We start from the raw sequence: 72,089 nt of genomic DNA, 5'->3' as shown, positions 1-72,089 counted from the left end.
TCTGCTTCATCAGGTTGCCCTCCTACCATTATAGGAGTAAGGGTGGCATGTGAGTGTGGTAGCATGAATGTACCGTCCGGGTTAACCATGGGGTACAAGGTAGTAGGAAGGGGCAAGGGTGACATAGGAGTGACGGGGGGGTCCGGACCGAATGATATTAAAGGTCCGTTCATGGGCGTTGCCTGGGGACAAGATGGCGCTGTAGCTAACACGGGAAGTGATGGGACGTGCTGGGGAGTAGTTACCAAGGTGTGGTTTTGTGGGTGGGGAACCCCACAGGGAAGGCACGTATCACGGGAGGAGGGATTCTGTTGACCACATGTTTTGCAGGTCCACCCACCTGCTTTCTTCCCGGCGCCATTATAGGGTGGTGGCAAGTCATGTATCAATGCAACACCAGGCTTACAGAAATATCTCTGTCTTTTCTCATCAAAATTTAGTTCCCCCCCGGTCTGTTCAAATTCTTTACTACAGTCCAACCACACACGGACCATGTCTGTCAATTTATCATCTTCTAACTTCCCCCTCTTCTCGTTTAACAACACTTGCCAGGTGGCACTACAAAGGATGCCTCCTTTACAGACACTATAACTCTTCTCCAACTTAGTTAATCCTTTTATGAAACGTTTGCCTCTCCTGTCAGCAACACGTACTGTTCAGGTAAACAGTAGCCCTTCGGGACACTTTCCTCATTTCCCATTATCTCTCGTACCTACTGAAGCCGCCTAAAGACCTCTGTATAGAGTAATCACTGGACGTGAAGACCTTTCAGTCCCGGTCAGCACACTCTGGGCTACCGCGAACCGCTCTCCACCCATCTGTGATCGTCCCCTTTATGAAGATTCGAGTCAGACACCGGGCTGAACTCCGATACAGGCACACAGGAGAACTCTGTGTCTCAGTCAGTGATACTTGTCAACAGGGTCTTCACAACTTATAGGCACAACACAGTACATCAAGACTTTAAAAAACATATGGGGTTCTTACTTTCATGCCCTTGAGGACGTCCCAGACTGCTTCCGCACCCCTCCCTCAGACGAACACCACATGTCCTAGTGTACCAACTACCTCAGGTCCCAGTAGCCGCCAGAATTTACAGGGATATTTGGTGGGGCCCAATGCCGTTCTAAGGATGGTAAGGCCTGAGCAGGTACAGGCATTAGTCAATTGGGTGGCCGACAGTGCATCCAGCACGTTCACATTATCTCGCACCCAGTCTTCTGCAGAAAGCGCACAGATGGCGCATGAAAACGAAGCCCATCAGTCTGTCACATCACCCCCATGCATATCAGGGAAACTGTCTGAGCCTCAAGTTATGCAGCAGTCTCTTATGCTGTTTGAAGACTCTGCTGCCAGGGTTTCCCAAGGGCATCCACCTAGCCCTTCCCCAGGGGTGGAAGAGATAGAATGCACTAACGCACAACCACTTATGTTTCCTGATGATGAGGACATGGGAATACCACCTCAGCACGTCTCTGATGATGACGAAACACAGGTGCCAACTGCTGCGTCTTTCTGCAGTGTGCAGACTGAACAGGAGGTCAGGGATCAAGACTGGGTAGAAGATGATGCAGGGGACGATGAGGTCCTAGACCCCACATGGAATGAAGGTCGTGCCACTGACTTTCACAGTTCGGAGGAAGAGGCAGTAGTGAGACCGAGCCAACAGCGTAGCAAAAGAGGGAGCAGTGGGCAAAATCAGAACACCCGCCGCCAAGAGACTCCGCCTGCTACTGACCGCCGCCATCTGGGACCGAGCACCCAAAAGGCAGCTTCAAGGAGTTCCCTGGCATGGCACTTCTTCAAACAATGTGCTGACGACAAGACCCGAGTGGTTTGCACGCTGTGCCATCAGAGCCTGAAGCGAGGCATTAACGTTCTGAACCTTAGCACAACCTGCATGACCAGGCACCTGCATGCAAAGCATGAACTGCAGTGGAGTAAACACGTTAAAAACAAGGAAGTCACTCAGGCTCCCCCTGCTACCTCTTCTGCTGCTGCCGCCTCGGCCTCTTCCTCCGCCTCTGGAGGAACGTTGGCACCTGCCGCCCAGCAAACATGGGATGTACCACCAACACCACCACCTGCGTCACCAAGCATCTCAACCATGTCACACGGCAGCGTTCAGCTCTCCATCTCACAAACAATTGAGAGAAAGCGTAAATTCCCACCTAGCCACCCTCGATCCCTGGCCCTGAATGCCAGCATTTCTAAACTACTGGCCTATGAAATGCTGTCATTTAGGCTGGTGGACACAGACAGCTTCAAACAGCTCATGTCGCTTGCTGTCCCACAGTATGTTGTTCCCAGCCGCCACAACTTCTCCAAGAGAGCCGTGCCTTCCCTGCACAACCAAGTGTCCGATAAAATCAAGTGTGCACTGCGCAACGCCATCTGTGGCAAGGTCCACCTAACCACAGATACGTGGACCAGTAAGCACGGCCAGGGACGCTATATCTCCCTAACTGCACACTGGGTAAATGTAGTGGCGGCTGGGCCCCAGGCGGAGAGCTGTTTGGCGCACGTCCTTCCGCCGCCAAGGATCGCAGGGCAACATTCTTTGCCTCCTGTCTCCTCCTCCTACTCAGCTTCCTCCTCCTCTTCTTCCACCTGCTCATCCAGTCAGCCACACACCTTCACCACCAACTTCAGCACAGCCCGGGGTAAACGTCAGCAGGCCGTTCTGAAACTCATATGTTTGGGGGACAGGCCCCACACCGCACAGGAGTTGTGGCGGGGTATAGAACAACAGACCGACGAGTGGTTGCTGCCGGTGAGCCTCAAGCCCGGCCTGGTGGTGTGCGATAATGGGCGAAATCTCGTTGCAGCTCTGGGACTAGCCGGTTTGACGCACATCCCTTGCCTGGCGCATGTGCTGAATTTGGTGGTGCAGAAGTTCATTCGCAACTACCCCGACATGTCAGAGCTGCTGCATAAAGTGCGGGCCGTCTGTTCGCGCTTCCGGCGTTCACACCCTGCCGCGGCTCGCCTGTCTGCGCTACAGCGTAACTTCGGCCTTCCCGGTCACCGCCTCATATGCGACGTGCCCACCAGGTGGAACTCCACCTTGCACATGCTGGACAGACTGTGCGAGCAGCAGCAGGCCATAGTGGAGTTTCAGCTGCTGCACACACAGGTCAGTCGCACTGCGGAACAGCACCACATCACCCCCAATGACTGGGCCTCCATGCGAGACCTGTGTGCCCTGTTGCGCTGTTTCGAGTACTCCACCAACAAGGCCAGTGGCGATGACGCCGTTATCAGCGTTACAATACCACTTCTATGTCTCCTTGAGAAAACACTTAGGGCGATGATGGAAGAGGAGGTGGCCCAGGAGGAAGAGGGGTCATTTTTAGCACTTTCAGGCCAGTCTCTTCGAAGTGACTCAGAGGGAGGTTTTTTGCAACAGCAGAGGCCAGGTACAAATGTGGCGAGACAGGGCCCACTACTGGAGGACGAGGAGGACGAGGAGGACGAGGAGGAGATGGTGGAGGAGGATGAGGATGAGGATGAAGCATGTTCACAGCGGGGTGGCACCCAAAGCAGCTCGGGCCCATCACTGGTGCGTGGCTGGGGGGAAACACAGGACGATGACGATACGCCTCCCACAGAGGACAGCTTGTCCTTACCTCTGGGCAGCCTGGCACACATGAGCGACTACATGCTGCAGTGCCTGCGCAACGACAGCAGAGTTGCCCACATTTTAACGTGTGCGGACTACTGGGTTGCCACCCTGCTGGATCCCCGGTACAAAGACAATGTGCCCACCTTACTTCCTACACTGGAGCGTGATAGGAAGATGCGCGAGTACAAGCGCACGTTGGTAGACGCGCTACTGAGAGCATTCCCAAATGTCACAGGGGAACCAGTGGAAGCCCAAGGCGAAGGCAGAGGAGGAGCAAGAGGTCGCCAACGCAGCTGTGTCACGGCCAGCTCCTCTGAGGGCAGGGTTAGCATGGCAGAGATGTGGAAAAGTTTTGTCACCACGCCACAGCTAACTGCACCACCACCTGATACGGAACGTGTTAGCAGGAGGCAACATTTCACTAACATGGTGGAACAGTACCTGTGCACACCCCTCCACGTACTGACTGATGGTTCGACCCCATTCAACTTCTGGGTCTCCAAATTGTCCACGTGGCCAGAGCTAGCCTTTTATGCCTTGGAGGTGCTGGCCTGCCCGGCGGCCAGCGTTTTGTCTGAACGTGTATTCAGCACGGCAGGGGGCGTCATTACAGACAAACGCAGCCGCCTGTCTACAGCCAATGTGGACAAGCTGACGTTCATAAAAATGAACCAGGCATGGATCCCACAGGACCTGTCCATCCCTTGTGCAGATTAGACATTAACTACCTCCCCTTAACCATATATTATTGTACTCCAGGGCACTTCCTCATTCAATCCTATTTTTATTTTCATTTTACCATTATATTGCGGGGCAACCCAAAGTTGAATGAACCTCTCCTCTGTCTGGGTGCCGGGGCCTAAATATGTGACCGTGGCCTGTTCCAGTGGTGGGTGACGTGAAGCCTGATTCTCTGCTATAACATGAAGAATGATTCTGTGCTGACATGAAGCCAGATTCTCTGTTACGGGACCTCTCTCCTCTGCCTGGCTGCCTGGGCCTAAATATGTGACAGTGGCTTGTTCCAGTGGTGGGTGACGTGAAGCCTGATTCTCTGCTATGACATGAAGACTGATTCTGTGCTGACATGAAGCCAGATTCCCTGTTACGGGACCTCTCTCCTCTGTCTGGGTGCCAGGGCCTAAATGTGTGACAGTGGCCTGTTCCAGTGGTGGGTGACGTGAAGCCTGATTCTCTGCTATGACATGAAGACTGATTCTGTGCTGACATGAAGCCAGATTCTCTGTTACGGGACCTCTCTCCTCTGTCTGGGTGCCAGGGCCTAAATGTGTGACAGTGGCCTGTTCCAGTGGTGGGTGACGTGAAGACTGATTCTCTGCTATGACATAAAGACTGATTCTGTGCTGACATTAAGCCAGATTCTCTGTTACAGGACCTCTCTCCTCTGTCTGGGTGCCAGGGCCTAAATATGTGACAGTGGCCTGTTCCAGTGGTGGGTGACGTGAAGCCTGATTCTCTGCTATGACATGAAGACTGACTCTGTGCTGACATGAAGCCAGATTCTCTGTTACGGGACCTCTCTCCTCTGTCTGGGTGCCAGGGCCTAAATGTGTGACAGTGGCCTCTTCCAGTGGTGGGTGACGTGAAGCCTGATTCTCTGCTATGACATGAAGACTGATTCTGTGCTGACATGAAGCCAGATTCTCTGTTACGGGACCTCTCTCCTCTGTCTGGGTGCCGGGGCCTAAATGTGTGACAGTGGCCTATTCCAGTGGTGGGTGACGTGAAGCCTGATTCTCTGCTATGACATGAAGACTGATTCTGTGCTGACATGAAGCCAGATTCTCTGTTACGGGACCTCTCTCCTCTGTCTTGGTGCCAGGGCCTAAATGTGTGACAGTGGCCTGTTCCAGTGGTGGGTGACGTGAAGCCTGATTCTCTGCTATGACATGAAGACTGATTCTGTGCTGACATGAAGCCAGATTCTCTGTTACGGGACCTCTCTCCTCTGTCTGGGTGCCAGGGCCTAAATGTGTGACAGTGGCCTGTTCCAGTGGTGGGTGACGTGAAGCCTGATTCTCTGCTATGACATGAAGACTGATTCTGTGCTGACATGAAGCCAGATTCTCTGTTACAGGACCTCTCTCCTCTGTCTGGGTTCCAGGGCCTAAATATGTGACAGTGGCCTGTTCCAGTGGTGGGTGACGTGAAGCCTGATTCTCTGCTATGACATGAAGACTGATTCTGTGCTGGCATGAAGCCAGATTCTTTGTTACGGGACCTCTCTCCTCTGTCTGGGTGCCAGGGCCTAAATGTGTGACAGTGGCCTCTTCCAGTGGTGGGTGACGTGAAGCCTGATTCCCTGCTATGACATGAAGACTGATTCTGTGCTGACATGAAGCCAGATTCTCTGTTACGGGACCTCTCTCCTCTGTCTGGGTGCCAGGGCCTAAATGTGTGACAGTGGCCTCTTCCAGTGGTGGGTGACGTGAAGCCTGATTCTCTGCTATGACATGAAGACTGATTCTGTGCTGACATGAAGCCAGATTCTCTGTTACGGGACCTCTCTCCTCTGTCTGGGTGCCAGGGCCTAAATGTGTGACAGTGGCCTCTTCCAGTGGTGGGTGACGTAAAGCCTGATTCTCTGCTATGACATGAAGACTGATTCTGTGCTGACATGAAGCCAGATTCTCTGTTACGGGACCTCTCTCCTCTGTCTGGGTGCCAGGGCCTAAATGTGTGACAGTGGCCTCTTCCAGTGGTGGGTGACGTGAAGCCTGATTCTCTGCTATGACATGAAGACTGATTCTGTGCTGACATGAAGCCAGATTCTCTGTTACGGGACCTCTCTCCTCTGCCTGGGTGCCAGGGCCTAAATGTGTGACAGTGGCCTCTTCCAGTGGTGGGTGACGTGAAGCCTGATTCTCTGCTATGACATGAAGACTGATTCTCTGCTGACGTGAAGCCAGATTCTCTGCTATGGGACCTCTGTCCAATTGATATTGGTTAATTTTTATTTTTTTTATTTTAATTCATTTCCCTATCCACATTTGTTTGGAGGGGATTTACCTACATGTTGCTGCCTTTTGCAGCCCTCTAGCTCTTTCCTGGGCTGTTTTACAGCCTTTTTAGTGCCGAAAAGTTCGGGTCCCCATTGACTTCAATGGGGTTCGGGTTCGGATCCCGAACCTGAACATTTCGGCCGCACTTCTCGAACCCGAACATCCAGGTGTTCGCTCAACTCTACCCACAAACAAATAGCAACTGAAAACCACTGCAGTAAAGGCCTGGCAGAGCATTAAAAAAGGAGGAAACAGAGCGTCTGGTGATGTCCATGAGTTCAAGACTTCAGGCAGTCATTGCCAACATTAACATTTTATTTACAATTATTTAATTTGTCCAATTACTTTTGAGCCCCTGAAATAAAGGGATTGAGTTTAAAAAATGCTTTAGTTCCTCACATTTTTATGCAATCATTGTGTTCAACCCACTGAATTAAAGCTGAAAGTCTGAACTTCAACTGCATCGGAATTGTTTTGTTCGAAATCCATTGTGGTAATGTACAGAACAAAAATTTGAAAAATGTTGTATCTGTCCAAATATATATGGACCTAACTGTATGAGTGGTTTCTATTATGTAAGCAAAGTTATTTCACAATTGAATTGATCCTTTAAAAAATGGTTTTGGAAATTAACAAAATTGCTTCTAAAATTTTAAAGGGCTTCTGTCAGCCCACTAAACCGCATCCTCCGACCCTAATGACGCCCCCTCTGCATTGTGATTGACAGGGCCAGGGAACGGAATCGTTCTCTGCTGGCCCTGCCTGTTAGCATTCAAAATCTGGCGCCTGCGCCGCGGCCGTACCTATCTTCAATCTGCGCAGGCGCACTGAGAGACGGCCACTCGCTCGGCCGCTCCATCCTCAATGCGCCTGCGCCGATGACGTCACATCTACACCCGGCGCAGGCGCATTGAGGAGAGAGCGGCCGCCTCTCAGTGTGCCTGCGCAGATTGAAGATACGTACGGCCGCAGCGCAGGCGCCAGATTTTGAATGCTAACAGGCAGGGCCAGCAGAGAACGATTCCGTTCCCTGGCCCTGTCAATCACAATGCGGAGGGGGCGTCATTAGGGTCGGAGGATGCGGCTGCTTGCTGGTAGCAAGGTAATTTGCATATTTTAAAAATCGCTTTTTATCAAATTCTACTGAACAAAAATGATTATTTAACTTATGTATGCAGAGCTCGCAGTGTGGGGATTATTAATAAACAAAAAAAAACAAACGGTTTAGTGGGCTGACAGAAGCCCTTTAAGCCTTCCAATGTCCTAAAAAATATGAAATTACATTTACTAAATGATGGCAACCTAAATTAGACCTAAATATGGTAAATGTTAAGTAATAAATATTTTATGAGGTATAACTATTCTCCTTAAAAGCAGAGTAATTCAAATATCTAAAATTGCTAATTTTTCCAAATTCTCCCTAAATTTTGGATATCGATTCAAATTTACCACTAAGGCTAGTTTCACACTAGTGGCAGCCTTCTCTGGCAGGCTGTTCCGGTGGGTGAACAGCCTGCCGGATCCATGCTGCCGCTAGTGAATGTGTGCCGCCGGAGGTCCGCTCCAGTCCCATTGTCTATGATGGGGGCGGGCCAGAGTTCCGGCAGCAGCACGGCAAACATGCCAAGAGGCGGCCAGAATAAAACTACAACACGGATCTGGCAGGCTGCTCACCTGCCGGAACAGCCTGCCGGAGAAGGCTGCCGATAGTGTGAAACTAGCCTTACATGAAGTATAATGTGTCACGAGAAAACAGTCCCAGAATGAGGAGAAAGAAAAGCTATTAAATATTTTTTCCTCCACTGTATTCACTGAGGAAAATAAACTGTCAGATGAAATGTAGAATGTAAAAGTAAATTCCCCATTAAAAGTGCCCTGTCTGACCCAGGAAGAAGTACAGCGGCGTCTTCAAAAGTTTAAAATAGACAAATCACCAAAATCAGATGGCATACACCCCCGTATCCTAAGAGAATTAAGTAATGTCATAGCCAGACCCTTATTTCTGATATTTAAGGACTCTATACTGACAGGAAGTGTTCCACAGGATTGGCGCATAGCAAATGTGGTGCCAATATTCAAAAAGGGTCCAAAAACAGAGCCCAGAAGCTATAGGCGGGTAAGTTTAACATCTGTCGTGGGTAAACTCTTTGAAGGTTTTCTAAGAGATGCTATCTTGGTGTACCTCAATGAAAATAACCAAATAACGCCATATCAGCATGGCTTCAGGAGGGATCGGTCATGTCAAACTAATTTAATCAGTTTCTATGAGGAGGTAAGTTCTAGACTTGACAGCGGCGAATCAATGGATGTCGTATATCTGGACTTCTCCAAAGCATTTGACACTGTACCGCATAAAAGGTTAGTATATAAAATGAGAATGCTTGGACTGGGAGAAAACATCTGTATGTGGGTAAGTAACTGGCTCAGTGATAGAAAACAGAGGTTGGTTATTAACGGTACACACTCAGATTGGGTCACTGTCACTAGTGGGGTACCTCAGGGCTCAGTATTGGGCCCTATTCTCTTCAATATATTTATTAATGATTTTGTAGAAGGCTTGCACAGTAAAATATAAATTTTTGCAGATGACACTAAACTTTGTAAAGTAATTAACACGGAAGAGGACAGTCTACTGCTACAGATGGATCTGGATAGACTGGAGGCTTGGGCAGAGAAGTGGCAGATGAGGTTTAACACTGACAAATGTAAGGTTATGCACATGGAAAGTACCTAGGAATTTTAGTGAACAGCAAACAAAGCTGTAGAAACCAGTGTCAGGCAGCTGCTGCCAAGGCCAATAAGATAATGGGTTGCATCAAAAGGGGCATAGATGCCCATGATGATAACATAGTCCTACTACTTTAAAGATCACTAGTCAGACTACACATGGAGTAATATTCACAGTTCTGGGCTCCTGTGAACAAGGCAGACATAGCAGGGCTGGAGAAGGTTCAGAAAAGGACAACTAAAGTAATAACTGGAATGGGGCAACTACAGTACCCTGAAAGATTATCAAAATTAGGGTTATTCACTTTAGAAAAAAAGACGACTGAGGGGAGATCTAATAACTATGTATAAATATATCAGGCGACAGTACAGAGATCTCTCCCATCATCTATTTATCCCCAGGACTGTGACTGTTACGAGGGGACATCCTCTGCGTATGGAGGAAAGAAGGTTTGTACTCAAACATAGAAAAGGATTCTTTACTGTAAGAGCAGTGAGACTATGGAACTCTGCCTGAAGAGGTGGTTATGGTGAGTTCACTAAAAGAGTTCAAGAGGGTCCTGAATGTATTTCTGGAGTGTAATAATATTACAGGGTATAGCTGGTAGAGAGGGGTCGTTGATCCAGGGAGTTATTTTGATTACCTGATTGGAGCCGGGAAAAATGGTATTACTTACCGGTAATTTGATTTTACAGAGCCCATGACAGCACCACCGGAGAGAGGAGGATCCGCCCCACAGAGAGAGGAAACCTGCAGAATAAAATGGGTGGACACTCTCCTCCCCTTCAGTGAGTTTTCCAAGTATCGGAGGAAGGCCGCCAACATATGTTAGACATGTAATTTAAACTTTTATATATATATACAGTACAGACCAAAAGTTTGGACACACCTTCTCATTCAAAGAGTTTTCTTTATTTATATGACTATGAAGGCGTCAAAACTATGAATTAACACATGTGGAATGATATATATAACAAACATGTGTGAAACAACTGAAAATATGTCATATTCTAGGTTCTTCAAAGTAGCCACCTTTTGCTTTGATTACTGCTTTGCACACTCTTGGCATTCTCTTGATGAGCTCAAAAGTTTCTAACCACTTCTATTGACAGGGGCTTGATGTACTCCAATCTGTCCAAATTGGACAGATTGGAGTACATCAAGCCCCTGCCAATAGAAGTGGTTAGAAACTTTTTTTGCGTTCATGTTTGGGTTAGCACTAGATCCACCAACCATCCAGAATGTATAAAATTGAATGTATAAAATTCAACATGTAATATACTTTTTATACATATATATTTTTTATATTTTTATATGCTGTAATTTTAATCAATTGATTTATTTACTATAACTGAATTTTATGCGCATATATATATGTATTTTTTATATATATATATATATATATCCTCCCCCCAACCATGTGGGGGCCCTTTCTGTGGATTTTTTGTTATTTCTTTTAGCTTCGGCAATTCTTCCCCTCTTTTTCTTTGTTGTTTCACTTTAGACTTGAAAAAGGAGTTATAAACTCCGAAACGCGTTGTCAACTGAACAATAAATAGTATTTATACCTAAAAACCTGAAACTGTGGTCGTCCCTGTGCGCCAAAGAGGTACCCTATCGTGTGTTTGGGTTAGCACTAGATCCACCAACCATCCAGAATGTATAAAATTAAATGTATAAAATTCAACATGTAATATACTTTTTATACATATATATTTTTTTTATATTTTTATATGCTGTAATTTTAATCAATTGATTTATTTACTATAACTGAATTTTATGCGCATATATATATGTATTTTTTCTATATATATATATATATCCTCCCCCCAACCGTGTGGGGGCCCTTTCTGTGGATTTTTTGTTATTTCTTTTAGCTTCGGCAATTCTTCCCCTCTTTTTCTTTGTTGTTTCACTTTAGACTTGAAAAAGGAGTTATAAACTCCGAAACGCGTTGTCAACTGAACAATAAATAGTATTTATACCTAAAACCCTAAAAACTGTGGTCGTCCCTGTGCGCCACAGAGGTACCCTATCGTGTGTTTTCGGACACAAATCACTCTTCTCGCCCCTAACAATCCCTAGGAGTTTTTGGCAACTCCATCCAAAGGGACTGAACGAGTACCGGCAGCACGGACCTCCCTCACCCTCCCAACCTATTGTGTGTCTAAACCTGTTGTGCGCTTACACCTGCACAACACCCAAAGGTGAGCACATTCTATCTATCACGTTTATCTGCGTATCATCGCTTACTACCCTATGAGCGCCTCTCCCTTTTCTCTTTTGCCATAATTGCTGTCTGTTCAAATAGGAGACTACAGTTCTGTTGTCCGAAAGAATCCTTAGGTCACTTCCTTTTATCTCTGGGAGGGAGGCCCTCATTGCAAGGCCGACCGCCATCAACTCTTTTAGATTGGAGGACTTTACTCTCTGTAAGGGGTCCCAACGACCCTGGAAGGAAGTTCCCTGAATGTGGGCACCCCACCCCCAAGGACTTGCGTCATGCAAACTAACCTGTCTGTCTTCCACGGGGCACCCCGGATAAGATTCTCCGTATCTAGCCACCAGGATAGCTTTTGGAGACTCTGGACTTAGATGTTCAGCTTTGAGTCTAAGGACCTGCTTCTCTTCTAACTGGACAGGATTTCCCAATGTAAGGCTCTGGAGTGTAGCTGTGCCCACCTTACTGCCGGGATGCAAGATGTGAGGGAGCCGAGGACTGACATTGCTGCTCTTATTGAGGTAACTGGTCTTCTGGTCAGGTTTCTGATTTTGTTTTGAACGATATCCACCTTTTCTGTAGGTAAAAAACTTTTTTGGAGAGAATTAAGCCCAGGAAGGTCTGCCTTTTTGCTGGATGGGGTCTTGACTTCTTTTCGTTTACTATCCAACCCAATCTGTTTAAAATGGACCGGACTTCTGATACTGCTGAATTGCAGGCTTCTTCTGTCTGACCCACAACTAAGAAGTCGTCTAGGTAAGGGATAAAGAGAATATCCTTTTCCCTTATGTGGGCTGCCATTTCCGCCACCAGCTTTGTGAAAACCCTCGGGGCCATGGAAAGGCCAAAAGGGAGAGCCTGAAATTGAAAATGTTCCAGTTGACCCTTCAGATAGATTGCCACCCTTAGGAACCTCTGATGTTCTATCGCAATGGGGACGTGGTAGTACGCGTCTTTTAGGTCGAGAACGGCCATGAAGCACTGAGGATATAGGAGGTTGATCGCTGATCGTATAGTCTCCATCTTGAATCTTTTGGGTTGAAGAAAGAGGTTTAACTTTTTTTGATTTATAATGGTTGTGAAAGAACCGTCCAGTTTTCTGACCAGAAAAAGCGGTGAGTAGAACCCCTTGCCCTCTTCTTCTTTTGTTACCGGGGTTAAAACCGATTTTCCTATTAATTTTAACTCCTCCACCTCTATGACTGATTTTCCTAGAGCTGAAGATGGGTCGACGATTGGTAAGAATCTGGCAGGAGGAGATTGAAGGAATTCTAATTTTAAGCCCTCGCCGATGGTATCCAGAATCCAAGGGCTTAGGGAAATTTTTCTCCATTCTACTAAAAAGTCCTTCAGTCTGCCCCCTACCGGAGTTCTGGCGTCATTGCTGGTCTGGCTTTCTCTTATCCGAGGACTGGTTAAAGAAAAAGTTCCTGTTTTTTCTCTGACTTCTGAAACGGTCATCCCTGGCCTTCCTATCCTGTTCCTGGTTACCCCTAAAGGGACGAAAGGGCCGACTGAATCTATTTTTATAAGAAAAAGATCCCTGGAAACCAGGAAACTTCTTCTTTTTGTCAGCCGCCTTGTCCAGAAGATCGTCTAAGCTTGGATCAAAACGGTATTCCCCCTCACATGGGGCTCCACAGAGTTTTGATTTGGAAGCAATATTTTTTAGCCATAGCGTTCTGCGCGCTGAGTTAGATAAAGCTGCCGATCTGGCTGCCAATCTAACTGAGTCAGCAGAGGCATCCGCCAGAAAGTCGGCTGACTTCCTAATCGTAAGGAGGGAGGTCAAGATATCTTCCCGGGCAGTGGCGTTGTAAGGGGGGTACGGGGGGTGCGGACCGCACCGGGTGACACCATTGATGGAGTGACACCAGCAGGGCCGGCATTTACGAGTCATTTGTATTGCCGTCCTCAGGAGAGGGAAGGATGTGTCTGGGATTCGAACCCACGACCTTCTGTCAGCGATGCGATGCAGCCTCTTCCTGTGTCCCGCCCTATATGTCCATATATGTGCTTGTGTATTCTAATTTAGCCTGTATTTCAGAAAAGTTTCTGCTGGGATTCAAACCCACGACCTTCTGTATCAGAGGCAAAGCACTTACCCACACAGCCATAAGATCTGCCTTGCTTCTGACTGAAAAAATATGAGACTTCTACTGTTATAGCTGGCTAAGTGTACCTCTATACACATGACAGCTGCCCCAACACACCCAGCACTGCTATATCTCTATATGACAGCTGTCCCAGCACACTCAGCTCTGCTACATCTAATACACATGAAAGCTGCACCAGCACACTCAGCTCTACTATATCTCTATATATGACAGCTGCCCCAGCAAACCCAGCTCTGCTACATCTATGCACATGACAGCTGCCCAAACACACCCAGCTCTGCTACATCTATACACATGACAGCTGCCCCAGCACACTCAGCCCTGCTATATCTCTATATATCTATCTACTGTATAGCAATACTTAGAGATATATAGACATAGCAGGGCTGGGTGTGCTGGGGCAGCTGTCGTGTATAGATGTAGCAGAGATGGGTGTGTTTGGGCAGCTGTCATGTGTATTAGATGTAGAGATATAGCAGCGCTGGGTGTGTTTTTTTTGGGGGGGAGAGAGCCACTTGATACTGGCACTTTTTTTTGGAAGGGGGGGGGGGGTGGCACTATGACAGCTGTCCCAGCACACCTAGCTCTGCTATATCTCTATATATATGATAGCTGCCCCAGCACACCCAGCTCTGCTACATCTAATACACATGACAGCTGCACCAGCACACTGGTATAGCAATACTTAGATATATAGATGTAGCAAAGCTGGGTGTGCTGGGGCAGCTGTCATATATAGAGATATATTAGAGCTGAGTGTGCTGGTGCAGCTGTCATGTGTATTAGATGTAGCAGAGCTGGGTGTGCTGGGGCAGCTATCATATATAGAGATATAGCAGAGCTGGGTGTGTTAGGGCAGCTGTCATGTGTATAGATGTACACTTAGCCAGCTATAACAGTAGAAGTCTCATATTTTTTCAGTCAGTAGCAAGGCAGATCTTATGGCTGTGTGGTTAAGTGCTTTGCCTCTGATACAGAAGGTCATGGGTTCGAATCCCAGCAGAAACTTTTCTGAAATACAGGCTAAATTAGAATACACAAGCACTGACTCCATATATGGACATACTGGGCAGGACACAGGAAGAGGCTGACATGGAGGTAAGTAGAAGTGTTTTTTTTTTTTTTTTAATACCCGACTGTTACTGCCATGGGGGGAGCGGGAGGCACTTGATACTGGCACATGGGGGGAGGGGGGTTGGCACCTGATACTGGCACTTGGGGGGGTGTCATGGTCTTACCTTCTTGCTGTTCTCCTTCGTTTGACATGTGCTGGCGGCCATCTTGGTTTCTGGGTTTCTTGTAGCCTTCCACCCTGCGGCTCCTCCTTCCCACTGGGAGGAGCTGGATGCCTAGCTCATATATATAGGAGGTCTGTGGCTTCAGTTCCTTGCTTGGTCCTCCTGTGTTCACATGCTTCTAAGACTGCTGCTGCTTCTGGTTCCTGATCCTGGCTTCGTCTGACTACCCTGCTGGTTCCTGATCCTGGCTTCGTCTGACTACCCTGCTGGTTCCTGATCCTGGCTTCGTCTGACTACCCTTCTGGTTCCTGATCTCTGGCCTCTCAAAGACTCTGCTTCGGTTTCACCATTCGTTTGGACTTTTGCTTTACAGCTTTATTTTCAATAAAGCCTTCTTATTTTCACTTATCTCTTGTTGTACGTCTGGTTCATGGTTCCGTGACATTAGGACCAAGCCATGAGTTCTGACGGTACAGGGCCATCCTCGCTACCCATGCTGGTTGCCAGACTTGATCAGCAGGATCACCTGTTGGGTCGGTTCGCTGTGGCGTTGCAAACCCTGCTTGAACGCACGGCTCATTTCGCTCCCGTTGCCGATGGGTCGGTTGTCGCTCCTACTGCCACTCCGGTTGTTGCGCCAGAGTCTACCCCGACACCTGTTGTTGCGCCTGCGGTGTTTCGGGGTATGACCGGTTCTGCCCCTCTTCCACAGCGCTTTGGGGGAGAGCCAACTCAGAGCCGAGGTTTCCTTAACCAGGTGGGCATTTATTTCGAGTTGCTGCCACATGCCTTTCCTACTGAGAGATCAAAGGTGGGCTTCTTGATCTCGCTGCTCTCGGACAAGGCCTTGGCCTGGGCCAGCCCTTTATGGGAGAACAACAATCCGGTGCTTGCCGAGTTTTCCGGTTTTGTTGCTTCTCTTCGGAAGGTATTCGATGTGCCGGCTCGTGCTGCCTCTGCTGCGAAGCTCCTTATGTCCATCAGACAGGGTTCACGATCCGTAGCTGAATACGCCATTGAGTTTCGTACCCTGGCAGCAGAGGTGGGCTGGAATAATGAGGCTCTGGTCGCTGCTTTCTCTCATGGTCTCTCGGATGCCTTGAAGGATGAGGTTGCAGCTAAGGACCTACCAGTGGAGCTCGAGTCTCTTATTTCTTTCCTGATTTTGATTGACACCAGACTCAGGGAGAGACCTTCCTTTAAGGAGAGCCTGCGGAGGTCTTCTAACAGATTGGCGCCTACGTTTGCTGTCCCACCCGTGCCTCCCTCTCCTCCCACGCCTCCTGGGGATGACTTGTCTGGGGGTGAACCTATGCAGCTGGGGTTTGCTCGCCTGTCCGAGGGGGAGAGGGTACTCCGGAGACGCGAGGGCCGATGCATGTACTGTGGTCTCGGTGGGCATTTTCAGTTGGCATGTCCGAACCGTCCGGGAAACGCTCGTACCTGAGATCCTGTCGGGGGCAGATCTTGGGTGGAGTCTCCTCGTCCCCGGTTTCCCGTGTTGACAAACCACTGATCACTGTTGTCCTCTCCTGGGTCGGGGGCTCGGTGACGACCCAGGCGTTGGTGGACTCTGGTGCTGGTGGTTTGTTCATTGATAGTGTGTTCGCTGCCGCCAATTCCATTCCTCTGCAGGCTCGAGGTTCCCCACTGGCTCTTGAGGCGATAGACGGCAGACCCCTTCTGTCGTCACACGTGACTCATGAGACCCTTCCAGTGGGGATAGCCATTGGTGCCGTTCACAGAGAGTCGGTCTGCCTCCAGGTTATTTCGTCTCCACACTACTCGGTGGTCTTGGGGTACCCCTGGCTCCAGAAGCATAATCCGACTTTCGATTGGAGATCGGCCGAGATCCTCTCGTGGTCACCGCAGTGTGGGGCTAGTTGCATCCATGGGTCTGTCAAGTTGCTGTGTACTTCCTCGGACTCCCTGTTGCCTCCTGAATACGAGGAGTACCGGGATGTATTCGATAAGGTGCGCGCGGTTGCCCTACCTCCGCACCGCCCATACGATTGTGCCATAGAGTTACAACCTGGTGCCGTTCCTCCTCGTGGCAAAGTCTATCCACTGTCGGTAGCGGAGAATGAGGCCATGGAGGAGTACGTGAGGGAGGCGCTTTCACGCGGACACATTCGCAAATCCTCGTCCCCGGCAGGGGCTGGATTTTTCTTTGTGAAAAAGAAGGGCGGTGAGTTGAGGCCTTGCATCGATTACAGGGGTCTCAATCGCATCACGATCAAGAACGCTTACCCGATACCCTTGATTTCCGAGCTGTTCGATCGCCTTAAAGGGGCCACGGTCTTTACCAAACTCGACCTGAGGGCAGCATATAACCTGGTAAGGATCAAGGCGGGCGATGAGTGGAAGACCGCGTTTAACACCAGGACCGGTCATTATGAATCCTTGGTTATGCCCTTTGGGTTGTGCAATGCGCCCGCAGTCTTTCAGGAATTCATCAACGATGTTTTCCGTGACCTGTTGCAGCAGTGTGTGGTGGTCTATTTGGATGACATCTTGGTATTTTCTGAATCCATGGAGGCCCACATTCTGGATGTCAGACGAGTGTTGCAACGGTTACGAGAGAACAAGCTGTTCGGTAAGCTTGAGAAATGCGAATTTCACCGATCCCAGGTAACCTTCTTAGGTTACATCATTTCCGCTGAGGGGTTCTCCATGGATCCTGAGAAGGTTTCGGCTGTCTTACAGTGGCCCCAGCCCAGTGGTCTTCGTTCCCTGCAGCGCTTTTTGGGCTTCGCCAATTATTATCGGAAGTTCATCAGGGACTTTTCCATGCTGGCCAAGCCTCTCACGGATCTGACCAGGAAGGGCAGTAATTCCCAGGTCTGGCCGCTCGAGGCCATCCGAGCTTTTGAGGCCCTAAAGTCCGCTTTTGTGTCGGCTCCGATTCTGTCGCATCCCAACCCTGGGTTGCCCTTTGTCCTCGAGGTGGACGCGTCTGAGACGGGAGTAGGCGCCCTTCTGTCTCAGCGTAGAACACCAGAGGGTCCTCTGCTTCCTTGTGGGTTTTACTCCCGGAAACTGTCTTCCGCGGAGTGCAACTATCAGATTGGTGACAGGGAGTTATTGGCCATCGTGCAGGCCCTTAAAGAATGGAGGCACTTGCTCGAGGGTTCGGTGGTTCCGGTTCTCATCCTGACGGACCATAAGAATCTGACCTACCTTTCTGAGGCCAAGAGATTGACACCACGTCAGGCCAGATGGGCTCTGTTCTTGTCACGTTTTAATTACGTGGTCTCCTACCTACCCGGTTCCAAGAACATCAGGGCGGATGCCCTATCACGGCAGTACTCCGAGCTGTCCAGGGAGGAGTCGATTCCGACTTCGGTCATACCTCCGAATCAGATCCTGGCCGCCATTCGCACCAGCCTGACCTCTCCCCTGGGTGAGCAGATTTTGGCGGCTCAATCTGGTGCTCCCTCTGGGAGACCCAACGGCAGATGTTTTGTGCCTGAGGAGTTGCGCACTCGGTTGTTGCGAACCTACCATAACTCCAAGACCGCGGGGCATCCTGGAAAGAATCAGCTGTCCTGGGCTGTTTCACGTCTGTTCTGGTGGCCTTCCCTACGTTCCGACATCGCCGCATATGTAGCGGCATGCTCCGTTTGTGCCCAGAGTAAGTCCCCTCGGCACCTTCCGTTGGGCCTTCTGCAACCCATAGCCACCGGGGAGCGCCCATGGTCACACCTGGGGATGGATTTCATTGTGGACCTCCCTGCATCCCGAGGCCATACGGTCATTCTCATGATTGTGGATCGGTTTTCCAAAATGTGCCACTGTGTTCCTCTCAAGAAGTTACCCTCTGCACAAGAGTTGGCCACGATTTTTGCCAGGGAGGTCTTCCGGTTGCACGGTTTGCCCAAGGAGATTGTGTCGGATCGGGGGAGTCAGTTTGTGTCCAGGTTCTGGCGCGCCTTTTGCTCCCAGTTGGGGATTCATCTCTCCTTCTCCTCGGCCTACCACCCTCAGTCCAATGGGGCCGCAGAACGATCCAATCAGGCCTTGGAGCAATTCCTTCGTTGCTATGTCTCCGATCACCAAGACAATTGGGTTGACCTCCTGCCTTGGGCTGAGTTTGCCAGGAACACGGCGGTGAACTCTTCCTCTGGGACGTCTCCCTTCATGGCCAATTATGGGTTCCAACCTGCCGTGTTACCGGAGGTATTCTCTCCCCAGGATATTCCGGCTGTGGAGGATCACCTTTCCGTCCTACGTGCTTCTTGGGTACAGATCCAGAAGTCCCTTGAGGCCTCTGCGCAGCGCCAGAGTCTCCAGGCTGATCGCAGACGAGCGCCTGCTCCTTCCTACCAGGTCGGAGACCGTGTATGGTTGTCCACACGCAACCTCAACCTTCGAGTGCCCACTCCCAAGCTGGCGCCTCGCTTTGTTGGTCCCTTCCGAGTGCTTCGCAGGGTAAACCCGGTAGCCTATGCCCTTGCGCTTCCTCCTGGCATGCGGATCTGTAACGTGTTTCATGTCTCCCTGTTGAAGCCACTGGTGTGTAATCGTTTCACTTCCTCGGTTCCTCGGCCTCGTCCGGTCCGAGTGGGCAATCATGAGGAGTATGAGGTGAGCAATATCCTGGACTCACGCCTGGTCCGCGGTCGGGTGCAGTTTTTGGTCCATTGGCGTGGTTATGGTCCAGAGGAGCGTTCCTGGGTTCCCTCCGCAGATGTCCATGCTCCTGCCTTGCTCCGAGCCTTCCACGCACGCTTCCCTCAGAAACCGTTTTTTGCTCCGCGGAGGAGGGGCCCTTGAGGGGGAGGTACTGTCATGGTCTTACCTTCTTGCTGTTCTCCTTCGTTTGACATGTGCTGGCGGCCATCTTGGTTTCTGGGTTTCTTGTAGCCTTCCACCCTGCGGCTCCTCCTTCCCACTGGGAGGAGCTGGATGCCTAGCTCATATATATAGGAGGTCTGTGGCTTCAGTTCCTTGCTTGGTCCTCCTGTGTTCACATGCTTCTAAGACTGCTGCTGCTTCTGGTTCCTGATCCTGGCTTCGTCTGACTACCCTGCTGGTTCCTGATCCTGGCTTCGTCTGACTACCCTGCTGGTTCCTGATCCTGGCTTCGTCTGACTACCCTTCTGGTTCCTGATCTCTGGCCTCTCAAAGACTCTGCTTCGGTTTCACCATTCGTTTGGACTTTTGCTTTACAGCTTTATTTTCAATAAAGCCTTCTTATTTTCACTTATCTCTTGTTGTACGTCTGGTTCATGGTTCCGTGACAGGGGGAGGGGGGTTGGCACCTGATACTGGCACATGGGGGGGCGGGAGATGGCACTATGATACTGGGACATGGGGGGGAAGAGAGAGGCACTTGATACTGGCACATGGGGGGTTTGGCACTATGATACTGGCACATGGGGGATGGGAAGGAGAGAGGCACTTGATACTGGCACATGGGGGGGAGGAGAGAGGCACTTAATACTGGCACTTTTGCGGGGGAGATGGCATGGCACTATGATACTGGCACATGTGGGGGAAGGAGAGAGGCACTTGATACTGGCACTTTTTGGGGGGGAGGAGAGAGGCACTTGATACTGGCACTTTTGGAGGGGAGATGGCATGGCACTATGATACTGGCACATGGGGGGAGAGAGGCACTTGATACTGGCACTTTTTGGGGGGAGGAGAGAGGCACTTGATACTGGCACTTTTTTGGGGGGGGGAGATGGCATGGCACTATGATACCGGCACATGGGGGGGAGGAGAGAGGCACTTGATACTGGCACTTTTGGGGGGGGGGGGGGAGGAGAGAGGCACTTGATACTGGCACTTTTGGGGGGAGATGGCACTATGATACTGGGACATGGGGGTGGAGGAGAGAGGCACTTGATACTGGCACGTGGGGAGGGGGTTGGCACTTGATACTGGCCCTTTTTTTGGGGGGTGGTAGATGGCACTATGATACTGGGACATGGGGGGAAGAGAGAGGCACTTGATACTGGCACATGGGGGGGTTTGGCACTATGATACTGGCACATGGGGGGTGGGCACCTGATACTGGCACATGGGGGGGGGGCGGGAGATGGCACTATGATACTGGGACATGGGGGGAAGAAAGAGGCACTTGATACTGGCACATGGGGGGGGTTGGCACTATGATACTGGCACATGGGGGGTGGGAAGGAGAGAGGCACTTGATACTGGCACATTGGGGGGGTAGATGGCACTATGATACTGGGACATGTGGGGGGGGGGAGGAGAGAGGAACTTGATACTGGCACATGATGGGGGGGGCATCTATGGGGACACTTACTGGCACATTATTGGGGGGCATTATGGGGGACACTAGGCCGGCAGCCTATCAGAGGCCGGACACTGAGGGCATCTACTGGGGCACTATATATGGGGCATTTTATACTGGTACATTATGGGGGGCACTAGCAGGAAGGGGGGAGAGGAGCACTATGGGGGAATTTACTGGGGGCACTATATAGGGGTATTTTATACTGACACATTATGGGGGCACTATGGGGACATTAGCTCAACTGGGGGAATTACAAGGGGGTATTTTTGCACTGTCACATTATAAGGAGAATTATTTCTACTGGGGGGGGCATTATGGTGGGCTTTATTACTCCCCCATGGTATGACCCCCTAGTAGCAGCACCAGCCTCTCCCTGCTCTGCTATCCCTCTGCCCCTTCTCCAAATCCTTATTATGAAATCTTTCTCATTAGGAAAAAACACATCAGCTCCACCGAGCCCCCCGGCCAAGTGTTGAAGTGGCGTCCGAGATCCCCAAGGGCCAAGTCAAGTAATTGTAAGTTTTCATGTGGAATATGTTTGTTATACACATATAGCATACACTGTGCCACACAATATACAGTATACCGCTACACTGAGCCCCACAATATACAGTATACCGCTACACTGTGTAGTCTGTTCTATAAGCACCATTGTTTTGTGGCAGCGGACAGAAAATAATCTGGAAGTGCCCCTCCCGAGACCAGGCTCTGACTGCTAGGGGGGTCTGCTGAGCTAACGGATGCCCCCTATGGCAGTAGCACACCATAGCCCCCATATATGGCTAAAAAATGGGGGGCTGACACCATTTTCTACCGCACCGGGTGACACCAGCCCTGGCAACGCCACTGTTCCTGGGGGCACCTATTTTTTAACTGAGACTCTAGCTCGGCTAACCAGACAATAAGAGACCAGGCCATGCAAGTGGAGGCTATGCTGGGCCTAAAGGAGGAGGTCGATGCCTCCCAAGCCCCTTTAAGAAAGGCATCTGCCTTTTTATCCAGAGGGTCCTTTAATATTCCTGTGTCCTCAAATGGTAGGGCCGTCTTCCTGGAGACCTTGGATATAGCCACATCAATTCTAGGCGCCTTATCCCAAGAGGCAGAATCTTCATCTTTAAAAGGATATTTACGTTTAAGATTTTTTTATATAAATACCCTCTTATTGGGTTTTTTCCACTCTCCTTTTATTAAAGCAGACACATTTTTATGTACTGGGAAGGTACCATGTTGTCTGTATTCCAACCCCCCAAACATAATATTTTGAAATGAGCGGGGTTCCCAAGTTTCCTCTATGCCCATGGTCTACAGGGAAGCAGGGTCTCCCCCCATTTCTTCCTCCCCAGAAGAGGTCTGAGATGAAACATCAGAGGGCCCAAATACCAAAGAAGGGGCCTCCCCCTCTTCTGACGAAGGGGGTGCCCTAGAGCACTCTCTACGCTTAGGTCTTTGCTGTTTTTTGGCAGCCTGGGATGCGTTAACTTCTGAGCGGACTAATGCTTGCAGGCACTTGTAAAAAGAGGGGGATTCCTCAGCCACCGTCTTATCTATACAGGGCTGGCACGTTTCCTTATCCCAGTCAGAAGATAACCCCACTCTGCATAAGGCGCACTCCTTATTCTTCTTTTTAGAAACTACTTTTTTGTGCCTAACTGGAGCAGGAGGGACAGTAGGCTCCTCAGAAAGCTTGTCATCTTCCATACCTGCAGGGTAGAAGTTCAGCCCAGGTCAGAAAGGAGACGCCGGCCGATGAAACTCGCGCTCTACTCATAGGGCGCTTGAAGATGACGTCACCGCTGGTGCACTGAAGCTGGTCAGTGACTTCAGGAGCGCTCCACGGCCTGTTCACATACAATGATGCTGCCCGCGTCTCCAGAGCTCCCGCACACTGACCGCCCCCTCCGGAGCTCAGCTGTGCCTCTGCCTGCCCTTAGCGCACCACCGGATGCCGCCAAACTTACCAGGGACTCGCAGGTTAGTAGGGGAGAGCCACCAGAGGGAAGGATCCATGTACACCGTACGCTGCAGGCTTCCCATCAGAGACAGGAAACCACACTGAAGGGGAGGAGAGTGTCCGCCCATTTTATTCTGCAGGTTTCCTGTCTCTGTGGGGCGGATCCTCCTCTCTCCGGTGGTGCTGTCATGGGCGATAGGAAAAATTGGCTTCTACCTCACAGTTTTTTTTTTTTGCCTTCCTCTGGATGAACTTGCAGGATAACAGGCCGAACTGGATGGGCAAATGTCCTTTTTCGGCCTTATAAACTATGTTACTGTGTTAATAGCTTGGATAAGTAAATGCATTCAAAAGTTATTACCACATAAACTGATATATCTCAGCTTTGCAAAAATCGACCTGGTCCTTACGGTGAAAACTGGCTTTGTCCTGAAGGGGTTAATGTGCCTGAGTTTCGCTGTGTACATTTTTACCACTTGTTTACCGCTTCATGACTTTATATGTTGTGTCAGTAAGCTCTTAACCACAATCTGAGATATAAAAGTGTTGGATTACATTGAGAAATGCCAGCGCCCCGTGGTGCTGCAAATCACTGAGACTGCGCTGTCAATAGACAGCTGTGGTCACAGTAAGTCTGCCTGGGACCAGCTAAGGCTACTTTCACACTGGCGTTTCGGCTTACCGTTTGTGAGATCCGTTCAGGGCTCTCACAAGCGGTCCAAAATGGATTCTTTTTGCCCTAATGCATTCTGAATGGAAAAGGATCCACTCAGAATGCATCAGTTTGGCTCCATTCCGACTCCATTCCGCTTTGGAGGCGGACACCAAAATGCTGCTTTCAGCGTTTTGGTGTCCGTCTGATGAAACTGAGCCAAACAGACACAATCTGGCACAATAGAAAACAGATCCATCCTCAATTGACTTTCAATGGTGTTCAAGACGGATCCGTCTTGGCTATGTTAAAGTAGTGTGAAAGTAGAGTGTGAAAGTAGCCTAAAGCGGTCTCAGTGCATGGTATCGTTGTAGCACCCTACTACAATGATCCATTGCAGTGTAACAGTGTGACTTTATCGGGAAGGTGTTAATAAACATTTTTTCATTAAAAAAATAAAATAAAAACTAAAAAATTCAATACATAATAAAAAAAAAAGTAATAATAAAAAATTCAAAATAGTAGGGCACACCAACACTTGATGCCACACGGAGAGTTGATATAAAGATATTTATTTATTAAATCGTTGTAACATATAGTGTTTAATCATTGTGACTTATAATGTTAAAATTTACTAAAACACATAAATTAAAATTATTACTATAAAATTCCTAAAACACAGTCATCAATAGTGTAATCTGCTGGGTTATAAACAAAATCTTATATGCAACAGTCTCTCCTAAGGGTTAATTGACCCAAATGGTATCGCAGGAGGGGATAATGTACATGGAAGACTCGATCCGATAATCGGATATAGTATTTAAAGATAGTCACTTGTATTTATTGTGGTTTAGTTGCCACTTCTCCTAATCGCAGTAATACCGCACATAAGTCGTTGCCTAGTTGCAGAAATAGACCGGAATAGTTTTTACTCACTGTTTTTGGGTAATGCCGGTTTTGTTATATCACTCGTGGCGTCCCACGTGTAGTGAAGATCTTTTGTAGGTTGCGGTATGATGCGGTTTTAACTTGCTGCAGAAAGATCTTTTGTAGGTTGCGGTATGATGCGGTTTTAACTTGCTGCAGAAATGGTGAAAAAACTTTCGGGATCCTCGGTGATTATATGTAGCTGTGCTGTCTTGGAGATCACCTGGAAACAAATACCTTCTGCGCTGTTTGTTCGTAGTACGCAGGGTTGGTTTTCACCAGGAACATAGATCTCAGCGAGGAATGACAGGTATCCAACTTTTCTTTACAACGAAACACAGATTCACTGATCCCTTTCTTGAAGCGCTTATTCTCCTCCGGTTCTTTACTTTTATCTCATGGGATTAATTACCATACGCGTTTCGGAGTGGGCTACGACTCCTTCAGTGGCTGAATTTCCCATGGGAATGGTCTGTCTTTATATACCTATACAGGTGTGGTTTTAATTAATTGGCTTATGCTGTGTATAGGAAGTGAAGTGGATTTCCTTTTAAAGTTCATGATGACAGGCTGTATATTTTCGCTCATTTAAAAAACGTTTATTTCTTATATTAAAAAAAGTATATTAAATCACTATGAATATATATATGTCTATATATCACCTTATATTTCAAATATATTATAAAATATTTAGATTAGATCTGAAGACGAATATCAAGAGTATATCAATCAAAAAATCACATTTATATACGGTTGCTTTAATATAGACTAACTCAGAGTCTGTACCATATACATATTTTATAGTGTTTATACCATATAAATTCCATATTTTATAGTATTAATAATGCAGAGCCGTGGATAGAGGGTAGAAATACATATGTCGCCCGCTATGCGTTAAATCTGCGGTTTTTGATGCGGTAAATGTTCATATTGCGTTTTCACTATATTTCAATTCTCTATCCATATTAATACTGCTGGGCATTTATTAAATCCCACAGATTTACAGTAATTATATACAATAAATATATAAAATATATAAAAATATAAAATATATAAAAAAAAAATTGTAATTATGTCAAAAACACCTATATTTATTATATTAATTACGAATTGGGTTTTCCAAATTTGGAGAAAGATATTAAAATGATATATTTGTATATAATTTTGTACATAATTTCTTCCAAATAAAAGCAAAAATCTCGGAATGAGGTACGGAGTGAAGTACGTAGTGGGAAGGCTACTCACCAGGGGAGGACCTGGAGGAATTTAATAACTCACGGGTCTCTCCCTGGTGCGGAGCCCCCCCACCCGAATGAATCACAGGAACCCATATATTTCTATTTCTGCATTTAATCCTGTAGCAGGGTATTGAAATCAAAGATATGTCTTGATTCAATTCTCGACATTCTTTTAATATGATCTCCGCCTCTCCAATCTGTTTCTACCTTTTCAAGAGCTGAAAAGATAAGTCCCTTTGGATTTTGGTTGTGTGTAGTTTTGAAGTGGTTTGACAAGGTATGTTTATCATACCCCTTCTTTATGTTCGAAATATGTTCGGCTATATGGACTTTAAGTTGTCTTTTAGTTCTCCCCACATATTGTCTTTTGCAGGGGCATTGTATAATGTAAATAACACTGTTAGAATTACACGTAAGAAAGTCTTTGATCGTGTGTTCATAAGAGTTTGTCATGGATTTTACTATAGATGTTTTTTTGGGGAATGTCGTATTCTTACACCCCATACATTTACCGCACCGAAAAAAACCTGTGGTATTTGTCCATTCTTGTATGGACAAACCTACTTTATTTTTATTTCTTTTTGGGATTGTAGGTGCTACCATAAGTGCTAAATTAGGTGCTTTAGTGAAAGTGATCTGAGGAAATTGGGGAATTAAGTGACCTATTACTTTATCTTTAGTGATTTAATATACTTTTTTTAATATAAGAAATAAACGTTTTTTAAATGACCGAAAATATACAGCCTGTCATCATGAACTTTAAAAGGAAATCCACGTCACTTCCTATACACAGCATAAGCCAATTAATTAAAACCACACCTGTATAGGTATATAAAGACAGACCATTCCCATGGGAAATTCAGCCACTGAAGGAGTCGTAGCCCACTCCGAAACGCGTATGGTAATTAATCCCATGATATAAAAGTACAGAACCGGAGGAGAATAAGCGCTTCAAGAAAGGGATCGGTGAATCTGTGTTTCGTTATAAAGAAAAGCTGGATACCTGTCATTCCTCGCTGAGATCTATGTTCCTGGTGAAAACCAACCCTGCGTACTACGAACAAACAGCGCAGAAGGTATTTGTTTGCAGGTGGTCTCCAAGACAGCACAGCTACATATAATCACCGAGGATCCCGAAAGTTTTTTCACCATTTCTGCAGCAAGTTAAAACCGCATCATACCGCAACCTACAAAAGATCTTCACTACACATGGGACGCCACGAGTGATATAACAAAACCGGCATTACCCAAAAACAGTGAGTAAAAACTATTCCGGTCTATTTCTGCAACTAGGCAACGACTTATGTGCGGTATTACTGCGATTAGGAGAAGTGGCAACTAAACCACAATAAATACAAGTGACTATCTTTAAATACTATATCCGATTATCGGATCGAGTCTTCCATGTACATTATCCCCTCCTGGGATACCATTTGGGTCAATTAACCCTTAGGAGAGACTGTTGCATATAAGATTTCGTTTATAACCCAGCAGATTACACTATTGATGACTGTGTTTTAGGAATTTTATAGTAATAATTTTAATTTATGTGTTTTAGTAAATTTTAACATTATATGTCACAATGATTAAACACTATATGTTACGATTTAATAAATAAATATCTTTATATCAACTCTCCGTGTGGCATCAAGTGGTGGTGTGCCCTACTATTTTGAATTTTTTCCTTAATTATTTTAGAGGATTGGGTGAATCCTCCTTGCAGGTGCACCCATACCATTCTTGAGTAGCAGGTGAGCCCTCTCTAAATATTAGAATTTTAATAATAAAAAATGTCAAATTGAAATAAAGTAAACAAAAGTTATAGCTACACTATAGTTACTAGTATTAGCAATAATATAGCAGACTGTGTACACGCACATGCACAATTTTACCCATTTTCCATTAATAAAATTTTTTCCTTTTTTTTTTTTATGTCAAAATCTAGGTATTTATTTTAGTTATATTTAGCATAAAATATACACACATATTTTTTTCATTTAGAAAAAAATAAAAAAACTTAAAATGTCCAAATTTCTCCAAGATAAACACCATAGGGGGTCAACATATAAAAGTCATTATGAAGAGGGTTCAGTACCGTAGAAGCAGCAATAGAAAAACAGGCTGCCAAAATCCAAAATGTGCTCTATTCTTTTGAAGGTATGCAGTGAGCCCAGCCAGTAGATAATTGCTCAAATAGCATCCATTTTTATGGTTTTAGAAATGTTTTGTCTTAAAACTTATGTAACAGAAAAAACATTGATAAGAAAGGAAAAATATAAAAAAAAAATCGTCATTTTCACAGTTTTTCCTAGAATATATATTTCTAAATATTTTATCCGTCATCTAATGGCACAAAGGCAAGGCGTCCATTGAAAAATAAATATGTAGGTTGGCTTCATTCACACAACAGTGAAAAATAGTACACTGCTCAAAAAAATAAAGGGAACACTTAAACAACACAATGTAACTCCAAGTCAATCACACTTCTGTGAAATCAAACTGTCCACTTAGGAAGCAACAATCAAGTGACAATCAATTTCACATGCTGTTGTGCAAATGGGATAGACAACAGGTGGAAATTATAGGCAATTAGCAAGACACCCCCAATAAAGGAGTGGTTCTGCAGGTGGTGATCACAGACCACTTCTCAGTTCCTATGCTTCCTGGCTGATGTTTTGGTCACCTTTGAATGCTGGCGGTGCTTTCACTCTAGTGGTAGCATGAGACGGAGTCTACAACCCACACAAGTGGCTCAGGTAGTGCAGCTTATCCAGGATGGCACATCAATGCGAGCTGTGGCAAGAAGGTTTGCTGTGTCTGTCAGCGTAGTGTCCAGTGCATGGAGGCGCTACCAGGAGACAGGCCAATACATCAGGAGACGTGGAGGAGGCCGTAGGAGGGCAACAACCCAGCAGCAGGACCGCTACCTCCGTCTTTGTGCAAGGAGGAACAGGAGGAGCACTGCCAGAGCCCTGCAAAATGACCTCCAGCAGGCCACAAATGTGCATGTGTCTGCTCAAACGGTCAGAAACAGACTCCATGAGGGCCGGACGTCCACAGGTGGGGGTTGTGCTTACAGCCCAACACCGTGCAGGACGTTTGGCATTTGCCAGAGAACACCAAGATTGGCAAAATCGCCACTGGCGCCCTGTGCTCTTCACAGATGAAAGCAGGTTCACACTGAGCACATGTGACAGACGTGACAGAGTCTGGAGATGCCGTGGAGAACGTTCTGCTGCCTGCAACATCCTCCAGCATGACCGTTTGGCATTGGGTCATTAATGGTGTGGGGTGGCATTTCTTTGGAGGGCCGCACAGCCCTCCATGTGCTCACCAGAGGTAGCCTGACTGCCATTAGGTACCGAGATGAGATCCTCAGACCCCTTGTGAGACCATATGCTGGTGCGGTTGGCCCTGGGTTCCTCCTAATGCAAGACAATGCTAGACCTCATGTGGCTGGAGTGTGTCAGCAGTTCGTGCAAGACGAAGGCATTGATGCTATGGACTGGCCCGCCCGTTCCCCAGACCTGAATCCAATTGAGCATATCTGGGACATCATGTCTCGCTCTATCCACCAACGTCACGTTGCACCACAGACTGTCCAGGAGTTGGCAGATGCTTTAGTCCAGGTCTGGGAGGAGATCCCTCAGGAGACCGTCCGTCACCTCATCAGGAGCATGCACAGGCGTTGTAAGGAGGTCATACAGGCACGTGGAGGCCACACACACTACTGAGCCTCATTTTGACTTGTTTTAAGGACATTACATCAAAGTTGGATCAGCCTGTAGTGTGTTTTTCCACTATAATTTTGAGTGTGACTCCAAATCCAGACCTCCATGGGTTGAAAAATTTGATTTCCATTTTTTTATTTTTGTTTGATTTTCTTGTCAGCACATTCAACCATGTAAAGAACAAAGTATTTCAGAAGAATATTTAATTAATTCAGATCTAGGATGTGTTATTTTTGTGTTCCCTTTATTTTTTTGAGCAGTGTACATTTCAGCATTATCAGTAATTTCTGTGTGCTTTTGCCTTGAAAATCCAAGCAAATAGACCTCTAGCACAATTCCCTTAAAATATCGCATATCGTTATCGGAATTTTTAGGGCCCTAATCGCAATCGCACAAAATTCCTATATTGTGCAGCCCTACTAGGATGTGTTATTTTTGTGTTCCCTTTATTTTTTTGAGCAGTGTATATACAGGGTCACCAAGGGAGGACTGGAAACTTAACCCTTTCCCGACATGTGCCGTACTATTACGTAACTTGTCAGGTCTTAAAAGATAGTGCAGTGCGGGCGCCATAGAAACCAGGTGATTGCTGTTTCATACAGCAGGCACCCACGGCAAACCTGACCACGGCATCTGAGCGCGCTAATTACCGAAAGCCTCTGGGGAGGACCCGTAGCTTGTGTGCGGCAGCCCCTGTAGTGACTGTAACAGGGCTCTATAGAAAACCAGTAAAATCATGCATTGGGGTCTATGAGAATAGCAATCTAATGATTGCTTGTTATAGTTCCCTATGGGAACTATAAAAAAGTGTGAAAATAAATAAATAAAGCTTTTAGAAATAAATAAATGTAAAAAAAATTTTTTTTTTAAACACTGGTACTATCAAAATATGAAAATATTAATCCAATATGGAAAAAGGCGAAACAAAAAAAAAAAAAAATGAAAATTGCTGATTTGCCATTTTTGGTCGCTTTTCTTCCCACCAATTTTTTTTTATAAAACGTAAACTGGAGAATGAAGATCACAAGTCAGTTTTACCGTATAATGAACGCCATAAAAAAAAAACCCTGTAAAACTGTGGCTAAATTACGTTTTTTTTTTCTAATTCCACCGCCTTTGGAATTTTTTTCCCACTTCCCACTACAGCTGTGGTCACAGTCAGGGCCGTCTTTAATATTGATTGGACCCTGGGCAAGAATTTACTTGGGCACCCTGGATCCCACCTTCACACACCCTAGCATGCAATCACGCCCTCCACCACAACACACAGCGAATGGGTCCGCATCCGAGCCGCCAAAACGGTGGCTCGGATGCGGACCCAAACAACAGCCGTGTGCATGAGGCCTAAGCACACGCAGTCTCAGGAGTGGTCCACACCACACCCCTGCCTTGCAGCCTCACAGGAGTACAGGACCAGTATCTGTACACGTATGTATGGCATAATTGGGATGCACATCACACATGACATGACACAGGTCTTTACCAGGCTGCAGGCCAGCAGACACATTATTATTGCCGCATGTGTCACATGCCACTACTGACTGTACAGCCATTCAGAGTTCAGACAGTTCACAGTTCCACTTCCTTCAGAAAAGCGAGCCTGCCGTGCACTCCAGCGACTTACAGATAGAGGCAGTGGCGTTGCTATGGCTGGTGTCACCCTTTGCTCAGGGGGGCCCTCATGGTGTGGTGTGGAGTGGTTATTTTTACTAAGGAATATAGTTTAGCCGTTTATGTGCAAAAGAGAAAAAAATAAGTCACTAAGTCAGCTCCAATCAGATATCTGCACATAGACCAAGACTCTTGGTCTATGTGCAGATATCTGATTGGAGCTGACTTCTTATTTTCTCTTTTGCACATAAATGGTTAAACTATATTCTTTAGTGAAAATGACCAGTCCAGTCCACACCATGAGGGCCCCCCTGAGCAAAGATTAGTAAATGTGGCCGGTGGTGGCCCCAGGCCACAGTTCAGCAGCAGACAGAGAGAACCCAACCCAACCTCTTATGTCTCCCGGGGCCGTCTGTCTCTATAATAATCCCCCACTAATTTATGAATGGATCTGGGGTTAATTATTAATTCGGTGACCTGACCGGTCTAAATTTCTAATATAAAATAAAGTTAATATGCATGCTTTTTGCTTTACCTACCTCCTCCCCTCCTGGCGCGGCAGTGGCAGGTCTGGCTGTGTAAGGTACTAAGGTGAGTGAGTCACTGGTGGTCTGGTCACATGAGGCCGTGACTCACCACCCAATCCCTTTAGCTCCGGACCGGAGACTTAGTCCCTGCTGCTGGCTGCTCCGCCGTGGCACCACTCACCAGGCTGCGGTGAGTCCCACCCCCTTTTACCACGTGACAGCGGGGCGCCGACGTGCTTGCTAAGCAGCGCTTGTAAGTTGTTCTGAAGACTGCTGATGCATAGTGAATGGGAGTCGCGAGTCAGGACTCGGGAAACGGAGCTCCCTGGGGCCCCCAGGAGCAACTGGGCCCAGGGCAGCTGCCCCTTTTGCCCTGCGGCAAAGACGGCCCTGGTCACAGTAACTCTGCCTGAGACCAGCTAAAGTGGTCTCAGTGCATGGTATCGTTGTAGCACCCTACTACAACGATCCATTGCAGTGTAACAGTGTGACTTTATCAGGAAGGTGTTAATTCACATTTTTTCATTAAAAAAAATGAAAGAAAAAAAATTAAATACATAATTAATAGAGATTAGAGAATTTTTAAAAAATTCGATTCCGCTGGTTCGCCGAATTTTTGGGAAAAATTTGATTCGATCCGAATTTATTTGCAGCGAATCACGTAAAAAAATAGACTATTTCCGGGCTGCAGGGAGCCTTTATAGTGGTGTAGAACACTGTGCCTTGCATAACACGCATAGGGAGTGTGCTTTGGTAGTGAAACAATACTATGAGTTCGTATGACAAGCACATGACAGGTGTCGCTCTTAGAATCACTGCACACTTTTGACTTCAAAACTGACCAAATAACTCAAGTATCAACTCAGCCTTACAGATCGATGTTAGCGTCAAGAAGAAGTGCACTCCTTTTACACCGTCGTCAGCTGATTCCACATAGATGTCTACAGAACCTGTTCTAAACGCTTATACAAGTAGAGCCCCCCCCAACAGAGTGAAGAGGGTGTCAGCAGTAAGTTTGTGTTGACGTCACTGATTAATTTCCCCCATTCTCTGATCCATCAGAACAATTACCCAGAAAAAACAGATCCTGTCTGTGGAGCATACGCCTTCACTCGGTCAGCATTTGCTAAAGGTGGTGTGGTTAAGGTGCTCTGTTTTTAGATGATTCACCCTATCATCCACAAATTCGTTACAAGTATACAAAATAAAAACAGGCACTCACCATCTGGTATGAATGTTAAAATGACTACCGTAGTTTAATCAATAAAATAGAATTAGAAATGACAATAAAATAAAAATCGATAGTATGAACCCCTGACTTCTTATTTCCTGGATTGCTGCAATGTTGAGTTCGAAAATATATTATAGAAATAGTTAAATAAATGTGCTTTGGTCATAGAACAAATAGTCGCTATGTGCTCCTTATAAAAATTGTATATAATATACAACTGTGAAAAACAACCATATGGTAAATGCATATTGGTGCTCCAAAGGTGTAGTCCCACACTTTGTGAATAAATAACAGAGTAATATCCCAAAAAAGTAATATAAAAAAATATATATATAAAAAAGATGAAAAGATGAGAAAAAAAGTGAAAAAAGTATCCAGGTAGTGATCAGTACCAATTGAATATTCGCAGTCAATTAAATGGCTTGTCAAATTTGTAATATACCTGGAGTTTCCCTGAGGGCTAGGTATTAGCTGTAGGGCTGGCGTCTGGGGCGTCCCCCTGATGCACAGCCTCTTACCTTACCCTTCCTACGATAGTCTTCAGATTGGATTCTTCTGTTTAGGCAGGCTAGGTTCTTCTGTCTTTACACTTATAGTAGCAGATAAAACGTGTGGTGTTCTCCAAGATCGCTGGTAAGTTGCAGTTTCTCCGGACTGTGTTGTGCGTGAGTCCCGGCGTCCCACGTGATCCTGCCCTAAGATCTCCGGACCTTGCAGTACATGAGCCTCAGCGTCTCACGTGTCCCAGCAAATTAGCGTTGTCATGTGATGTTCCACATGATGTAGAGAAAGTCAGGTGATGACGTTTTCGCTCTACTGGATCTTTCAAGGGCTCAGTCTTTATAGTAAAAGATAATAAAATATGATGATGTTGGATAGTTTGTATAGTTTTAGGTGGGTAGTTTTCAATTACTGAAACAGCCAGACGCGTTTCGAGGTATCAACCTCTTCCTCAGTGGTTTCCAACTGATACCTCGAAACGCGTCTGGCTGTTTCAGTAATTGAAAACTACCCACCTAAAACTATATACAAACTATCCAACATCATCATCTTTTATTATCTTTTACTATAAAGACTGAGCCCTTGAAAGATCCAGCAGAGCGAAAACGTCATCACCTGACTCACCACCGAGACTCACGCACAACACAGTCCAGAGAGACTGCAACTTACCAGCGATCTTGGAGAACACCACACGTTTTATCTGCTACTATAAGTGTAAAGACAGAAGAACCTAGCCTGCCTAAACAGAAGAATCCAATCTGAAGACTATCGTAGGAAGGGTAAGGTAAGAGGCTGTGCATCAGGGGGACGCCCCAGACGCCAGCCCAACAGCTAATACCTAGCCCTCAGGGAAACTCCAGGTATATTACAAATTTGACAAGCCATTTAATTGACTGCGAATATTCAATTGGTACTGATCACTACCTGGATACTTTTTTGCACATCTTTTCATAATTTTTATTTTTTATGTTACTTTTTTTTGGATATTACTCTGTTATTTATTCACAAAGTGTGGGACTACACCTTTGGAGCACCAATATGCATTTACCATATGGTTGTTTTTCACAGTTGTATATTATATACAATTTTTATAAGGAGCACATAGCGACTATTTGTTCTATGACCAAAGCACATTTATTTAAATATTTCTATAATATATTTTCGAACTCAACATTGCAGCAATCCAGGAAATAAGAAGTCAGGGGTTCATACTATCGATTTTTATTTTATTGTCATTTCTAATTCTATTTTATTGATTAAACTAGTCATTTTAACATTCATACCAGATGGTAAGTGCCTGTTTTTATTTTGTATACCTGTAGTATCTGGCTGGGTACATAAAGTACTATTGTTAAGGAGTAATTACCTTTTTGGTAAAATGTCCCTAATAATACTTTGTGTAATGTACTGCATGTCAGCTCTTAGCTTAGGCTACTTTCACACTAGCGTTTTTATTGGATCCAGCAGGGTTCAGCAAAAAACGCTTCCGTTACTGATAATACAACGTCTGCATCAGTTATGAACGGATCCGGTTGTATTATCTGTAACATTGCCAAGATGGGTCCGTCATGAACTACATTGAAAGTCAATGGAGACTGATCCGTTTTCTATTGCGTCAGAGAAAACAGATCGTCGTTATCCGTCCATGGGGCACTACGAGAACCTATGAAATTAATCTGCTTTTAACGGCTATTAAAAAACTGATACAAAACAGCCAGAAAATGGATGCGCACTCTGATGCAAAATGGACATGAAAAACTGACAGCGTTTGTAAGGACCATTATTTTTCACTGTGTTGTGAATGTCGCCCAAACCTTTTTAGAATATGTTTTTCAGCTTGCTACCTCATACAACCACCTATAAAACGGGCAGGGGCCACTGGGACGTAACCTGCTTTATGCATGTGCTCTAGAACATTCTGTCACAGTCCTAGGTGAAGCTGAATGGATGCACTTGTCTCTTCTACGCTGAGAAGACCTCCTTGCCGTTTTTTTCTAAGTTGGTGACAGGACAACAATCGTTCTTCACGTGATTGTACAGTGTTCACTCCGTGAGGAGAAGGTCTATCACCGCAGCCCTCTGCTGTCAGGAATGTCACCCGCACAGCGGTCACTCCCTGCTCTCAGTACAAATCCACCAATCGCTCCTCAGGGAAACGTATTCAAACGTTCTCTATCCAATCACGTTAGGGCGCTCTTCGCGGGTGACCAATAGGCGCTGCGTACGCCCTTACAGCGGCTATAAAGGCAACTTGTTGGCCGGGAATTACCAGTTGCTGTGTTGGCGGAGACCCGTAGCGCGTCTACAGTCAACGGAGCCGGACCGGTTGTCCACGTCTCTACTTTCCTTTTATTTGTAACTTTCTTTGTTGTTGTGTGGACCTTCACAAATCACAATCATGGTAAGACTGTAGTAGAAGTATGGGGTTAATAAGTGTGCCCGGGCAGAGGGAATTGGTGCCAAAAGTTCGGTATCTTTATTTATTCTTCGGGGCGCTTCCATGTATGTGCTCTCTGGTCTTACGTCAGCTGTATAATGGCCGGTACGGGACAAGTGAGTTCTAGCTCGGTCTCCGGTCAGTGTGACACTGTGGTGTGGAGACGGGCGCCCTACATGTTACTTCTCGGGTGATGGGCGAGTTGACTTCTACTACAAGTGTCCCGTCCTGAGACCAGTAGATCAGGTTTTAGCTGGTGTGTGCGTCTGTGTGTGGCAAATGCGGCATGAGTTGCTGTTCTAGTACTCGTTCACTCGCATCTTCTGTGGAACATGGCGGCCGTTGAGAGTCGAGAAGTGTGTCGGTTCTTTCTCCTTCTGACGTGTATGTAAATGACCAATGAGCTGTAGGCTTCCGGCTTCGCCCAGCTCGTAGCTCCCGCCCACAGTAGCTGCTAAACGCCATGCCCCGTAAGGACCTCCTGACGTCACATGACGTGGAAGAGTTGAGAACCATGTAAGTTTCTAGCTTGCAGCCTGCGCATGAGCTTTAGCTTGCCGTCACCTGTCATACACCTTCCAGGATGTGACTTCAGATCTGGCTTGTGCAGCTTCTGACCAGTTTAGGGTGTGGCAGTGTGCTGTGATTTTCTACTTAACCATTGAGTGGCAGTTGTAGTCTTCAGGTGAACGATGTGTTGCACTAACTTGGAATATTATGACCTTCAAATAGCAAAACCAACTGCTAGCAGAAGCAGCAAACATAGGCATTGTTAGACCAGACCTGTCAGTTCATCAGCAGTAAGTGGCCTTTAATTACAGGGGTTGTCAGCTTGCTAAAAACTCGGGCAGGCCCTTTAAATGTGCTAAAATAACAACGAAAAACATTACTTGCCCCTTCTCCTTTGTCTCGTCCAGTGCTACACTCCATTCCTCCCTGTCCCTGATGCCATCTTCCTGGATGCAGCTGTGACGTTCCATGCACGCAGGTGACTGTGCAGCTAATTGTTGCCAAGGCCTCGGATTGGCAGAAGTGGTGACCTATATGCATGAAACATCGCTGCTACACCCAAGACAATGTGGGTGGGAGGATCCGAGCGTGTGGCTGGAGGCTTCAGAGGAGAAAATGAGTATCACCACTTGTTTTTAGCACAGCTACAGGGGCTGCTAGTCACTGACAACATGGAGGACATTTCAAGCTGCAGCCAGTTAGTGACAAATGACCACTATCACCTATACCTTGAATGAAGCTCGCAAAGTCCCAGAGGGCACACTCTGCATGCGCAGCCACCCTCCTTTCATTCCTATGGGAGCGCCGAAAATAGCCGAGCACTGTCTCAGCTATTTCTGTTAGCCCCATAAAAGTGAATGGAGCGGTGGCCGTGCTTGCGCAGTGCGCCTATTTCAATGTGACTTCGGAAAATAGCAGAGTGTGCCACTCGGCTATTTTTGGCGCCCCCATAAGAATGAATGTAGGGCGGCTGGCATGCGCTTTCCAGAACTTTGCCGGCTCCGTTCTAAATATGGGTGCAGGTCCCAGAGATGGAATCCACACCTATCAGACATTGGAGGTATATCCTAGCGATATATGCCCCCCATGTCTAAGATGGGACAACCCCCTTTAATAATCTGCAAGGGTAGAAAGAACTGGTGGTGTGATACTATGCATCACCATGGCTAGACTTTCAGAAGCAGTAGAGTGGCCACAGCTAAATGGGCCTGGACAGACTCCCAAGGACCAGTTGTGCCCTCCAGTGATGGTCACCATTACCTGACTAGTAACCACTCCAAAGAGTCTGGCACTTGTGTGTTTTTCCTGGACCCCTGTTCACCCTCTTCAGTTCCATATATGCAACTATGCTATTCAGCCGTCCACTGTTTAGGGGGCGTGATTGTAAATATAGAGAGAACCAGGGTATGGAGCAAAATCGGCCACACCAGAACCTGTATTATGGCAGCTGCTGTTGAAGTTCGAACAGGACTTGGACTCCAAAGTCCCCCCTTCTTAAGTTATATTAATAAATGAGCATAAAAAAAACACCTTGCAGCACTGAACATAGTACAACTTTTTTGTGTAACTGCTTATATTGATTAGAAAACACTTCATTTTATTTTCCCACAGCGTGAATGCATTTCTATCCATGTGGGACAGGCTGGAGTTCAGATTGGTAATGCCTGCTGGGAGCTGTACTGCCTGGAGCATGGTATCCAACCTGATGGACAGATGCCAAGTGACAAAACAATTGGAGGAGGAGATGACTCTTTTAACACCTTCTTTAGTGAGACAGGAGCTGGAAAACATGTCCCAAGAGCGGTCTTTGTAGACCTTGAATCTGCAGTGATAGGTACTTTAATTATAATTTTGAAACTTACATAATTTTATATAAAATATGACCTTGCTAGTGTTTGTCCCCCCTATGAACTGAATGGCCAGTCCAGTGGTCTCAAGCATTTCTCCAGCTTTAATAAAACTACAACTTCCTGCATGCCCTAACAGTAATGCTGGGAGTTGTTTTTTAATGGTTGGAGACCCCTGGACTAGATTAACTATATGTCCACTACAGCTAATGGACATGAGTTTAGTGGGTCTAATGTTCTATAAAAAGCATAAATGTGCTGACAGGTCTGACATAAGCAAAACCTTGGATACACCACAAGTTAGTAATACTTGGCAGTTCAGATAAAGTGCTTTAGTAGTCCCCTGCTGGTCTGTTTGCCTATCAGCACTGAGGTTGGTAATCACATGCCGATACTCCAGGATGTAAATCAAGGGTAGGAAAGCACTATGGAGAGACTTAAAGGCTTTGTACACCTTTTAGAGGCAATTTTTGTTAGCATTTTACTCATTGTTTAAGAATCATATTTTCAATTGGTCTTTATTAAAAAATATTGCACAATTCTGTCACAAAGGGTTAACAGTTCCCCCCCCCCCCCCCTCGCCTATGACAGCACCCATGGAAAGACTGCCTCCTACTCCTCAGGACTTGAAGCGGGAACCAGAAACAGCTTTAAAAGGGGGACCACCCTCTCCACCTCCAGTTCTGTTTCCTGTCCTAAGGGGACAGGAGGGAGTCGGAAACCGTTGATAGATGGAGCTGCAGGCGCCCCGACTGTTTGAAAGTGTCTTGGAGGGCTTACCCATGCAGCGTAAGTCTCCTTTAGGAGCTGCTGCTAAGTCTGGGCCTCTTTCTCCCCGCTCCTCGGCCCAGGGGTTTTTTTTCACCTTCCTGACGCTGCGGACCTCTGCGGCCATGTCGCATGTCCGGCTGTCAGCACCGCAAGTGGCGTGCACACAAACGCCGTGGAGGGAAGCTATCCCTGTAAGCCGGAAGTGGGGGGGAGCCGATGTGCGCACCCGGGTGAGAAAAGCCCAGCCAGCTCACTGCCCTGCTGGCTGAAGAAGCGGACAGTTCCTCCACTTGGAAGATCCAGTGTCATCCAGAACATGGAGCAGTCTAAGCGCGCAGAAGCATTAGAAACCACCAATGATACGCCGGTACTGTGGTGGGGTAAGAGGGGTGATCCACCTATGTGCATGTGGTTTACTCATGGGGGTCATCTTCTGTGTCTAAGAAGTTTAGGAAGGTCTCCAGATCTAACGACAAGGGGTGTGCTATATGTAAAAAGAAACCACCTTTGCCAGGCTTGTGTGAGCAAGTTAATGGAGGAGGAAGCTCTGTCTCTGATGGGCAGCATCAAGCAGATAATCCGGGTGGAGGTTAAGCTTTGTGGCATTCCGTGTCGAGGGTAATTCTTATTTGGCCCTGTCCTTGACTATTTTCATGAGAAGGCCTCTGATAAAAAGAGGGGTTTTTCCCAGAGCCTCCCCAACGGCACTGACAGGAGGGTAGAGTTTAAAGGCCTTCTTGCCTAAATCAGTGTTTCCTGTCCGCATGGAAGCTCCTCCTGTGTGCTTCAGGATTTTATATGCTTGGCCTGGCCTCTTCCCTAGTCTCTGGGAGGGCCGTGCAGAGGATAGGGGGCCTCTTTGGCATAAGTCCTTTGCCGGAAGGCAACCCAGGGCTCTAGTAGCTTGCTCCTGGTCTTCAAGCAAGGAAGATCTATCTGTATTGGAGCGTTCTGTGGGCAGAGACTCCCAGGTCAGGATTGGGGGAGTCTCGTTATTGGCTGCAGGTGGCGCAGACTCAATGACCTCATGATGTTCGTCATCGCGTGTCTGCACATGCATCATGACGTCAGCGTCATGCCGGGAAAGCCTGTTTTCTGCGGTGTCTCGTCTGCTCTTCATGATGTCGGCTCCTATGGATTTGGAAGCCGCCCACAAGCCCAAGGATCCTGTCTCAGTCGCCCTCAACCCGGTAAGCCTCCTTTCAAAATTGTCGGTGGATTATGTTGGAGGGGGGGGGGGGGGGGGGTTGTAGTTCCTTTCTTTCACCCTGGGTGCTGGTGGAATTTTTATATGGTCTTGGATCCTACTAAATTTGCAAATTTGATTACTTTTAGGAGAGTTGAACCTCCACCGCTAAGACACCTGGGGCTGATTTGGGTCGCAGGAAATGCGCAATTTGCAGAGAATCTTTTTGCTCAAAGGCTAAGAATGCCCTAAATGTACTGAAAATATTGTATCAGAAGAGTCTCCCTCTCTTTTGGACTCCATGCGGAGCATTATTAGGGAGAAGTGAATGCAGCAGTGTTGTCCAGGCTACCGCTTTCATCCCTGCAGGCCTCTACATCCCATAGCTCTGTTATACGAGCTGGATTTAGATGAGGGGCAGGTTACCTTTAGTGACGACTTGGACTCCTCAGAAGAACCCTTATTTCTTCCAGAAGACACCCAGGGTCTCTTAAAGGCTATAAGAACCACCATGAACATGGAAGATACAAAAGAGTGTATCTATTCAGGACCAGATGTTCCAAGGTCTGGGAGAGAGAAAGTGTCTTCCCGATTCACAATTTAAAATCACTTATAGCAAAAGAATGGAAAGACCCTGAAAAGCGTTCTCCTATTTCAAATTCCTTTTAAAAGGAAGTATCCATTTTCAGATGCTGATACTAGCCTCTGGGATAAATCTCAGAAAGTTGATGCACCGGTGGCTCGGATTTCAAAGAAGTCATCACTCCTGTTTGAGGACATGGGTTACTACGTGACCCGATGGACCAAAAAAATGAGCCTGCTCAGAAGGGCTTGAGAGATGAATGCGGCCATGTTTAGGCCTAGTATTTCTGCTACCTGTGCGGTCATATCATTGTCCGTATGGCTGTCCCAGCTGGAGGATCATATGGCAGCAGGTACTCCCAGAGAAGAGATCTTAAAGGGGTTCTGCACTTTGTTTTAACTGATTTATCCTTTGGATAGATCATCATCTTCTGATCGGCGGGGGTCCAACACCCGGGACCCCCGCCGATCAGCTGTTTGAGAAGGCCACGGTGCTACTGGAGTGGCGCTGCCTTCTCAAACAGCTGATCGGCGGGGGTCCTGGGTGTCTGACCCCTGCCGATCAGAAGCTGATCTATCCAGAGGATAGATCATCAGTTAAAACAAAGTGCATAACCCCTTTAACATCTCTGCCAATGCTCAAACAAGCATCCAACTTCTTAGCTGACACCTAAGCAGACTTGGTGAAACTTTCTGCAAGATCAGCTGCCATATCCAACGCCACCCACAGGGCCATATGGCTAAGGTCCTGGTCGGGTGATACAGGATCCAAAAACAGTCTTTGTTCAATTCCTTGCGAAGGCGATAGACTTTTTGGGTCAGTCCTGGACAACCTATTAGAAAAGGTGTCAGACAGGAAAAAAGGACTTCCTAAGATTTTTCCACCAGACGTTCCTTTCGCTCCCAAAATAAACCTAGAATGGACCATAAAAAAAGGGAGTTCTCAGAAAGATGGCAGCCTTCAAAAGGAAGGGGTAAAAGATTCCTCTTCAATCCAGGTAAAGCATCTAAGTCCTCCCAATGACACCAGAGGTCAGGTAGAGGTCAGGTAGGAGCAAGATTAAAATATTTTTCTCCAAGCTGGGAAAGGATGGGAACCTCTCCTTGGATTTTTGCCGCCATTCAAGAGGGAAGTCCTTCTGGTGCTTCATGCAAACTGTCCTCTCGGTCACGTAAAAGTTTTTGGACAATACTACCACCGTGGCCTATTTGAACAGACAAGGAGGTACCTGCAGCAATAGCAAGAGATATTTATTTGGGCAGAAAAATGCGTATCTCTCTAACAGCGGTTCACCTGAAGGGGGGCAACAATCTAGTAGCAGATTACCTCAGCAGGCAAACCCTGGAAGAGGGTGAGTGGGTAGTAGACCAACATCTGTTAACAAAATACTGTAAAATGGGGCATTCCAGTCATGGATTTGTTCGCAAATCGAACCAACAGGAAGGTGAGATTTTGCTCCCTATCTCCAAGATCACTTGGATGCTCTGTCCTGCCCTTGGCCAGAGGGACTCCTATATGCGTTTTCCCCATTCAGCCTCATTCCGATGACCCTGATGAAGGTGGCAGAGGAGAAAGCACAAGTAATTATGATGGCTCCTTACTGGCCCAGAAGGGCCTGTTTTCCTCTAATTCTCAGCCTCTTGTCTGGAATATCTTGGACTCTTCCTGTGTTTCCAAGTCTCCTGCAACAAGGTCTGGTCCCTCATCTAAGGTTGACGGCCTGGAAATTGAGCGGCTAAGTCTTAAGGGGAGGGGCCTCTCAGATGCTGTGATCTCCACCTTATTGAAGAGTAGAAAGACTAACCTCAAAAATCTACCTTAGAACTTAGTCTTTTCTCCTGTTTGTTGGCATTACCATTACTACGGCCAGAAGGGTGGGTGAACTTTCTCCTGCCGTCCTTCTTATCTTCAAATTTTGGATGACCGCATTGTACTGAAGCATTGCCAGTCTTTTCTCCCGAAGGTGGTATCGAGATTCCATTGACATCGCCTTACCATCCTTTTGCCCCTCTCCTTTCTCTGATCAGGAGAGAAAATTCCATAACACACAAGGCGGTGTGTGCTGGCCTACCTGGATTTGTGAGGAGTTCAGGAATTCAGATCATCTTCTCCAATACCAGGGACCTAATAGAGGTCGGGCAACCAGTAGAGCTATGATCACCAGATGGATTAGAGACACTATTACCTTATGCTATGTCCAGAAGATTCAGGATCCTCCAAGTGGTCTCAAAGCCCACTCGACAAGAGCTGTCAGCTTCCTGGGCTGAATCTGCCTCTCTATTAAACAATTCTGCAGAGCGGCGGCTTGGGCGAGTCCAATGACTTTCTTTAAGCATTATAGATTGGATGTGGTCCTTAACCAGGACCTCTCCTTTGGACGCAGAGTCCTTTCTGCAGTAGTCCCTCCCTAGTTTATTTCTGTTAATCCTCCTGTCATTGCTGTTGGGGAGGCACCGGGAAAAGGGTTAATTACCCTTACCGGTAATTTTTTTTTCCAATAGCCTCCCCAACAGCACTGGGGTATTTCCCACCCTTATTTTGTTTCTGAGGTTGTCTATTTATGTTCAATTTTCAGTTTGAATTAGTATGTAATTTTTTTGACCTCTCCACCGTGTACTGTTTACGGATTTAGGTAAGGAGAGGAGTCCTTTTTAAACTTCAGCTTCTGTGTTTCCTGTCCAGGGGGTGGGGACACCCTCCTGTCAGTGCCATTAGGGAGGCTATTGGAAAATCCAATTACTGGTAAGAGTAGATAACACTTTCCTTCCATCAGTCAGCCACCTAAAAAATCTTTCCGCCCCAAGTTTAACAGGGAAGTTTTCAGGGGAAGAGAGATCTAGACAATATACAGGAGCAGCAAAAAAAAGTCGAAGGGGTTTCTTTTCCAGGGCAGAGGCCTCAAAAAGCAGCCCCAATTACGCCAGGCCTCCAGTGCGTCTGTCTCTCTTTTCAAGTCAGTTGCAAAAAAAAAACAGCCCATGGATAAATGCTATTATAAAAGAGGGCTTAAAATAAAAAATTTTGAGGCTTCTGGAAGAAATATTTGTGTTGACATACTATCGTGCAAGGCAGGTAGCCATTATTTTAAAGTTTTATTCCCTATTAGCAAAAAAAGTATTGGTGGAGGTTCCAAAGCAAGAAGAGGCAAGAGGATTTTACTCAACTCTTTCTTGTAAAAAAAGAAACAAAAAAAAAAACCGAATGGTTCTTTTCGTATCATAATAAACTTAAAATGTCTAATCTGTTTTTTGGTGTACGAAAAATTTCGGGTGGAATCCATGGCCACAGTGGCTTTCGGATGCTTATTATCATGTTCCTATCCATCCCCACCACCAAAAGTTTTTGAGAGTAGCAGTTCTCTTAGAGCGGAATTATGCATGCCCAATTTTAGGCCCTTCCCTTTGGACTCTCAGGCCCCAAGGGTTTTTGCAGAGATGATGGCCAAAGGAGGTTCTGGACAAACTAGGATGGGAGATGAACTTAAAGTCCAGTTTCCAACCGAATCAGCAGTTTTTTGGGGATGATTTTAGATTCAAAGTCCCAGAGGTATCTTTTGCCCTTGCACAAAGCTGTGCTGATCTTATTAGGGATTCAGAACCTTGCTTCTCGGCAGGTAGTTTCCTTAAGAGAAGCCATGTCTGTGCTAGGGCTGACTGCCGCGATTCCGGGAGTGGAATGAGCCCAGTACCACTCAAGGCCCCTTCAGATTCTGGAGGTTTTGGGACAGGTGTACTCTTTTTGTGGATCGGGAGTTTCAGCGATCATCCCAGATGTTGCTTTCTCTGGAGTGGTGGATGAATCTTCAAAATCTACGAAAGGGTGTTCCCTGGCACAGAGATGCAGTTCTCTCTGACCACTGACGCCAGCCCCTTTGGTTGGGGAGCCCATGTAGAGTCTCTGCTACTGCTGGGAACCTGGGACTTTGGTTCCCGTACCCAGTCTCAGAATTTCAGAGAACTGAATGCTATCAGATTAGCATTGACTCAGTCTTCCATTAATCAGGGGCAGAAATGTCAGGATCTACTCTGACAATATGACAGCAGTTGCCCATATCAACAAGCAGGGTGGTACCAGAGCTCAGTCTGACCCTAAGCCACCAGATTTTCAGGATTCATCTCAGGTTAATTTTCATATGTATCAAAAAAAAATTACACAATAAAAGCATGCAGAGCTTTGGGGACTGGGTATTGCGAATGTGCTAGCGGCGAACTAGCAACCCATGTCCTCGGCTCTATACACAAAATCTCGGTGACAGGTTCCCTTTAAGGATCTTGGAGGATCGGATGGTTATATCTCCCGATCCTTCAAAAATGAGAAGGAATCTGAGTTTCATTGTTTAAATGTGAGATGTTTAATTCAATATCTGCAGGTCACACAGCCATGGAGGTCTTCCTCCCGTCTGTTGCTTTGCTTTCAGGGTAGTAAGAAGGGCTCCGCTGCATCTTCCCAGACTATATGGCTAGATGGATCAGGCAGGCTATTTACTTAGCATACTCTTCCAAGGAAGCTGTTCCACCATTGGGGTTCGGGGCTCACTCTCTACTAGATCAGTCTCTACTACTTGGGAAGAGAGGGCTTCCGCTTCTATAGAACAGAGTTCCCCGCATACTCTAATAACCCTTAACTACTAAGTGGTCATAAACATTTCAGCCACATTCTTAATCAGTAAGATAAAAACTGAGCTATGAGTGTTGATAATGTGAGAGAGCAGAGATAAGGAGCCTGTCAGCTCCCCAACTGAAAAGAAAACCCAGAGGCTGCTACAAAGAATCTCTGCTCTTTACAGAAAAAAGACTCCATATTTTTAACTTAGACCAATTGAAAAATATTTGGCTCAAAATGAGCACAATGCAGTAATAACAAAAAAATTGCCCCAAAAGGTGTGCATAGCCTTTAACATCTTTGTGCCAGAAAAGTGGCTTTAAAAAGTTGCAATCTGTGACTTTAACAAAAGTCAGTGTCTTTTCACAGAATCCTTGCTACTTTACCAAAAGGGTAGAGCAGGGGCATGGCCAACACATTAATCTTCATTTACACCAGTTTTCTGGCACATGAAGCTCAACTGCAGTAGATTTGTTTAGGTGAACAGACTGTCAGAGGATGTGAATAATTTGACTAGGCCTGGTGCATCCAGCAGCAGCGCAGGGCAAATCAAGACCAGTGCAGAAAGCGCCAGTCTTGATATGTGGTGTGTGTTGTTGATGTGTGTTTATCTGGAGAACAGAGGCCGAGAACACATTTGAGCAAGGTTAGTTATTTGTCATGGTGTTAATGAAGTTTAATTTTTTAATTTTTTTATTTTTATAGATGAGGTTCGAAATGGAATTTATCGTCAGCTTTTCCACCCTGAGCAACTTATTACTGGCAAGGAAGATGCCGCAAACAACTATGCTCGTGGGCACTACACTGTGGGAAAGGAAATCATTGACTTAGTGTTGGAAAGAGTGAGAAAGCTGGTAGGAATCGCCCTGCTGTCTGGCTATTAATATGGGCACATTTATGAATGTAAACACTTCTAAAGCAGCCTTTTGGATCAGAGTTGATTAACACTGAGAGGCCCAATGACTTCACACTGACTGATGGGTCTCCCTCCCTGCTTGCCTAGAGGGAGAGACCTGTCAATCTACCAGAGACTACCACATGACTCTGAACTCTGTTCTGACTAGTCCATAAACTGTTCTGAAATTCTGCATCTGATTGTATCCCATCAATTCTTGATAAAGGGGGTAGACCATTCATACTTCATCCATGGAGCTCCTGCTGTGGATCTACATATCTTTGTTCCCTTTTCCCACAACTGCTGATCTGTGTGGAGTGTTCGACACACAATGATCAGAAAGGACTGCACATAAACACAATGCCAAAAAGCCTGCAGTTGTCCTTGCACTAGTTTAAAAAAAAAAAAAAGTAGTGATTTGAAAATACTTTTAATCCATGTGCAAATTAGCAGTCAAGTGCAGGAGGGCAGGCCAAAGCCACTTTTTACACCCTTGCTCCTCCTGCCTCCTCTGCCTACCTATCCTTGATTGATGGGGCCTGGTTCCTGCATAATCATCTCACGTGGCTTAGTCAGGGAAAGGGAAGGAGGAGCAAGGGTGCACAGTGTCTTAGGCCTGCCCCTGGTGCACTTATTTGCATATGGATTAAGTGTTTTTTCTGCAGTAAAGCAATGGATTAGTAAAAGGTATCATTATGTTCAGCTGAGCTAGCTCTGCAAGGCACTGTCTGGTGTAATTTCCTGAAGACAGACTTCATTAAAATGTATGGAAAAAAATAGCACTGCTGCCATCATTAACATAAAATGTTACTGCTATAAGACTTTTGTCCTTAAGGGTTGTCTTATTTGAGACAATGTGGGCATATTGCTTGGATATGCCCCAATTGTCTGATAGATTCGGGTCTCACCCCTGGGACCTGCACCTATATTAAGAATGGAGCGGGCTAAAGTTGTGGCTGGAGGACTGTGGTCTGGCCACCACCAAGTGTTCTCCCCATAGAAGTGATTGGGAGCGCACTGCACATGACCGGCCACCGCTCCCAATCACTTCTATGGGCCCGACGGAAATGGCCAAGCCAGCACTCTGCCGTTTTTGGCGGCCCCATAGAAAATAAATGGAGGGCGGCTGAGCATGCACAGTATGCCCTCCACCACTTTTGGGGCTCTGTTTGGGACCCACACCTATACTAGCTATATACCCCCCATTATCTCAGATAAGACAACCCCTTGAACACAAGTATTGATACCACCGATTTTTCTGGTTAATGCTGTTCTTGCTATATGCAAGTACTTCAGTTGTTCACTTGTCCCTTTTTGTTTTCCAGGCTGATCAGTGTACAGGTCTTCAGGGCTTCTTGATCTTTCACAGCTTTGGTGGTGGCACAGGCTCAGGTTTCACTTCATTACTTATGGAGAGACTCTCTGTGGATTACGGGAAAAAGTCCAAATTGGAGTTTGCCATCTACCCAGCCCCACAAGTGTCAACTGCTGTAGTGGAGCCATACAACTCCATTTTAACAACACATACAACACTGGAGCATTCAGACTGTGCCTTTATGGTTGATAATGAAGCAATTTATGATATATGCAGACGTAATCTAGACATTGAGCGTCCAACATACACCAACCTGAATCGTTTGATAGGCCAGATCGTATCTTCTATAACAGCCTCCCTGCGTTTTGATGGAGCACTTAATGTTGATTTGACCGAATTCCAAACTAACCTGGTGCCATATCCCCGCATCCACTTCCCACTGGTCACTTACTCTCCGATTATTTCTGCTGAGAAGGCTTACCATGAGCAGCTTTCTGTTTCAGAAATAACAAACGCCTGCTTTGAGCCATCAAATCAAATGGTGAAGTGTGATCCAAGACATGGTAAATACATGGCATGTTGCATGCTGTACCGGGGTGATGTGGTACCCAAAGATGTGAATGCTGCTATTGCCGCTATTAAGACGAAGCGCACTATACAGTTTGTGGATTGGTGCCCAACAGGGTTTAAGGTGAGGCCAAGTTCTAGTAACTTTTTTTTTTTTTACTAGTAGAACTGTGTAAGTCATTGTCATCCTTATTTAACATGCTCACACTTTGTCTATTTACAAGGTGGGTTATCAGGCCAATTATTGTGAACGAAAATTTGTATAAATGTTTGTTCCCACTAACTGGCCTGCTGAAGTGTGTTGCCTTTTCACATGTCAAATGAGCGGAGTGATCAGTTTTTGTAGCAGATAAAATGCATGTGGTCCTGCTTGAAAAGGGATTGACTGCCCACAATGAAACTATATGGTGAGAAATGATGGTTCATCAATCTGAAGTGATGGTTTCTGCATCTTAAAGGGGTTCTCCGGGAATTAAGAAAATGAAAATACTTAAATTACTGTATAATCTATTTCCAAATACCTTTCATTATTTATAACTGCTCATTTTGTATGGGGAGCAATCAGGGGAAACAAAATGGCTGCCATCCTATTAGTACACACAAAACCTGTCCTAATCACACAGCAGGACAAGTTGCTTCACAACACTGACGTAAAGAGCAGCCTCATCCTCCTTTCTGCCCTACTGGTCAGGGATTATGATCCTGAATACAGCAGATAAGAACTTTAGCCAAATCTCTGGGGAATTTAGTACAGAAAGGATGGACAGGGAAGACTGGCTGTGGTAATGGAGACTGCATAAAAGTGCTGCTGCTCTTTACTACACCCCACAATCCTCTCGGGTCTCCGTTCCCACAGAGATTCGCCTGTATTCAGGATCATAATCCCTGACAAGCAGAGCAGAGTATTGAGGCAGCTCTTTAGCTTAGTGTTGTGAAGTAACTTGTCCTCCTGTGTGATGAGGACAGGATTTATGGGTACGCGGCCATTTTATTTTTCCTAATGATTGCTCCCGAGACAAAACGAGCGATTATAACTCTTTAAAGGTATTTGGGAATTTTATTTATAATAAAGTATTTTTATTTTCTTAATCCTAGAGAACCCCTTAACAAGTAGCAATGATCAGGAACAAGCTAAATGTTCGCTGACTGCCTTGTCACCCATGTATATGGACCTTAGTTTAATATCTAATACACTTAATCCCAGTATCCAAGAGTTACTAAACAGGTTTTCCTATGTACTTGTGGCCCCTGTTATGGATCACTTAATGTAAGATTCATACTTATCTGCTTCCTGCTATGCCAGTCCTGGGCCCTGGGTCTTCTTTTTGCCAGCTCCCATTCCCCTGGCTTGTTTACTTCCAGCTGAGTATGCACATGGTCATATGTGCTACAGAAGCCAATGACTGGCTTCAGTTCTGATATGTTCCTACACCGCAATATTGCTGATTATAGTGGGGCAAAAACAAACATTTGTTACCCACAGGGTAGAGGTCTTCAATGCAAAATTCCCCATTAAAAGTGCCCTGTCTGACCCAGGAAGAAGTACAACAGCGACTTAAAAAGATTAAAATAGCCAAATCGCCAGGACCAGATGGCGTACACCCCCGTAGCCTAAGGGAATTAAGTAATGTCCTAGCCAGACCCTTATTTCTGATATTTACAGACTCTATACTGACAGGGAGTGTTCCACAGGATTGGCACATAGCAAATGTGGTGCCAATATTCAAAAAGGGTGCAAAAACAGACCCTGGAAACTATTGGCCGGTAAGTTTAACATCTGTTGTGGGTAAACTGAAGGTTTTCTAAGAGATGCTATCTTGGAGCACCTCAATGAAAATAAGCAAATAACACTATATCAGCATGGTTTCACGAGGGATCGGTCATGTCAAACTAATTTAATCAGTTTCTATGAGGAGGTAAGTTCTAGACTTGACAGCGACGAATCAATGGATGTCGTGTATCTGGACTTCTCCAAAGCATTTGACACTGTACCACATAAAAGGTTAGTATATAAAATGAGAATGCTCGGACTGGGAGAAAACGTCTGTAAGTGGGCAAGTAACTGGCTCAATGATAGAAAACAGAGGGTGGTTATTAACGGTACATACTCAGATTAGGTCACTGTCACTAGTGGGGTACCTCAGGGGTCAGTATTGGGCCCTATTCTCTTCAATATATTTATTAATGATCTTGTAGAAGGCTTGCAATTTTTGCAGATGATACTAAACTATGTAAAATAATTGACACTGAAGAGGACACTATACAGATGGATCTGGATAGATTGGAGGCTTGGGCAGAGAAGTGGCAGATGAGGTTGAACACTGACAAATGTAGGGTTATGCACATGGGAAGGAATAATGCAAGTCACGTACCCGTACATACTAAATGGTATAAGACTCGGCAACACTGACATGGAAAAGGATCTAGGAATTTTAATGAACAGTAAACGAAGCAGTAAAAACCAGTGTCAGGCAGCTGCTGCCAAGGCCAATAAGCTAATGGGTTGCATTAAAAGGGGCATAGATGCCTGTGATGAGAACATAGTCCTACCACTTTACAAATCACTAGTCAGACAACACATGGAGTACTGTGTACAGTTCTGGGCTCCTGTGAACAAGGCAGACATAGTAAGGCTGGAGAGGGTTCAGAGGAGGGCAACTACAATACCCTGAAAGATTATCAACATTAGGGTTAATTCACTTTAGAAGAAGACTGAGGGGAGATCTAATTCCTATGTATAGATATATGAGGGGTCAGTACAGAGATCTCTCCCATCATCTATTTATCCCCAGGACTGAGGGGATATCCGCTGTGTCTGGAGAAAAGAAGGTTTGTACACAAACATAGAAAAGGATTCTTTATAGTAAGAGCAGTGAGACTATGGAACTCTGCCTGAGGAGGTGGTGATGGTGAGTACAATAAAAGAATTCAAAAGGGGCCTGGATGTATTTCTGGAGTGTAATAATATTACAGGCTATAGCTACAAGAGGGGACCCCTCCAGGGAGTTAAGTGAGGAAAATTGGCTTGTGCCTCACAGGGCTTTTTTTTTTGCCTTCCTCTGGATCAACTTGCAGGATAACAGGCCGAACTGGATGGACAAATGTATTTTTTTCGGCCTTATATACTATGTTACTGTTAGGCTTTAATAATGTGCCTTTGAAAGCTTATATATTAGAGATGAGTGAATTGATTCCTTCATAAAGACAGACGACCAGCCAGGGGCTTGCCCTGCTGCTCAAGAGGCTCCTCATTGATTGACAGTGCTGAACATCTGGCCTGATGAATCTTGCTGCTACTTGGGCCATTCATTGCTCCAAGTGCAGATGCTAACTGTGCATGCTGCTACACTTTCAGATTAGTTTTGATGATAAAATTGATCTGCTCACTTCTATTACATACATTATCAAACAATGTTTTACATAGCAAGTTACTGTTATGGGTAAATGAGTTTTACGTATCAGGCTTCCTGATTAACGGTAACAATATCCACTATAGTGATCATTGGCAGCGGTCATTCTAGTTTAGTAGTATGACCACAAGTTCTGTAGATGTGCATTGGTGGTAGTGTATATATGTATTAATATATGAAGCATATGCTTTGTCTTTTCAGGTTGGCATAAATTATCAACCTCCTACTGTTGTCCCTGGTGGTGACTTGGCAAAGGTGCAGAGGGCTGTTTGTATGCTCAGTAATACCACAGCCATAGCAGAGGCATGGGCGCGTCTGGATCACAAGTTTGACCTTATGTATGCAAAGCGTGCTTTTGTGCATTGGTATGTGGGTGAAGGCATGGAAGAGGGAGAGTTCTCTGAAGCACGTGAGGATTTGGCTGCTTTGGAGAAGGATTATGAAGAAGTTGGCACAGACTCTGTAGAAGGAGAAGATGAAGGAGAAGAGTACTAGTGTCAGTGGCAAGTGCCCTTTTAAAATGAGTTTTAATACCTGTTACGGCTACTTGAAATAAAGGTTTTACTCTTGCTGAACAAGTTGTACATTCACCCTTGAACAGCAATTAACACTAGTATATTTTACAAAGTTCCTGAGTTGTATTAAAGAGAATCTCACCACTAGTGCATTATATTTAATAAAAAGGGGGAATGTATACTTTAACACAAGGATCCTGTGCCCACCAGGCTCTGAGGGAGCAGACATGATGGATGACCCTTAGCAACGCTCATTGGAGAGGCACATTTCAGCCCAAGTTTTCTACTATACATAAACAATTTCCCTAAATAAAGTGAATTACAAAAATGTTCCCCCATCACTGTCCCTACACAGCAAAAAAAAATAATAAAGATATGAAATGGAAGTTGCGCTTCAACAATTGAATTTCAAAATGTACACATGCCAAAAATGTTGTTTTTATTTTCTGATTACAGATTTTTTTATTTTTTTTTTAAATTCTTTTCTGAACATGGGGGGGGGGGGGGGGGGGGCACTGTTCTTAACAGCATTTAGAAATCATTAAAGGTAAAGTGCCATCAGGAAATTACCATAAAGCCTCATGCACACGTCCGTGAAACACGGACAGTGTGATACCGGCCTGGATGTCTTCTCAGTGCAGGAGTGCACAGTGTTATTGGTTGCTATGATGCTGCGCGCTTCCTGCTGCCACTGCAGTACAGTAATATACTGGCTTGCTTCAGACTTGAACTGTATTTTATTTATTGACGAATCCAGGTCCTATTTGGGATCCAATGACAATCAAGTTCAAGTATGGAGGTCTAGTGGTGAGCGCTTCAATACTTCCTTTGTCGTGGAGTAACACTGTACTAACAGCTGGTGTTATGATCTGGGGAGCCATTGCATATAACAGACGGTCACCAACAGCTCAGAGAAATGAGCAGGACATTCTGTGGCCACATTTGTTTCCTCATGGCAGGATTTTCAACTGCCATTTTTTTTTTTTTTTTAAATCAAATATATTTATTAAAATAAAGTTTTTCATATACAGCTATTGCACCATTTTAGAATAATTTTTACAGCGATATCCACAGAAGTAGCAAATTACATAAACCATATCATGTAAATTTCCCTACAACCATGCAGAGAGACGACTACATTAACCCAGGTTTGAACAAGTAGAATGAAATATGACATGGCAGGCAAACTGATCCAACTGGCATTTTTCAGCAAGATAATGCTTGCCCACACATGGGGCCGTTTCTAGGGAATTTTATCAACAGGGCGAACATTTAAAAAAAGCTGCCCCCCCCCCCATTTCAGTAAGTTGCTTTTATCATGTAGAGAAAGTTAATGCTAGCCATTTACTAATATACTGTTATTATCTTGCCTCCTTTGCTGGCTGGATCCATTTTTCCATCACATTATACACTGCTCGTAAGAGCTGCCCCGGATCAACTTTATAGCCATACTAACCAGATAGGCACCAATGATAAATGACTGTGGTGTGGTGACTTGATAGCCAGGCACTCTATCCACTATACTATACCTGGTCTCGGCTGGGGTAAGCTTCCGGCTGAGGAAGACAACGGTATGCTCCTCCCTGTTGACTTTCTGAGACAGTACAGCACCGAGACCTACCTTGGAGACATCAGTCTGCACTATAAACTCCCTTTTGAAGTCTGGTGTCACCAAAACCGGTGACCCACACAGGGCCGACTTCAAAGCGGAGAAAGCCTTTTCCGCCTACTCATTCCAGTGGACCGTCAATGACTTGCATCCCTTCAAAAGGCCTGTCAATGGTGAGGCGACTAGCAAAGTCTGCGACAAACCTCAGATAGTACCCCACCATTCCCAGGAATTACTTTACTTGCTGAGTAGTGACAGGTTGGGGCCAATTCCAAATTGCCTCAATTTTGTTCACCTGAGGTTTAATAATTCCGTGCCCAATTACATACCCCAGGTACTTGGTTTCTTCTAACCCTAGCGTGCACTTTTTTGGGTTAGCGGTTAAGCTAGCCTTCCTAAGGGAGTCCACTACTGTCACGGCGGACGTGCACTCAGACTAACAGATGAACCAGGCGAGAGGCAGGGGAAGGGTCACCTAGCTAATCCCTGACCTCTCTCCCTGCACTGCTCAGCCCACATGCAGACCTTAGTGGTAGGTATGATGTGTCCCCATGCCTGGGCTGAAACACCCTAAATTCCCTGAGATGGTGAAGAGGGGAAATAGGAGCAGCCTGCTCGCACAGAACCTGGATGGGAGAGATGACACAAAACAATCAAACTAGAAACCACACTTATCTTTCTGAGCTGGAACAGCCAACCTTCCTTCCTAGCTTCCAAGACCAAAGTGATTCCTAGAATCCGCTCAGAGCACTGGGCTGAAGTGCTATTTAAACTAATGACCCCACCCAGCGCACCTGATGGGAGGCAGATCCAGCATGGCTCCAAAACACTAAACTCGTGCTGCTATTCTGGCCAACCTCCGCACATAGTCAGGGCGGGGCATGACAGTACCCCCCCCCTTCTACGGGTGACCTCCGGACCAACCTTATCCGGATGGGACCTATGATAAGCCCTCACCAGTCGGCTGGCGTTGACATCTAGAGCCGGAACCCACGTCCTCTCCTCAGGGCCGTATCCCCTCCAGTGCACCAGGTACTGAAGGGAACCCCGAAGAATTCTAGAGTCGAGAATCCTGGAGATCTCGAACTCCAAGTTTCCCTCGACTAGAACAGGAGGAGGAGGCAATGGCGATGGTTCCACCGGTTTCACGTATTTTTTTAATAATGACCTGTGGAACACATCATGGATCCTCCAAGTCTGCGGAAGATCCAGCCAAAACGCTACAGGATTGATCACCGAAGAAATTTTATACGGACCAATAAATCTTGGACCCAGTTTCCAAGATGGCACTCTTAATTTGATATTTTTAGTGGACAACCACACCAGATCACCCACACACAGGTCCGGACCAGTCACACGTCTCCTGTCAGCCATTCGTTTATACCTCTCACCCATCCTCTCCAAATTCCCTTGAATCCTCCGCCAGATGGAGGATAAGGCAGAAGAGAATCTCTCCTCCTCAGGCATCCCAGAGGAACCAGTCTCAGAAAAGGTACCAAACTGAGGATGGAAACCGTATGCGCCAAAAAATGGCGACTTACCCGTGGACTCCTGCCTACGGTTATTCAACGTAAATTCTGCTAAGGACAAGAATGAGGACCAGTCCTCCTGATTCTCAGCCACAAAGCACCTCAAGTAGGTCTCCAGGTTTTGATTAGTACGCTCCGTCTGACCATTCGACTGCGGATGAAAAGCCGAAGAGAATGAAAGTTGAATGCCAAGCCGAGAGCAGAACGCCCTCCAAAACCTGGAGACAAACTGCGTGCCCCTATCAGAGACCACATCCGAAGGAATACCATGCAATTTCACAATATTATCCACAAAAATCTGTGCAAGAGTCTTAGCGTTAGGCAGACTAGTTAGCGATATAAAGTGAGCCATTTTACTGAAACGGTCAACTACCACCAAAATCACTGTTCTCCCGGAGGAACTCGGCAGATCCGTAATAAAGTCCATAGACAAATGCGTCCAAGGACGAGACGGAATAGACAACGGAAGAAGTGAACCAGCCGGTCGAGTATGAGCAACCTTTGACCGAGCGCAAGTTTCACAGGCTGTCACGTAATTCTCAATGCTCTTACGTAACCCTGGCCACCAGAACCTCCGGGACACCAGATCACAGGTGGACTTACCACCAGGATTTGCAGCAAGGACAGTATCGTGATGTTCCTTGAAGACCTTGTATCGCAGGCCCTCAGGAACAAACAACCTCCCTGGGGGACAAGAACCAGGAGCCCCCTCCTGGGCTCCCAACACCTCCATCTCCAATTCAGGGTATAGAGCGGAGACTACCACCCCATCCGCTAAAATCGGCGCAGGATCCTCTGAATCACCTCCCCCAGGAAAGCTGCGAGACAAGGCATCTGCCTTGACCCCTGGGCGAAAGATAACCACAAAATTGAACCTGGTAAAAAACTGTAACCATCTGGCCTGCCTAGGGTTCAGACGCTTGGCAGATTCCAGGTAAGCCAAATTCTTATGGTCTGTATATACCGTAACGGGGTCAGACGCCCCCTCCAACCAGTGACGCCATTCCTCAAAGGCCAACTTGATAGCCAACAACTCTCTATCTCCAACATCATAATTCCTCTTGGCGACGAGAGCTTCTTGGAGAAAAAGGCACACAGGACCCACTTGCCAGGGGATAAACCCTGAGACAACACCGCACCAACCCCCACCTCTGATGCATCAACCTCCACTACAAATGGCTGACACACATCCGGCTGCACCAGAATGGGAGCAGACGCAAAACGCTCCTTAATAGCCGAAAAGGCCTGCAATGCCCATCCGACCAGACAGAGACGTCGGCGCCCTTCTTGGTCATATCACTGAGAGGTTTTACTATGGTAGAGTAGTTAGAAAAAAAATGTCTATAATAATTCGTAAACCCCAAGAACCGCATCAAGGCTTTCTGATTCTCTGGTCGGTCCCATTCCAGAACCGCCCGGACCTTCTCGGGGTCCATACGAAAACCAGAATCCGAAAGCAAGTATCCCAAGAACGGAAGCTCTTGCACCGCAAACAAACATTTCTCCAATTTAGCATATAAATTTATTCTCCCGAAGGATCGTCAAAACCTGTCTCACATGATCCTGATGGGTCTTCAGATCAGGAGAATAAATAAAAATATCATCCAGGTAAACTACTACGAACCTCCCCACCAAATGATGAAAAATGTCATTGACGAATCGCTGGAACACTGCTGGCGCGTTCGTCAACCCAAAAGGCATAACCAGGTTCTCAAAATGACCCTCATGCGTATTGAAGGCCGTTTTCCACTCATCCCCCTCCTTGATTCTGATCAGATTGTAGGCCCCTCTCAAATCCAACTTGGCTCCCACAATCTGATCAAAAAGATCAGAGATCAAGGGCAGGGGATATGGATCCCGGACTGTAATACGGTTCAATTCCCGGAAATCCAAACATGGTCTCAGTGATCCATCCTTTTTCTTCACAAAGAACAAACCCACTGCCACTGGAGACTTAGATGGTCTAATATGACCTTTTGCCAAACTCTCGGCGATATACTTTCGCATGACCTCTCTTTCGGGTTGAGAAAGGTTGTAAAGCCGAGACTTTGGCAACTTAGCCCCTGGGATGAGATTAACTGGACAATCATAGTCACGATGAGGGGGCAATTCCTGAGCCCCACCCTCTGAAAAGACATCCGCAAAATCTGAGAGATATTGAGGTAAGCCGTAATGGACACACCAGAGATAGATGTGCCAAAACAATTATCCGAACAAAACTCACTCCAACCGATGATTTGTCTCGCTTGCCAGTCTATAATTGGGTTATGTTTAGTCAACCATGGTAACCCTAAAACTATAGGAGCTGGCAAATCCTTCAAGACAAAACAAGAAATAATTTCAACATGTGAATCACCCACCCTTAAGTGAATACAATGAACAATGTGAGTAAGGCTCCTTTGAGAAAGAGGGGAAGAATCAATTGCAAAAACACGAATCTCGTTCTCTAAAGTGCAAGTACTTAGTCCTAGATTTTGAAGGAAAAGAAAGTCAATTAGGTTTACCCCAGCACCACAATCAAGGAACACCTCAACAAAAACATTTCTTGACTCCAGCGCCACCATAGCTGGAAGGAGAAAACGGGAACTGCAGGGAGCTTGCATACCTGCCTGCTCTACCACACCATTCATGCCACCAACTGTCAGGGAAGTTTTCTTTTTCTTTTTCTCTACCACCTGCGGTTTAACATAAGGACAAGCAAAAACAAAATGACCACTCTTTCCACAATAGTAACATAGTTTGTGCAATGTCCTAAAGTCTCTACTATCAGAATGGCAAGAAATTTGACCCAATTGCATGGGTTCCTCCGCTACCCCCGCGTTACCTGTAACATCACCCGGGGAGGCAGTAGAGATGAAACCACTCACAAAAGGGATACCTTGCACATGGGGAGCCCTATACCTCTCTCTGATACGTCTGTCTAGCCGTACTGCTAAAGACATGGAGTTCTCCAAAGAGTCTGGGTATTCATGAAAAGCAAGGGCATCCTTCAATCTTTCAGATAACCCCTGACAAAACTGGCTACGTAACGCGGGATCCTTCCACTCTGATTCAGTAGCCCATCTCCTAAATTCCACACAGTAAGCCTCTGCAGTATGTTCCCTCTGAAACAAATTACGTAATCGCGACTCTGCCATCGAGACCCGATCTGGGTCATCGTAGATTAATCCCAGAGCCTTAAAAAATTCCTCCACCGACCGGAGCGCCCGAGAACCAGGTGGCAGAGAAAAGGCCCAGGATTGCGCGTCCCCAGGATTGCGCGTCCCCTTTAAGCAGAGAAATAATTATACATATCCTCAGACTCTCATCACCTGACGACGATGGACGCAGCCGAAAGTACAATTTGCAGGACTCTCTAAAACGGACAAAGTCATCCGTACCCCCTGAAAATCGATCAGGAAGAGCCACTTTAGGCTCCACACAAACTTGACCTCCTCCTGATGCCAGAGCACTCTGACACCGTGCGACCGAACCACGCAGCTCCGCAACCTCTAGGGATAGCTCCTGCATGCGGTCAACTAATGCTTCAATTGCCGTCATCACAAAACCACTGAGTAATGACAGTCAAAGTTTTGGGCGGATTATAATGTCACGGCGGACGTGCACTCAGACTAACAGATGAACCACCAACCAGTCTCTAGGCGAGAGGCAGGGGAAGGGTCACCTCCTAGCTAATCCCTGACCTCTCTCCCTGCACTGCTCAGCCCACATGCAGACCTTAGTGGTAGATATAATGTGTCCCCGTGCCTGGGCTGAAACACCCTAAATTCCCTGAGATGGTGAAGAGGGGAAATAGGAGCAGCCTGCTCGCACAGAACCTGGATGGGAGAGATGACACAAAACAATCAAACTAGAAACCACACTTATCTTTCTGAGCTGGAACAGCCAACCTTCCTTCCTAGCTTCCAAGACCAAAGTGATTCCTATAATCCGCTCAGAGCACTGGGCTGGAGTGCTATTTAAACTAATGACCCCACCCAGTGCACCTGATGGGAGGCGGATCCAGCACGGCTCCAAAACAAAACACTAAACTCGTGCTGCTATTCTGGCCGACCTCCGCACATAGTCAGGGCGGGGCATGACAACTACGTCCTGTACTTTAGGTAGGTGACTTTCCCAGTCGGTGCTGTGGATAACAATATCGTCCAGGTACACCGAAGCGTACTGACGATTTGGATGGAGTACAATGTCCATTAGCCTTTGCAACGTGGCGGGAGCGCCATGTAGACCAAAGGATAATGCCTTGTACTGATACAGCCCCTCTGGTGTGATGAAAGCTATTTTTTCCTTGGCAGCCTCCGTCATAGGTACCTGCCAGTACCCTTTGGTGAGGTCCAACACAGAAAAATACCGGGCTTGGCCTATCTTCTCAATAAGCTCATCACTTGGATCATGGGATATGCGTTAAACTATGAAACCTCATTAAGTTTGCGGAAGTCGTTACTGAATCGTAATGTCCCGTCCGGCTTGCGTATTAAGACTATCGGACTGGCCTATTCACTTTTTGACTCCTCGATGACACCTAGCTGTAACATCAGCTGCACTTCCGAGACGGCTTGTCGCCGCAACCCAGGTACCCGGTATGGTTTCAACCGGATTCTGGCCTGAGGCTCAGTGACAATGTCATGTCGGATGATAGAAGTGCGTCCAGGGAGGTCCGAAAACACATCAGTGTTTCTGCTGAATCTTTACTGTGGCAACTGCTTCCATCGTATCAGACTGCGGGACTGGAAACTACCCCCAGAAAACCCGGCCCGGGGCTGTTGTCCGCACTGGTCTCCCTATCTTTCCACGGTTTCAATAAGTTTACATGGTACACCTTCTCCAGCTTACTCCGCCCGGGCTGGAGTACCTTGTAGGTTACCTCCCTAACTTTTTCGAGCACTTCGTAGGGACCCTGCCACCTAGCCAGGAACTTACTGTCCACCCTACTCTGGGCTCGCTGAGTTGCCTCCATATGTTCCAAAACCAGTGGCAACACTGTCTCCATCCGCTCTTGCATTTGAGTGACATACTCAATCACACTTTTATACGGTGTGGGTTGTTCCCACGCTTCTTTGGCTATGTCCAACAACCTACACGGATGTTGGCCATACAGCAGTTCGAAGGGCGAGAGCCCCGTAGAGGCCTGGGGCACCTCTTGCACTGCGAACATGTGATAGGGCAGTAGCAGATCCCAATCCCTTCCAGATTTAGACACTACCCGCTTTAACATGTTTTTCAAGGTTTGATTAAACCTTTCTACCAGGCTGTCCGTTTGCGGGTGATAGACGGATGTCCACAACTGTTTGATCTGTAGTAGCTTACTGAGTCTGTAGTAGCTTACTGAGTTCCCTCATGACTTTTGACGGTTTCTGTCCGTGCCTCCGCACCGCAAAAAAAATTGAACATGTTCAATTTTTTTCGGTGCGGTCGGATCAAGGACCCATTCAAGTTAATTGGGTCTGGATCCGTCTGTGGCAGCCGCACAGATGTTGCCCATGCATTGGGGCAATGCATGCAATAGCAGTGTGCATCAATTCAGCTCTACGGCTTCTTTCACACGAGCGTGACGGATTAGGTCCGGATGCGTTCAGGGTGCGTTTGGTGAAAGTCGCACCATTTTGCAAGCAAGTTGTCAGTTTTGCGTTCAGTTTTTTCTGCGCGGGTGCAATGCGCTTTGATGCATTTTTCAAGCGCGTGATAAAAAACTAAAGATTTACAAACAACATCTCCTAGCAACCATCAGTGAAAAACGCATTGCATGCGCACTTGCTTGCGGATGTAATGCGTTTTTCACTGAAGCCCCATTCACTTCTATGGGGCCAGGGCTACGTGAAAAAACGCAGAATATAGAACATGCTGCGTTTTTCACACAACGCAGAACTGATGCATGAAAAAGATTTACACAGACACATTGAAATGAATGGGTCAGGATTCAGTGTGGGTGCTATGCGTTCATGTCACGCATTGCAACCGCGCAGAAAACCTGGTCGTGTGAAAGGGGCCTAAGGCCTTTCACATGGGCAAGTGTTCCGCGCGGGTGCAATGCGTGAGGTGAACGCATTGCACCCTCACTGAATCCTGACCCATTAATTTCAATGGGTATGTGCACATGAGTGATGTTTTTCACGCATCACTTGTGCGTTGCGTGAAAAATCGCAGCATGTTCCATATTCTGCGTTATTCATGCAACTCAGGCCCCATAGAAATAAATGGGGCAGTGTGAAAATCGCATAGCATCCGCAAACAGATGTGGATGCGATTTAATGCGATTTTCACGGATGGTTGCTAAGGAGACGAGGGATGAGCAACCAGGGACCCCATTTACTTTATTATTTTCCATTATAACATGGTTATAATGGAAAATAATAGCATTCTTTAATACAGAATGCAAAGTGAAATGTCAATTGACGGTAAAAAAATAATAAAAACATAACTCACGAATTTAAAGAGACAGGGGGCACACCAAATACTAAAAGGAGTGCAAAGGGTGGAAAAACTACATATGACAAATCATCTGACCCAAAGAGAGAGTCAAAAAGGGCCACCCCATAAGTGCACATCCAACCATAAAGGATATAAAAATGTATATAAAGTTTATTGGACACAACAACACACACGCATTAAAAAATTGTATACAACATAGAACAAAGTGCGGTATGAGATAAAATATATGAAACCGACACACACAGGTCCACTGAACTATCGCATATAGATGTATGCGTTATCAACCAGCATATAAAGCAATACAATAAGACACATATAGCAAATGTAAGGTAAGGTAATACCACTAAAATTGAAGATACAGATAGACCAGCATAAGGTCAAATATCAAGAGCCAAACCTACATATCCAGCTGGTGCAGTGGACCTGGAAACATGACAGGCGCCCAACGCGTGTCGCCGGAGCAATCCGGCTTCCTCAGGGGTAAAGGACTGTGTGTTAGGGCGTCAGTTAATATAGGATATTAGATGAGGTATAATTACGTTCACCTGTGCAGCAGGAACTGTGGCCAGTGTGTGTACATCTCAGGCTCCAGTCAGAGCAGGAAACCGGAAGTGTGGGTCACATGATCGGCTGGTGGAACGCATGGTGGAACGCATATGCGCTCCACCAGCCAAAAAACACAGCCACATAACAGATGGGGACACAGTGGGCACAGACAACTAGACTATAGGACAAAACTAAGTAAAATGAGGCTGTTTATAGCCACAAAGGCATATTACTGTTCACTTTGATTAATGATCATGCTCATTAAGGGATGTGTATTGTATTGACAGCACCATGAATTGAGGTGTTTGGTCAGATATTCCTGATACATATGTATACATATGCCTCCATGTGCATTTATTGTGTTGCATATAATTTATGTCCATGTCCTCTCTATATATTGTATGCATGAATTGTGTATACAATGTATATGCTCTATTTCCCATCAGTGTGTTCATTGCCATGTATTTATTATTATATCATTATAGTGGATCCATCATGATTATCATCTATACATGCATTAGTGGTTATATATGTACCTATCTTACCACTGTGATATATCATGGATATGCCTCTGTTTGATTGGTACAACACTGCCTGACCCAGATGTACGCAGAAAATGCTCTGTTCTGCCTCCCATTATTGCCCATCATTACCATCAGACCACCCTTATCCTCCCTGGTCCCTCTCAGTATGCTGCCGTGCCTCTGTGCGTGTGCTGGGCACATCGTGCGCTCCACTATTCACAGTGGAGCGCACTATGCGTTCCACCATGCGTTCCACAGCGGCACCTCACTTCCGGTCATGTGACCATTCACATCCGGTTTGGTAATATCGCTCTGCCCACTTACCAGCTTGTCTGGCATTGCCTTTGTGGCTATAAACAGCCTCATTTTACTTAGTTTTGTCCTATAGTCTAGTTGTCTGTGCCCACTGTGTCCCCATCTGTTATGTGGCTGTGTTTTTTGGCTGGTGGAGCGCATATGCGTTCCACCATGCGTTCCACCAGCCGATCATGTGACCCACACTTCCGGTTTCCTGCTCTGACTGGAGCCTGAGATGTACACACACTGGCCACAGTTCCTGCTGCACAGGTGAACGTAATTATACCTCATCTAATATCCTATATTAACTGACGCCCTAACACACAGTCCTTTACCCCTGAGGAAGCCGGATTGCTCCGGCGACACGCGTTGGGCGCCTGTCATGTTTCCAGGTCCACTGCACCAGCTGAATATGTAGGTTTGGCTCTTGATATTTGACCTTATGCTGGTCTATCTGTATCTTCAATTTTAGTGGTCTTACCTTACCTTACATTTGCTATATGTGTCTTATTGTATTGCTTTATATGCTGGTTGATAACGCATACATCTATATGCGATAGTTCAGTGGACCTGTGTGTGTCGGTTTCATATATTTTATCTCATACCGCACTTTGTTCTATGTTGTATACAATTTTTTAATGCGTGTGTGTTGTTGTGTCCAATAAACTTTATATACATTTTTATATCCTTTATGGTTGGATGTGCATTTATGGGGTGGCCCTTTTTGACTCTCTCTTTGGGTCAGATGATTTGTCAAAAACATAACTCACCTCATCCACTTGATCGTGCAGCCGGGATCCTCTTCTTTGTTCTTCTTGAAGGACCTGCAAAAGGACCTTCGCTGACGTCATCGCGCTCACCATGTGGTGAGAGCGGTGACGTCAGCGCAGGTCCTGCTGAATGAAGATAGAAGGACCTTCTATCTTCATTCAGTAGGACCTGCTTTAACGTCACCACGCTCACCAAGTGGTGAGCGCGATCACGTCAAAGGTCCTTCAAGAGGAAGAAAGAAGATGATGCCGGCTGCGCGATTAAGTGGATGAGGTTAATTTTTTTTATTTTTTAACCCCTCAAACAACATTTTATTAAGCATTCTGTATTAAGAATGTTATTATTTTCCTTTATAACCATGTTAAAGGGAAAAATAATACAGTAAATTGACTTTAACCCCTTAAGACCCATGACATACATGTACGTCATCTCTGGCCGTGACTTAAAGGGAACCTGTCACCAGGATTTTGTGCATAGAGCTGGGGACATGGGCTGCTAGATGGCCGCTAGCACATCTGCAATACCCAGTCCCCATAGCTCTCTGTGCTTTTATTGTGTTAAAAAAACGTTTTGATCCATATGCAAATAAACCTGATATGAGTCCTGTGTCCGGAGATGAGTCCAATTTTCTGAGCGCAGCACCGCCCTGCGTCCTCCGAATCTCCTCCTTGTTGGCTGATGTCACAGAGCTGGAGCGCCGAAATCTCGCGATGCGTGAGCTAGCGCATGCGCAGTGTCGGCATCATGTTCATTCCCTGTGCTGGCATCAGCACAGGGAACGAACTGCGCATGCGCTAGCTCGCACATCGCGAGATTTCGGCGCTCCAGCTCTGTGAAGTCAGCCAGCAAGGAGGAAATTCAGAGGACGCGGGGCGGTGCTGGGCTCCTTTCCGCTGGACTCATCTCCGGACACAGGACTCATATCAGGTTCATTTGCATATGGATCAAAACGGTTTTTTTAACACAATAAAAGCACAGAGAGCTATGGGGACTGGGTATTGCAGATGTGCTAGCGGCCATCTAGCAGCCCATGTCCCCAGCTCTATGCACAAAATCCTGGTGACAGGTTCCCTTTAAGGACCACAGAAGTACATGAACGTCATGGTGATCGGGCGGGTGCAGGAGCTGCGCCCGCCCGATCCGCGGCAGGGGTCACGCAGTCACTGATAGCCAGCCCCCTGCTGCAATCGCCGGCATCGGTGAAATCACAGATGCCGTCGCATTAACCCCTGCACAGCCGCGGTCAGCGCTGACCGTGGCACATGCGATGTCCTTGCAGCGAGGAAGCAGCCATCGGGTCCCCGTACCGCTGGGACGGGGACCCGATGGCATGGAAGGCAGCATGATGACTTCCTTAGGCATCGTGGCTGCCTTCCGTGACAGCCGGTGAGATCCAGGCCCCTGGATCTCACAGGCAGGAAGGCTGTAAGTGTATTACAGTGTGTAATACACTTACAGACAATGCATGACAATACCGAAGTATTGTCATGCATTGTAAAGGGGATCAGACCCCCAAAAGTTGAAGTCCCAGAGTGGGACAAAAAATAAAGTTTTCAAAAAAAAAAAAAAAACATTTAAAGTTTCAAGTGAAAAAATAAAATAAAAATCCTTTTGCCAAAATAAAGGGAAAAATAAATTGTAAAAAATAGGGAAAAAAAGAAAAGTAGACATATTAGGTATCGCCGCGTCCGTATCGGCTCTATAAAAATATCACATGACCTAAATAAACCATTTTTTGGTCACCTTACATCACTAAAAGTGCAACACCAAGCGATCAAAAAGGCATATACCCCCCAAAATAGTACCAATCTAACCGTCACCTCATCCCACAAAAAATGAGCCCCTACCTAAGACAATCGCTCAAAAAATAAAAAAAATATGGCTCAGAATATGGAGACACTAAAACATTTTTTTGGGGGTTTCAAAAATGCTGTTATAATACTTAAGTGTAAAACTTAAGTAAATAAAAAAAAGTATACATATTAGGTATCGCCGCGTCCATAATACCCTGCTCTATAAAAATATTACATGACCTAACCCCTCAGGTGAATACCATAAAAAAAAAATAATAAAAAACGGTGTCAAAAAAGTCATTTTTTGTCACCTTACATCACAAAAAGTGTAATAGCAAGCGATCAAAAAGTCATATGCACCCTAAAATAGTACCAATCAAACTGTCATCTCATCTCGCAAAAAATGATACCCTACCTAAGACAATTGCCCAAAAACTGAAAAAACTATGGCTCTCAGACTATAGAGAAACTAAAACATGATTTTTTTTTGTTTCAAAAGTGATATCATTCTGTAAAACTTACATAAATAAATAAAAAGTAGACATATTAGGTATCGCCGCATCTGTAATACCCTGCTCTATAAAAATATTACATGACCTAACCCCTCAGGTGAATACCGTAAAAAAAAGAACGGTGTCAAAAAATCATTTTTTGTCACCTTACATCACAAAAAGTGTAATAGCAAGCGATCAAAAAGTCATTTGCACCCTATAATAGTACCAATCAAACCGTCATCCTGAAAAAAATTAGCCCCTACACAAGACGAGTCACCCAAAAAATAATAAAAGACTACGGCTTTCGGAATGTGGAGACACTAAAAAAAATTTTTTTTAAAAAAATGCTGTTATGTAAAGACAAACAACCATATTTGGTATTGTCACGTCCGTAACAACCTGCTCTATAAAAATACCACATGATCTAACCTGTCACGATGAATGTTGCAAATAACAAAAAATAAAAACGATGCCAAAATAGCAATTTTTTTGTTACCTTGCCTCATAAAAAGTGTAATATAGAGCAACCAAAAATCATATGTACCCTAAAATAGTACCAACAAAACTTCCACCTTATCCCGTAGTTTCCAAAATGGGGTCACTTTTTTGGAGTTTCTACTCTAGGGGTGCATCAGGGGGGCTTCAAATGGGACATGATGTCAAAAAACCAGTCCAGCAAAATCTGCCTTCCAAAAACCATATGGCGTTCCTTTCCTTCTGTGCAATGCCGTGTGCCCGTACAGCAGTTTACGACCACATATAGGGTGTTTCTGTAAACTACAGAATCAGGGCAATAAATATTTAGTTGTGTTTGGCTGTTAACCCTTGCTTTGTTAGTGGAAAAAAATTGATCAAAATGGTAAATCTGGCAAAAAAGTGAAATTCTGAAATCTTATCTCCATTTTCCATTAATTCTTGCAGAACACCTAAAGGGTTAACAAAGTTTGTAAAATCAGTTTTGAATACCTTGAGGGGTGTAGTTTCTAAAATGGGGTCATTTTTGGGTGGTTTCTATTATGTTAGCCTCACAAAGGCTGGTCCTTAACCCCTTAGGGACCCATGACGTATCAGTACGGCATGGTTCCCGAGTCCTTAAGGACCCATGACGTAAAGGTATGTCATGTGTTGTTCCGATCACCGCCGCCCGGCAGGCGGTGATCGGAACAAGGTGCCTGCTCAAATCATTGAGCAGGCACCTTGGCTAAATGCGCGGGGGGGTTCCGCGACCCCCCGTGTCGGCGATCGCCGCAAACCGCAGGTCAATTCAGACCTGCGGTTTGCGGCTTTTACCTGGTGCGGCGGCGGTGGTCGGCGGTGCCATCGGGTCCCCATGGGGCTGTGAGGGGGACCCGATGGCATAGAAGGCATGGCGCTGCCTTCTGGTGACGAGCTGGTGACGAGCAAGTAAAAATAAACAAAAACGTCATTTTCCCCAAATAAATAAAAAAAAAGGTAAATAATAGGGGGAAAACAAAAAGTAGACATATTAAGTATCGCCGCGTCCGTATCGACCGGCTCTATAAACCTATCACATGACCTAACCCCTCAGATGAACACCGTAAAAAATAAAAACTGTGCTAAATAAAAAGTGGGTTTTGGAAATTTTCTGAAAAATTTCAAGATTTGCTTATAAACTTTTTAAGCCTTGTAACATCCCCAAAAAATAAAATGGCATTCACAAAATGATCCAAACATGTATTAGACATATGGGGAATGTAAAATAATAACTATTTTTGGAGGCATTACTATTATAAAAGTAGAGAAATGTAAATTTGCTAATTTTTCTAAATTTTGGGTAAATTTGGTATTCAACCCCTTAGGGACTTAGGACGTACCGGTACGCCCTGTTTCCCGAGTCCTTAAGGACTCAGGGTGTACCGGTACGTCCTAACTTTAAATTGCGATTGCGGCACGGCGGGGGTTAATCGCAAAAGGATGTCCGCTGAAATCATTCAGCAGGCATCCTGTCACAATGCTGGGGGGGCTCCCGTGACCCCCCCGTGTCGACGATCGCCACAAACCGCAGGTCAATTTAGACCTGCGATTTGCGGCTTTTACCTTATCCAGCGGGCGGCGGTGCCATCGGGTCCCCATGCGGCTGTAGGGAGGACCCGATGGCATGGAAGGCAGCGCGATGCCTTCCTTAGGCATCTGCGCTGCCTTCCGGTGAAGAGCCTGTGAGATCCAGGCCCCTGGATCTCACAGGCCGGAAGCTGTATGAGTAATACACACAGTATTACTCATACAGCCAATGCATTCCAATACAGAAGTATTGGAATGCATTGTAAAAGGGATTAGACCCCCAAAAGTTGAAGTCCCAAAGTGGGACAAAAAATAAAGTAAAAAAAAAAGTTGAAAAAATAAAGTTTCCCCCCAAAAATTCAAAGTTTCAAGTAAAAATAAACAAAAACGTAATTTTCCCCAAATAAAGTAAAAATAAATTGGTAAAAAATAGTGGGAAAAAAAAGGATACATATTAGGTATCGCTGCGTCCGTATCGACTGGCTCTATAAACATATCACATGACCTAACCCCTCAGATGAACACCGTAAAAAATAAAAACTGTGCTAAATAAACCATTTTTTTGTCACCTTACATCACAAAAAGTACAACAGCAAGCGATCAAAAAGGCGTTTGCCCACCAAAATAGTACCAATCTAACCGTCACCTCATCCCGCAAAAAAATGAGCCCCTACCTGAGACAATCGCCCAAAAACTGAAAAAACTATTGCTCTCAGAATATGGAGACACTATAACATCATTTTTTTTGTTTCAAAAATTATATTATTATGTAAAACTTACATAAATAAATAAAAAAAGTATACATATTAGGTATCGCCGCGTCCGTATCGACCGGCTCTATAAAAATATCACATGACCTAACCCCTCAGATGAACACCGTAAAAATAAAAACTGTGCTAAATAAACCATTCTTTGTCACCTTACATCACAAAAAGTGTAATAGCAAGCGATCATAAAAGTCATATGCACCCCAAAATAGTGCCAATAAAACCGTCATCTCATCCCGCAAAAATCATACCCTACCCAAAGTAATCGCCCAAAAACTGAAAAAAATTATGGCTCTCAAACTATGGAAACACTAAAACATGTTTTTTTTTGCTTCAAAAATGAAATCATTGTGTAAAACGTACATAAATAAAAAGAAAAGTATACATATTAGGTATCGCAGCGTCCGTAATAACTTGCTCTATAAAAATATCACATGACCTAACCCCTCTGGTGAATACCGTAATAAAATAAAAATAAAAACGGTGTAAAAAAAGCCAATGTAATAGCCAATGTAATAGCAAGCGATCAAAAAGTCACACGCACCCCAAAATAGTGCCAATAAAACAGTCATCTCATCCAGCAAAAATCTAATTGTTTCAAAAAAGAAATCATTGTGTAAAACTTACATAAATAAAAAAAAAGTATACATATTAGGTATCGCCGCATCCGTGACAACCTGGTCTATAAAAATATCACATTATCTAACCTGTCAGATGAATGTTGTAAATAACAAAAAATAAAAACGGTTCCAAAACAGCTATTTCTTGTTACCTTGCCTCACAAAAAGTGTAATATAGAGCAACCAAAAATCATATGTACCCTAAACTAGTACCAACAAAACTGCCACCCTATCCCGTAGTTTCTAAAATGGGGTCACTTTTTTGGAGTTTCTACTCTAGGGGTGCATCAGGGGGGCTTTAAATGGGACATGGTGTAAAAAAATGTGCCTTCCAAAAACTGTATGGCATTCCTTTCCTTCTGCGCCCTGCCGTGTGCCCATACAGCGGTTTACGACCACATATGGGGTGTTTCTGTAAACTACAGAATCAGGGCCATAAATACTGAGTTTTGTTTGGCTGTTAACCCTTGCTTTGTTACTGGGAAAAATGGATTAAAATGGAAAATTTGCCAAAAAATTGAAATTCTGAAATTTAATCTCCATTTGCCAATAACTCTTGTGGAACACCTAAAGGGTTAACGACGTTTGTAAAATATGTTTTGAATATCTTGAGGGGTGTAGTTTCTTAGATGGGGTCACTTTTATGGAGTTTCTACTCTAGGGGTGCATCAGGGGGGCTTCAAATGGGACATGATGTCAAAAAAACCAGTCCAGCAAAACCTGCCTTCCAAAAACCGTATGGCATTCCTTTCCTTCTGCCCCTGTCGTGTGCCCGTACAGCGGTTTACGACAACATATGGGGTGTTTCTGTAAACAACAGAATCAGGGCCATTAATTAGGAGTTTGGTTTGGATGTTAACCCTTGCTTTGTAACTGGAAAAAAATTATTAAAATGGAAAATCTGCCAAAAAAGTGAAATTTTGAAATTGTATCTCTATTTTCCATTAATTCTTGTGGAACACCTAAAGGGTGAACGACGTTTGTAAAATCAGTTTTGAATACCTTGAGGGGTGTAGTTTCCAGAATGGGGTCATTTTTGGGTGGTTTCTATTATGTAAGCCTCGCAAAGTGACTTCAGACCTGAACTGGTCCCTAAAAATTTCTGAAAAATTTCAAGATTTGCTTCTAAACTTCTAAGCCTTGTAACATCCCCAAAAAATAAAATATCATTCCCAAAATGATCCAAAACATGAAGTAGACATATGGGGAATGTAAAGTAATAACTATTTTTTGGAGGTATTACTATGTATTATAGAAGTAGAGAAATTGAAACTTGGAAATTTGCAATTTTTTATAAATTTTTTGTAAATTTGGTATTTTTTTTATAAATAAAAATGATTTTTTTTTACTTCATTTTACCAGTGTCATGAAGTACAATATGTGACAAAAAACAATCTCAGAATGGCCTGGATAAGTCAAAGCGTTTTAAAGTGATCAGCACTTAAAGTGACACCTGTCAGATTTGCAAAAAATGGCCAAGTCCTTAAGGTTAAATAGGGCTGAGTCCTTAAGGGGTTAAAAAAAATATATAATTTTGACTCAAATTTTACCAGTGTCATGAAGTACAATATGTGACGATAAAACAGTCTCAGAATGGCTTGGATAAGTAAAAGCATTTTAAAGTTATCACCACATAAAGTGACACATGTCAGATTTGCAAAAAATGGCCTGGTCCCTTAAGATGGAAATACGTCAGGGTCCTTAAGGGGTTAATCAGGGGGTTAGTAAACATCATCTCCTAGCAACCATGCGTGAAAATCGCATGGCATCCACACTTGCTTGCGGATGCCATGCGATTTTGACGCAGCCCCATTCATTTTTATGGGGCCTGCGTTGTGTGAAAAACGCACAACATAGAGCATGTTGCGATTTTCACGCAACGGACAAGTGATACGTGAAAATCACCGCTCATCTGCACAGCCCCATTGAAGTGAATGGGTTTCGGATTCAGTGTAGGTGCAATGCGTTTACCTCACGTATTGCACCCGTGCGGAATTCTTGCCCGTATGAAAGGGGCCTAAGGCGTGTTTCACACTAGCGTCCTGTATTTGCTCCGGATGCGTCGCGTGTGCATTGCGAATAGGTACGCAAGTGCAGACAGTTTTGACTGCAATTGCGTTCCGATGTTGTTTTTTCCGCTCGAGTGTGATGCGTTTTGCACACGCGTGAGGAAAAAACTGAATGTGGCACCCAGACCCGAACCCGGACTTCTTCACTAAAATTCGGGTTTGGGATCGGTGTTCTATTCATTTTATTATTTTCCCTTATAACATGGTTATAAGGGAAAATATCATTCTTAATACAGAATGCTAAGTGAAATGTTGCTTGAGGGGTTAAAAAATATAATTAACTCACCTCGTCCACTTGTTCGCGCAGCCGGCAGCGTCTTCTTTCTTCATCTCTCAGGACCTGCAAAAGGACCTTTGATGATGTAATCGCGCTCACCAGTGACGTCAGTGCA

The 72,089-nt window shown here is 45.6% G+C and overlaps 1 protein-coding gene across 1 annotated transcript; it reads left to right on the top strand.

Moving 5' to 3' along the window:
- Window positions 1-35,828: 35,828 nt before the first annotated feature.
- On the top strand, window positions 35,829-52,551 carry LOC120995176 (tubulin alpha-8 chain). Its single transcript, XM_040424198.1, has 5 exons — window positions 35,829-35,990; window positions 38,148-38,370; window positions 46,231-46,379; window positions 47,746-48,426; window positions 51,914-52,551. The coding sequence occupies exons 1-5, from the start codon at window positions 35,988-35,990 to the stop codon at window positions 52,205-52,207; spliced, it is 1,350 nt and encodes a 449-aa protein (XP_040280132.1). The 5' UTR covers window positions 35,829-35,987; the 3' UTR covers window positions 52,208-52,551.
- Window positions 52,552-72,089: the final 19,538 nt, after the last annotated feature.

This window comes from Bufo bufo, chromosome 3 (genome assembly GCF_905171765.1).
Source record: "Bufo bufo chromosome 3, aBufBuf1.1, whole genome shotgun sequence".
Classification (NCBI taxonomy): domain Eukaryota; kingdom Metazoa; phylum Chordata; class Amphibia; order Anura; family Bufonidae; genus Bufo; species Bufo bufo.
This window is presented reverse-complemented; position numbering and strand designations above follow the sequence as displayed.

Coding starts and splice junctions, on each gene's coding strand:
- LOC120995176 (XM_040424198.1), top strand. Junction 46,380..47,745: donor TGGAAAGAGTGAGAAAGCTG/GTAGGAATCGCC, acceptor TTTGTTTTCCAG/GCTGATCAGTGTACAGGTCT. Junction 48,427..51,913: donor GGTGCCCAACAGGGTTTAAG/GTGAGGCCAAGT, acceptor TTGTCTTTTCAG/GTTGGCATAAATTATCAACC.